Source organism: Homo sapiens, chromosome 5, assembly GCF_000001405.40.
Source record: "Homo sapiens chromosome 5, GRCh38.p14 Primary Assembly".
Classification (NCBI taxonomy): domain Eukaryota; kingdom Metazoa; phylum Chordata; class Mammalia; order Primates; family Hominidae; genus Homo; species Homo sapiens.
Genome location: NC_000005.10, coordinates 46,322,757 through 46,394,845, shown reverse-complemented (window position 1 = coordinate 46,394,845; position 72,089 = coordinate 46,322,757). Strand labels below are relative to the sequence as shown.

The following is a 72,089-nucleotide window of genomic DNA, read 5'->3' as shown; positions in this document are numbered from 1 at the left end:
TCTGTCTAGTTCTTTTGTGAAGATCTTTTCTTTTCCACCGTAGGCCTCAAAGGTCTCCAAATGTCCACTTGCAAATTCTACAAAAAGAGTGTTTCAAGGCTCCACTATCAAAAGAAATGTTCAACACTTTGATTTGAATGAACACAACGCAAAGTATTTTCTGAGAATACTTCTGTCTAGTTTTTATATGAAGATATTTCCTTTCTTACCATAAGCCTCATAGTGCTCCAAATGTCCACTTTCAGATTCTACACAAAGAGTGTTGAAAAACTACTCTATCAAAAGGAAGATTCACGTCTGTAATTTGAATGCACACATCAAAAGAAGTTTCTGAGAATGCTTCTGTCTAGCTTTTATGTGAAGATATTCTCGTTTCCAACGAAGTCCTCAAACAGGTCCAAATATCCACTTGCAGATTCTAAAAAAAGAGTGTTTCAAAACTGCTCTATCATAAGGAAGTTTCACCTCTGTGAGTTGAATGCACACATCTCAAAGAAGTTTCTGAGAATTCTCCTGTCAAGTTTTTATTAGAAGATATACAAGTTTCCAACAAAGGCCACAAAGCAGTCCAAATATCCCCTTGCAGATTCTACAAAAAGAGTGTTTCAAAACTGTTTTATGAAAAGGTATGTTCTCCTCTGTGAGTTGAATGCAAACATCCAAGGAAGTTTCTGAGAATGCTTCTGTCTTGTTTTTATGTGAAGATATTTTCTTTTCCAACATAGACCTCAAAGTGCTGCAAATGCACACTTACAAATTCTACGAAAAGAGTATTTCAAAACTGTTCTATCAATAGGAATGTTCAACTCTGTGAGTTGAATCCAAACATCACAAAGAAGTTGCTGAGAATGCTTCTGTCGAGTTATGAGAAGATATAAACCTTTCCAAAGAAGGCCACAAAGAACTCCAAATATCCACTTGCAGAGTCTACAAAAAGAGTGTTTCAAACCTGCTCTATCAAAAGGAAGGTTCAACCCTGTAAGTTGAATGGACATATCACAAAGAAGTTTCTGAGAATCCTTCTGTCTTGTTTTTATGTGAAGATATTTCCTTTTCCACCGCTGGCCTCAATGTTCTCCAAATATTCACTTGAAGATTCTACAAAATAGTCTTTCAAAACTGTTTTATCAAAGGAAAGTTTCAACTCTGTCAGATGAATGCACACATCACAAAGTATTTTCTAAGAATGCTTCTGTCTAGTTTTTATGGGTAGATATTTCATTTTCCGACATAAGCATCAATGCACTCCAAATATCCACTTGCGGATTGTAGAAAAAGTGTGTTCCAAAAGTGTTCTATCAAAAGAATGGTTCAACACTGTGAATTGAATGCACACATCACAAAGTAGTTTCTGAGAACGTTTCTGTCTAGTTTTTATATGAAGATATCTTGTTTTCCAACATAGGCCTCAAAGGAAGCAAAATATCCCCTTGCAGGTACTACAAAAAAAGTGTTTCAAAACTGCTCTATCAAAAGAAATGTTCAACTCTGTGAGTTAAATGCACACATCACAAAGAAGTTTCTCAGAATGCTTGTGTCTAATTTTTAAGTGAAGATATTTTGTTTTCCAACATCTGCCACAAAGGGAAACAAATATCCCCTTTCAAATTCTACAAAAAGAGTGTTTCAAAACTGCTGTATGAAAAAAAGGTGACTGTTTCAAAACTGCTCTATGAAAAGGAGGGTTCAACTCTGTGAGTTAAATGCACACATCACAAAAAAGTTTCTCAGAATGCTTGTGTCTAATTTTTACGTGAAGATATTTTGTTTTCCAACATTTGCCACAAAGGGAAACAAATAACCCCTTTCGAATGCTACAAGAAGAGTGTATCAATACTGCTGTATCAAAAGAAAGGTGACTGTTTCAAAACTGTTCTATGAAAAAGAAGGTTCAAATCTATGAGATGAAAGCAAACATGACAAAGAAGTTTCTGAGAATGCTTCTGTCTCGTTTTTATGTGAAGATATTTCCTTTTCCACCATAGGCCTCAACGTGTTCCAAATGAACACTTGCAGATTCTACAAAAAGACTGTTTCAAAAGTGCTCTATCAAAAGAAAGGTTCAAATCTGTGAGTTGAATACACACATCACAAAGCAGTTTCTGAGAATACTTCAGTCTAGTTTTTATGTGAAGATAAACCCGTTTCCAACGAAGGCCTCAAAGAGCTCCAAAGATCCACAAGCAGATTCTACAAAAGGAGTGTTTCAAAACTGCTCTATCAAAAGAAACGTTCAACTCTGTTAGTTGAATGCGCTCATCACAAAGAAGTTTCTCAGAATACTTGTGTCTAATTTTTATGTGAAGATATTTTGTTTTCCAACATTTGCCACAAAGGGAAACAAATATCCCCTTGCAAATTCTACAAAAAGAGAGTTTCAAAACTGCTCTATCAACAGAAAGTTTCAACTCTGTGAGTTGAATGCACACATCCACAGAAGTTTCCGAGAATGCTTCTGTCTAGTTTTTATGTGAAGATATTTCGTTTTCCACCATAGGTTTCCAAGCGCTCCAAATATCAACTTGCAGATTCTTAAAAAAGAGTATTTCAAAACTTCTGCTTCAAAACAAAGTTTCAACTCTGTGAGTTGAATGCACACATCGCAAAGAAGTTTCTGAGAATGCTTCTGTCCACTTTTTATGTGAAGATATTTCCTTTTACACCATAGGCGTCAAAGCGCTCCTAGTATCCACATGCAGATTCTACAAAAAGAGTGTTTCAAAACTTCTCTATCAAAGGAAATGTTCAACTCTGTGAGTTGAATGCACACATCACAAAGAAGTTTCTGAGAATGCTTGTGTCTAGTTTTTATGTGAAGATAGTTCGTTTTCCAACATAGGCAACAAAGGAAACAAAATATCCCCTTGTAAAATCTGCAAAAACAGTGTTTCAAAACTGCCCTATCAAAGAAAGGTTCTACTCTGTTAGTTGAAGGCACACATCCAAAGAAGTTTCCGAGAATGCTTCTGTGTAGTTTTTATGTTAAGATATTTCCCTTTTCACCATAGTCCTCAAAGGGAACGAAATATCCACTTGTAGATTCTGCAAAAAGAATGTTTCAAAACTTCTCTATGAAAAGAGAGCTTAAACTCTTTGAGTTGAATGCACACATCACAAAGAAGTTTCTGAGAATGCTTCTGTCATTTTTTTTTTGTGACGATATTTCCTTTTCAACCATAGCCCTCCAAGTGCTCCAAATATCCATTTGCAGATTCTACAAAAAGAGTGTTTCAAAACTGCTCTATCAATAGAAAGGTTCAACTCTGTGAGTTGAATGCACACATCACAAAGAAGTTTCTGAGAATGCTTCTGTCTAGTTTTTATGTGAAAATATTTCCTTTTTCACCGTAGGCCTCAAAGGGAACCAAATATCCACTTGCAGATTCTACAAAAAGTGTGTTTCAAAACTTCTCTATCATCAGAAGAAAGGTTCAACTCTGTGAGTTGAATGCATACATCACAAAGAAGTGTGGGAGAATGATTCTGTCTAGTTTTTATGTGAAGATATTTCCTTTTCCACCATAGCCCTCCAAGCGCTCCAAGTGTCCACTTCCAGATTCTACAAAAGGAATGTTTCAAAACTATTCGATCAAAAGAAAGATTCCATTTATTTACATTTAAAGTTAATATTGTTATGTATGAATTTGATCCTGTCATTATGATGTTAATGGGTTATTTGGCTTGTTAGTTGATGCAGTTTCTTCCTAGTCTCGATGGTCTTTAAATTTTGGCATGATTTTACAGTGGCTGGTATCAGTTGTTCTTTTCCATCTTTAGCGCTTCCTTCAGGAGCTCTTTTAGGGCAGGCCTGGTGGTGACAAAATCTCTCAGCATTTGCTTCTCTGTAAAGTATTTTATTTCTCCTTCACTTATGAAGCTTAGTTTGGCCAGATATGAAATTGTGGGTTGAAAATTCTTTTCTTTAAGATTGTTGAATATTGGCCCCCACTCTCTTCTGGCTTGTAGGGTTTCTGCGGAGAGATCTGCTGTTAGTCTGATGGGCTTCCTTTTGAGGGTAACCCGACCTTTCTCTCTGGCTGCCCTGAACATTTTTTCCTTCATTTCAAATTTGGCGAACCTGACAATTATGTGTCTTGGAGCTGCTCTTCTTGAGGAGTATCTTTGTGTCATTCTCTGTATTTCCTGAATCTGAATGTTGGCCTGCCTTGCTAGATTGGGGAAGTTCTCCTGGATAATATCCTGCAGAGTGTTTTCCAACTTGGTTCCATTCTCCCCATCACTTTCAGGTACACCAATCAGACGTAGATTTGGTCTTTTCACATAGTCCCATATTTCTTGGAAGCTTTGCTCATTTCTTTTTTTTTTCTCTAAACTTCCCTTCTCACTTCATTTCATTCACTTCATCTTCCATCGCTGATACCCTTTCTTCCAGTTGATTTCATCAGCTCCTGAGGCTTCTGCATTCTTCACGTAGTTCTCAAGCATTGGTTTTCAGCTCCATCAGCTCCTTTAAGCACTTCTCTGTATTGGTTATTCTACTTATACATTCTTCTAAACTTTTTTCAAAGTTTTCAACTCTTTGCCTTTGGTTTGAATCTCCTCCCATAGCTCGGAGTAATTTGATTGTCTGAAGCTTTCTTCTTCTCTCAGCTCGTCAAAGTCATTCTCAGTCCAGGTTTGTTCCTTTTCTGGTGAGGAACTGTGTTCCTTTCGAGGAGGAGAGGCACTCGGCTTTTTAGAGTTTCCAGTTTTTCTGCTCATTTTTTTCGCCATCTTTGTGGTTTTATCTACTTTTGCTCTTTGATGATGGTGATGTGCAGATGGGTTTTTGGTGTGGATGTCCTTTCTGTTTGTTAGTTTTCCTTCTAACAGACAGGACTCTCTGTCTGCACGTCTGTTGGAGTACCCGGCTGTGTGAGGTGTCAGTCTGCCCCTGCTGGCGGGTGCCTCCCAGTTAGGCTGCTTGGGGGTCAGGGGTCAGGTACCCACTTGAGGAGGCAGTCTGCCCGTTCTCAGATCTCCAGCTGCATACTGGGTGAACAAATGCTCTCTTCAAAGCTGTCAGACAGGGACATTTAATTCTGCAGAGGTTACTGCTGTCTTTTTGTTTGTCTGTGCCCTGCACCCAGAGGTGGAGCCTACAGAAGCAGGCAGGCCTCCTTGAGCTGTGGTGGGCTATATCCAGTTCGAGCTTCCTGGCTGCTTTGTTTACCTAGGCACGCCTGGGCAATGGTGGGTGCCCCTCCCCCAGCCTCACTGCCACCTTGCAGTTTGATCTCAGACTGCTGTGCTAGCAATCAGTGAGACTCCGTGGGCATAGGACCCTCTGAGCCAGGTGCAGGCTATAATCTCCTGGTGCACCGTTTTTTAAGCCCATCAGAAAAGCTCAGTATTAAGGTGGGAGTGACCCGATTTCCCAGGTGCTGTCCGTCACCCCTTTCTTTGAGTAGGAAAGGGAAATCCCTGACCTTTGCACTTCCTGGGTGATGCAATGTCTTGTCCTGCTTCAGCTCACACACAGTGTGTGCACCCACTTACATGCACCCACTGTCTGGCACTCCGTAGTGAGATGAACCCCATACTTAGCTGGAAATGTAGAAATCACCCATCTTCTGCGTCGCTCACACTGGTAGCTGTAGATGGGAGCTGTTCCTATTAACTTTAAATGTAAATGGACTAAATGCTCCAAATAAAAGTCACAGACTGGCAAATTGGACGAACAGGCAAGACCCATCAGAGTCCTCTATTCAGGAAACCCGTCTCACGTGCACAGACACACACAGGCTCAAAATAAAAGGATGGAGGAAGATCTACCAAGCAAATGGAAAACAAAAAAGGCAGGGGTTGCAATCCTAGTCTCTGATAAGACAGACTTTAAACCAACAAAGATCAAAAGAGGCAAAGAAGGCCATTACATAATGGTAAAGGGATCAATTCAACAAGAAGAGCTAACTATCCTAAATATACATGCACCCAATACAGAAGCACCCAGATTCATAAAGCAAGTCCTGGCTCACCTACAAAGAGACTTAGACCCCCACACATTAATAATGGGAGACTTTAACACCTCACTGTCAACATTAGACAGATCAACGAGACAAAAAGTCAACATGGATACCCAGGAATTGAACTAAGCTCTGCACCAAGCAGACCTAATAGACATCTACAGAACTCTCCACACCAAATCAACAGAGTATACATTCTTTTCAGCACCACACCACACCTATTCCAAAATTGACCACATACTTGGAAGTAAAGCTCTCCTCAGCAAATGTAAAAGAACAGAAATTGTAACAAACTATCTCTCAGACTACAGTGCAATCAAACTAGAACTCAGGATTAAAAATCTAACTCAAAACCGCTCAACTACATGGAAAACCTGCTCCTGAATTACTAGTTGGTACATAACGAAATGAAGGCAGAAATAAGGATGTTCTTTGAAACCAACGAGAACAAACACAACATACCAGAATCTCTGGGATGTATTCAAAGCAGTGTGTAGAGGGAAATTTATAACACTAAATACCCACAAGAGAAAGCAGGAAAGATCCAAAATTGACACCCTACTATCACAATTAAAAGAACTAGAAAAGCAAGAGCAAACACATTCAAAAGCTAGCAGAAGGCAAGAAATAGCTGAAATCAGAGCAGAACTGAAGGAAATAGAGATACAAAAAACCCTTCAAAAAATTAATGAATCCAGGAGCTGGTTTTTGGAAAGGATCAACAAAGTAGATAGACCACTAGCAAGACTAATAAAGAAAAAAAGAGAGAAAAATCAAATAGACGCAATAAAAAATGATAAAGGGGATATCACCACTGATCCCACAGAAATACAAACTACCATCAGAGAATACTACAAACACCTCAATGCAAATAAACTAGAAAATCTAGAAGAAATGGATAAATTCCTCGACACGTACACCCTCCCAAGACTAAACCAGGAAGAAGTTGAATCTCTGAATAGACCAATAACAGGATCTGAAATTGTGGCAATAATCAATAGTTTACCAACAAAAAAGAGTCCAGGACCAGATGGATTCACAGCACAATTCTACCAGAGGTACAAGGAGGAACTGGTACCATTCCTTCTGAAACTATTCCAATCATTAGAAAAAGAGGGAATCCTCCCTAAGTCATTTTATGAGGCCAGCATCATTCTGATACCAAAGCCAAGCAGAGACACAACCAAAAAAGAGAATTTTAGACCAATATCCTTGATGAACATTGATGCAAAAATCCTCAATAAAATACTGGCAAACCAAATCCAGCAGCACATTAAAAACTTATCCACCATGATCAAGTGGGCTTCATCCCTGGGATGCAAGGCTGGTTCAATATATGCAAATCAATAAAGGTAATCCAGCATATAAACAGAATCAAAGACAAAAACCACATGATTATCTCAATAGATGCAGAAAAGGCCTTTGACAAAATTCAACAACCCTTCATGCTAAAAACTCTCAAAAAATTAGGTATTGATGGGACGTATTTCCAAATAATAAGAGCTATCTAAGACAAACCCACAGCCAATATCATACTGAATGGGCAAAAACTGGAAGCATTCCCTTTGCAAACTGGCACAAGACAGGGATGCCCTCTCTCACTACACCTATTCAACATAGTGTTGGAAGTTCTGGCCAGGGCAATTAGGCAGGAGAAGGAAATAAAGGGCATTCAATTAGGAAAAGAGGAAGACACATTTTCCCTGTTTGCAGACGACATGTTTGTATATCTAGAAAACCCCGTTGTCTCAGCCCAAAATCTCCTTAAGCTGATAAGCAACTTCAGCAAAGTCTCAGGATACAAAATCAATGTACAAAAATCACAAGCATTCCTATACACAAACAACAGACAAACAGAAAGCCAAATCATGAGTGAACTCCCATTCGCAATTGCTTCAAAGAGAATAAAATACCTAGGAATCCAATTTACAAGGGACGTGAAGGACCTCTTCAAGGAGAACAACAAACCACTGCTCAAGGAAATAGAAGAGGATACAAACAAATGGAAGAACATTCCATGCTCACGGGTAGGAAGAATCAATATCCTGAAAATGACCATACTGCCCAAGGTAATTTACAGATTCAATGTCATCCCCATCAAGCTACAAACGACTTTCTTCACAGAATTGGAGAAACCTACTTTAAAGTTCATATGGAACGAAAAAAGAGCCCGCATCGCAAAGTCAATCCTAAGCCAAAAGAACAAACCTGGAGGCATCACACTACCAGACTTCAAACTATACTGCAAGGCTACAGTAACCACACCAGCATGGTACTGGTACCAAAACAGAGATATAGATCAATGGAGCAGAACAGAGCCCTCAGAAATAACGCCGCATATCTACAACTATCTGATCTTTGACAAACCTGAGAAAAACAAGCAATGGGGAACGGTTTCCCTATTTAATAAATGGTGCTGGGAAAACTGGCTAGCCATATGTACAAAGCTGAAACTGGATCCCTTCCTTACACCTTATACAAAAATCAATTCAAGATGGATTAAAGACTTAAATGTTAGACCTAAAACCATAAAAACCCTAGAAGAAAACCTAGGCATTACCATTCAGGACATAGGCATGTGCACGGACTTCATTTCTAAAACACCAAAAGCAATGGCAACAAAAGCCAAAATTGACAAATGGGATCTCATTAAACTAAAGAGCTTCTGCACAGCAAAGGAAACTACCATCAGAGTGAACAGGCAACCTACAGAGTGGAAGAAAATTTTTGCAATCTACCCATCCGACAAAGGGCTAATATCCAGAATCTACAATGAACTCAAATTTACATGAAAAAAACAACCCCATCAAAAAGTGGGCGAAGGACATGAACAGACACTTCTCAAAAGAAGACATTTATGCAGCCAAAAACACATGAAAAAATGCTCATCATTACTGGCTATCAGAGAAATGCAAATCAAAACAACAATGAGATACCATCTCACACCAGTTAGAATGGCAATCATTAAAAAGTCAGGAAATGGCAGGTGCTGGAGAGGATGTGGAGAAATAGGAAGACTTTTACACTGTTGGTGGGACTGTAAAGTAGTTCAACCATTGTGGAAGTCAGTGTGGCAATTCTTCAGGGATCTAGAACTAGAAATACCGTTTGACCCAGCCATCCCATTACTGGGTATATACACAAAGACTATAAATCATGCTGCTATAAAGACACATGCACACGTATATTTATTGTGGCATTATTCACAGTAGCAAAGATTTGGAACCAACCTAAATGTCCAACAAGGATAGACTGGATTAAGAAAATGTGGCACATATACACCATGGAATACTATGCAGCCATAAAAAATGATGAGTTCATGACCTTTGTAGGGACATGGATGAAATTGGAAATCATCATTCTCAGTAAACTATCGCAAGGACAAAAAACCAAACAACGCATATTCTCACTCATAGGTGGGAATTGAACAATGAGATCACATGGACACGGGAAAGGGAACATCACACTCTGGGGACTGTTGTGGGGTGGGGGTAGAGGGGAGGGATAGCACTGGGAGATATACTTAATGCTAGATGACGAGTTAGTGGGTGCAGTGCACAAGAATGGCACATGTATACATATGTAACTAACCTGCACAATGTGCACATGTATCCTAAAACTTAAAGTATAATAAAAAAAATTGTTTTCAAACTGCTCAATCAAAGGAAAGGTTCACCTCTGAACTGGATGTACACATCATAAAGAAGTCTCTGAGAATGCTTCTGTCTGGTTTTTATGTTAAGATATTTCGTTTTTGAACATAAGCCTCAATGGAAACAAAATATCCACTAGCAGATTCTACAAAAAGTGTGTTTCAAAACTGCTCTTTCAAAGAAAGGTTAAACTCTGTGAGTTGAATGCACACATCAAAAAGAAGTTTCAGTGAATGCTCCTTTCTAGTTTTTATGTGTAGATATTACGTTTTCCAACATAGGCCTCAAAGGAAACAAAATAGCCACTTGCAGATTCTACAGAAAGAGTGTTTCAAAACTTCTCTATCAAAACAAAGTTTCACCTCTGGGGTTGAATGCTCACATCAGAAAGAAGTTTCTGAGAATGCTTGTGTGTAGTTTTTATGTGAGGATATTTCGTTTTCCAACATAGGCCACAAAGGGAACAAACTGTCCCTTTGCAAATTCTATAAAAAGACTATTTCAAACTGCTTTATCAAAAGAAAGGTTCAACTCTGTGAGTTGAATGCACACATCCAAATAAGTTTCTGAGAATGCTTCTGTCTATTTTTTATGTGAATATATTACCTTTTCCACCATAGGCCTCCAAGCACTCCAAAAACCCACTTCCAGATTCTACAAAGAGAGTGTTTCAAAATTGCTCTATCAAAAGAATCTTTCAGCTCTTTGAGTTGAATGCACACATCACAAAGAAGTTTCTGAGAATGCTTTTGTCTAGTTTTTGTGAGAAGATATTTTGCTTTCCACCACAGCCCTCCAAATGCTCAAAATACCCACTTGCAAATTCTTCAAAAAGAGTGTTTCAACACTGCTCTATCAAAAAAAAAGGTTCAACTCTGTGAGTTGAATTCACACATCACAAAGAAGTTTCGCAGAATGCTTGTGTCGAGTTTTTATGTGAAGATATTTCCTTTTCCACAATAGGACATAAAGTGCCCCAAATATCCATTTGCAGATACTACAAAAGGAGTGTTTCAAAACTGCTCAGTCAAAAGAAAGGTTCAACTCTGTGAGTTGAATGCACACATCACAATGAAATTTCTGAGAATGCTTCTGTCTAGATTTTATGAGAAGGTATTTCGTTTTCCCCAAAGGCATCAAAGAAAACAAAATATCCACTTGCAGACGCTACAAAAACAGTGTCTCAAAACTGCTCTATCAAAAGAAATGTTCAGCTCTGTGAGTTGAATGCACACATCACAAAGAAGTTTCAGAGAATCCTTCTGTCTAGTTTTTATGAGAAGATATTTTGTTTTCCCCATAGGCCTCAATAAAACAAAATACCCACTTGCAGATTCTACAAAAAGAGTGTTTCAAAACTGCTCTATAAAAAGAAAGGTTCAACTCTGTGAATTTTTTGCACACATCACAAAGAAGTTTCCTGGAATGCTTCTGTCTAGTTTTTATGTGAAGATATTTCCTTTTCCAACATAGCACTCCAACGCGCCAAATATCCACTTGCAGATTCTACAAAAAGTGTGTTTCAAAACTGCTCTATCAAAAGAAAGGTTCAACTCTGTGAGTTGAATGCACCCATCACAAAGCAGCTTCTGAAAATGCCTCTTTCTAGTTTTACTGTGAAGATATTACCCTTTCCACCATAGCCCTCAAAGTGCTCCAAATGTTCACATGCAAATTCTACAAAAAGAGTGTTTCAAATCTGCTCTATTAAAAGAAAGGTTCAACTCTGTGAGTTGAATACACACATCGCAAAGTGTTTCCTGAGAATGCTTCTGTCTAGTTTTTATATGAAGGTATTTCCTTTTAAACCATAGACCTCAAATCGCTCCAATTATTCACCTGCAGATTCTAGAAAAAGAGTGTTTGAAAACTGTTCTATCAAAAGGAAGGTTCATGACTGTGAGTTGAATGCACATGACACAAAGAAGTTTCTGAGAATGCTTCTGTCTATTTTTTTAAGTGAAGATATTCCCGTCTCCACCGAAGGCATCAAAGAGCTCAAAATATCCACCTGCTGATACAACAAAATGAATGTTTCAAAACTGCTCTATGAAAAGAAAAGTTCAACTCTGTTAGTTGAATGCACATATCACAAAGCAGTTTCTGAGAATGCTTCTGTCTAGTTTCTGTATGAAGATATTCCCTTTTCCACCACAGGCCTCTAAGTGCTCCAAATGTACACATGCAGATTCTACAAAAAGAGTATTTCAAAACTGCTCTATCAAAAGCAATGTACAACTCTCTAATTTGAATGCAAATATCACAAAGAAGTTTCTGAGAATGCTTCTGTCTAGTTTTTATGTGAAGATATTTCCTTTTTCACCACAGGCTTCAAAGCCCTCCAATGTCCACTAGCAGATTCTACAAAAAGAGTGCTTCAAAACTGCTCTATCAAAGGAACGGTGCAACTCTGTGAGTTGAATTCTCACATGACAAAGAAGTTTCTGAGAATTCTTCTGTCTAGTTTTTATGTGAAGATATCCCCGCTTCCACTGAATGCCTCAAAGCACTCCGAATATCCACTTGCAGATTCTAGAAATAGAATGTTTCAAAACTGCTCTATGAAAAGGAATGTTCAACTCTGTGAGTTGAATGCAAACATCACAAAGAAGTTTCTGAGAATGCTTCTGTGTAGTTTTTATATGAAGATATTTCCTTTTCTACCATAGGTTTCAACGCATTCCACACATCAAAAATCAGTTTCTGAGAATTTTGATGCACACATCAGAAATCAGTTTCTGATAATGCTTCTGCCTATTTTTATATGAAGATATTTCCTTTTTCACCGTACATCTCAAAGCGCTCCTAATGTCCACTCGCAGATCTTACAAAAAGACTGTTTCAAAACTGCTCTATCAAAAGAAAGGTTAAACTCTGTGAATTGAATGCAAACATCACAAAGCAATTTCTGAAAATGCTTCTGTCTAGTTTTTATATGAAGATATTTCCTTTTCTACCATTGGCCTCAAAGTGCTCCAAATTTCCACTTGCAGATTCTACAAAAAAGAGTGTTTCAAAACTCCTCTATCAAAAGGAAAGTTCATCTCTCTGCGTTGAATGCACACATCACAAAGAAGCTACTGAGAATACTTCTGTCTATTTTTTATGTGAAGATATTCCCATTTCCACCATAGGCCTCAAAGAGCTCAAAATATCCACATGCAGATTTTACAAAAAGAGTGTTTCAAAACTGTTGTATCAAAAGAAATGTTCAATTTGCTTAGTTGTGGGTACATCACAAAGCAGTTTCTGACAATGCTTCTGTCAAGTTTCTGTATGAAGATATTTCCTTTTCCACCAAAGGCCTCTAAGCACTCCAAATGTCCACATGCAGATTCTACAAAAAGAGTATTTCAAAACTGCTCTATCAAAAGAAATGTACAACTCTGTGATTTGAATGCAGACATCACAAAGAAGTTTATGAGAATGCTTCTGTCTAGTTTTTATGGGAAGATATTCCCTTTTCCACCAGAGACCTCAAAGCGCTCAAAATATCCACTTGCAGATTCTACAAAAAGAAGAGTGTTTCAAAACTCCTCTATGAAAAGGATGGCACATGTATACATAAGTAACTAACTGGCACAATGTGCACATGTACCCTAAACCTTAAAGTATAATACTAAAAGAAAAAAAGAAAAAAAAAAAGAAAAGGAATATTCAACCCTGTGAGTTGAATGCAAACATATCAAAGAAGTTTCAGAGAATGATTCTGTCTACTTTTTAACTGAAGATATTTCGTTTCCCAACACAGGCCACAAAGGAAACAAAATATACACTTGTAGATACTATAAAAAGATTGTTTCAAAACTGCTCTATCGGCCGGGCGTGGTGGCTCACGCCTGTAATCCTAGCACTTTGGGAGGCCGAGACGGGCGGATCACGAGGTCGGGAGATCGAGACCATCTTGGCTAACACGGTGAAACCCCGTTTCTACTAAAAATACAAAAAATTAGCTGGGCGTGTTGGCGGGCGCCTGTAGTCCCAGCTACTTGGGAGGCTGAGGCAGGAGAATGGCATGAACCTGGGAGGCGGAGCTTGCAGTGAGCCGAGATCGCGCCACTGCACTCCAACCTGGGAGACACAGCGAGACTCCGTCTCAAAAAAAAAAAAAAAAAAAAAAAAAACAAAAAAAAAAACTGCTCTATCAAAAGGAAGTTTCAACTGTCTGAGTTGAATGCACACATCACAAAGAACTTTCTGAGAATGCTTCTGTCTAGTTTTTATGTGAAGATATTCCCGTTTCCAATGAAGGCCTCAAAGCCGTCAAATTATCCTCTTGCAGAATCTACAAAAAATGTGTTTCAAACTGCTCTGTGAAAAGGAGTGTTCAAGTCTATGAGTTGAATGCAAACATCACAAAGAAGTTTGTGGGAGTGCTTCTGTCTATTTTTTATGTGAAGATATTTCCTTTTTCACCATAGGCCCCAAAGCCCTCCAAATGTCCACTTGCAGATTCTGCAAAAAGAGTGTTACAGAACAGCTCTATCAAAAGAAAGGTTCAACTCTGTGAGTTGAATGCACACATCACAAAGCAGTTTCTGAGAATGCTTCTGTCTTGTTTTTAAATGAAGATACTTCCTTTTCTACCATATGCCTCAAAGTGCTGAAAATATCCACTTGCAGATTCTACGAAGGGTTTTTCAAAACTGCTCTATCAAAAGGAAGGTTCAACTCAGTGAGATGAATGCACACATCACAAAGAAGTTTCTGAGAATGCTTCTGTCTAGTTTTTATGTGAAGATATTTAATTTTCCACCACTGGCCTCTAAGTGTGCCAGATGTCCACTTGCAGATTGTACAAAAAGAGTGGTTGAAAACTGATCTATCAAAGGAAAGGTACAACTCTGTGAGTTGAATGCACACATCTAAAAGAAGTTTCTGAGAATGCTTCTGTCTAGTTTTTATGTGAAGATTTTCCCGTTTCCAATGAAGGCTTCAAAGCACTCCAAATATCCACTTGCAGTTTCTACAAAAGGGTGTTTCAAATTGCTCAATGAAATGGCAAGTTCAACTCTGTGAGTTGAATGCAAGCATCACAAAGAAGTTTCTGAGAATGCTTCTGTTTACTTTTTATGTGAAGAAATTTCCATTTCGACCGTAGCCCGCAAAGTGCTCCAAATGTCCATTTGCAGATTCCAAAAAAATAATGTTTCAAATTTTTCTATGAAAAGAAAGGTTAAAATCTGTGAGTTGAAGGCACACATCACAAAGTACTTTCTGAGAATGATTCTGTCTACTTTTTGTATGAGGATATATACTTTTCTACCACAGGCACCAAAGCGCTCAAATATCCGCTTGCACATTCTACAAAAATTCAGAGTGCTCCAAATATCCACTTGCAGATTCAAAACTGCTCTATCAACAGGAAGGTTCAACTCTGTGAATTGAATGTAAACATCACAAGGAAGTTTCTGAGAATGTTTCTGTCTAGTTTTTATGTGAAAATATTCCCGTTCTCAAAAAAGGCTTCAAAGCGCTCCAATTATCCACTTGCAGATTCTACAAAAAGAGGGTTTCAAAACTGCTCTATCAAAAGGAAGTTTCAAGTCGGTGAGTTGAATGCACACATGAAAAAGTAGTTTCTGAGAATGCTTGTCTCTAGTTTTATGTGAAGATATTCCCGTTTCCAATGAAGGCCTCAAAGCAGTCCAAATATACACTTGCAGATTCTACAAAAAGAGTGTTTCAAAACTGCTCTATCAAAAGAAAGGTTCAACTCCGTGAGTTGAATGCAAACATCACAAAGAAGTTTCTGAGAATGCTTCTGTCTGGTTTTTATGTGAAGATATTTTCTTTTCCACCAAAGCCTTCAAAGCACTCCAAGTGTCCTTTTGCAGACACTACAAAAAGAGGGTTTCAAAACTGCTCTATCAAAAGAAAGGTTCAACTCTGTAAGTTGAATGCACACATCCCAAATTAGTTTCTGGGAATGCTTCTGTCTAGTTTTTATATGAAGTTATTTCCTTTTGTACCATAGGCCTCAAAGCGCTCCAAGTATCCTTTTGCAGATTCTACAATAAGAGTGTTTCAGAACTGCTCTATCAAAAGGAAGGTTCAACTCTGTGTGTTGAATTCACACATCACAAAGAAGTTTCTGAGAATGCTTCTGTCTAGTTTTTATGTGAAGATATTTCCGTTTCCCCCAAAGTCTTCAAAGCACTCCAAATATCCACCTTCAAATTCTACAAAAAGAGTGTTTCAAAGCTACTCTTTCAAACGGAAGGTTCCACTCTGTGATTTGAATGGACACATCACAAATAAGTTTCTGTGAATGCTTCTGTCTAGTTTTTCTGTGAAAATATTCACATTTCCAAAGATGGCTTCAAAGCACTCCTAATATCCACTTGCAGATTCTACATAAAGAGTGTTCCAAATTACTCTATGAAAAGGTATGCTCAACTCTGTGATTTGAATGCGCACATCACAACGAAGTTTCTGAGAATGCTTCTCTATAGTTTTTATGTGGAGATATTCCCGTTTCCAAAGAAGGCTTCAAAGTGCTCCAAATATCCACTTGCAGATTCTACAAAAAGAGTGTTTCAAAACTGCTCTATCAAAAGGATGGTTCAAGACTGTGAGTTGAATGCACACATAAAAAAGAAGTTTCTGAGAATGCTTCTATCTTGTTTTATGTGACGATAATCCTGTTTCCAAAGAAGGCTTCAAGGCCCTCCAAATATCCACTTGCATATTCTACAGAAAGAGTGTTTCAAAACTGCTCTATCAAAAAAAGGTTCAAGTTTGTGAGTTGAATGCACACATCAAAAAGAAGTTTCTGAGAATGCTTCTGTCTAGTTTTATGTGAAGATATTCCCATTTCCAACAAAGGCCTCAAAGCGGTCCAAACATCCACTTGCGAATTTTGCAAAAAAAGTGTTTCAAAACTGCTCTATCAAAAGAAAGGTTCAACTCCGTGAGTTAAATGCAAACATCACAAAGAAGTTTCTGAGAATGCTTCTGTGTAGTTTTTAAGTGAAGATATTTCCTTTTCCACCACAGCCCACAAAGTGCTCCAAATGTCCACTTGCAGATTCTACAAAAAGAGTGTTTCAAAAATGCTCTATCAAAAGAAATGTTAAACTCTGTGAGTTGAATGCACACATCACAAAGTAGTTTCTGAGAATGCTTCTGTCTAGTTTTTATATGAAGATACTTCCTTTTCTACCATAGGCCTCAAAGCGCTCCAAATATCCACTTGCAGATTCTACATAAAGAGTGTTGCAAAAATGCTCTACCTACAGAAAATTGCAACTCTGTGATTTGTATGCACACATCACAAAGAAGTTTCTGAGAATGCTTCCGTCTAGTTTTTATGTGAAGATATTCCCGTTTCCAATGAAGACTTCAAAGCACTGCAAATATTCACCTGCAGATTCTACAAAAAGCTTGTTTCAAAACTACACTTTAAAAGGAAGATTCAACTCTGTGAGTTGAATGCACAGATCACAAAGAATTTTCTGAGAATGCTTCTGTCTAGTTTTTACTTGAAGATACTTGCTTTTCAACCGAAGGCCTCAAAGAGCTCGAAATGTCCACTTGCAGAGTCTACAAAAAGAGTGTTTTGAAACTGCTCTATCCAAAGAAATGTTCTACTCTGTGAGTTGAACGCACACATCACAAAGGAGTTTCTCAGAATGCTTCTGCCTAGTTTTTATGTGAAGATATTCCCATTTCCAATGAAAGCCTCAAGGCGTTCCAAATGTCCAGTTGCAGATTCTACAAATGAGTGTTTCAAGACTGCTCTATGTAAAGTTATATTCAACTCTGTGAGTTGAAAGCAAACATCATAGAGAAGTTTCTGAGAATGCTTCCGTATAGTTTTTTTAAAAAATTATTATTATTCTTTAAGTTTTAGGGTACATGTGCGCAATGTTCCAGTTAGTTACATATGTATACATGTGCCATGGTGGTGCGCTGCACCCACTAACTCGTCATCTAGCATTAGGTATATCTCCCAGTGCTATCCCTCTCCCCTCCCCCAACCCCACAACATTCCTCAGAGTGTGATGTTTCCCTTCCTGTGTCCATGTGTTCTCATTGTTCAATTCCCACCTATGAGTGAGAATATGGGGTGTTTGGTTTTTTGTTCTTGTGATAATTTACTGAGAATGATGATTTCCAATTTCATCCATATCCCTACAAAGGACTTGAACTCATCATTTTTTATGGCTGCATAGTATTCCATGGTTTATGTATGTCACATTTTCTTAATCCAGTCTATCATTGTTGGACATTTGGGTTGGTTCCAAGTCTTTGCTATTGTGAATAATGCTGCAATAAACATACGGGTGCATGTGTCTTTATAGCAGCATGACTTATAGTCCTTTGGGTATATACCCAGTAATGGGACGGCTGGGTCAAACGGTATTTCTAGTACTAGATCCCTGAGGAATTTCCACACTGACTTCCACAATGGTTGAACTAGTTTACAGTCCCACCAACAGTGTAAAAGTCTTCCTATTTCTCCACATCCTCTCCAGCACCTGTTGTTTCCTGACTTTTTAATGATCGCCATTCTAACTTGTGTGAGATGGTATCTCATTGTTGTTTTGATTTGCATTTCTCTGATGGCCAGTGATGATGAGCATTTTTTCATGTGTTTTTTGGCTGCATAAATGTCTTCTTTTGAGAAGTGTCTGTTCATGTCCTTTGCCCACTTTTTGATGGGGTTGTTTGTTTTTTTCTTGTAAATTTGTTTGAGTTCATTGTAGATTCTGGATATTAGCCCTTTGTCAGATTAGTAAGTTGTGAAAATTTTCTCCCATTTTGTAGGTTGCCTGTTCAATCTGATGGTAGTTTCTGTTACTGTGCAGAAGCTCTTTAGTTTAATTAGATCGCATTTGTCAATTTTGGCTTTTGTTGCCATTGCTTTTGGTGTTTTAGACATGAAGTCCTTGCCCATGCCTATGTCCTGAATGGTAATGCCTAGGTTTTCTTCTAGGGTTTTTATGGTTTTAGGTCTAACGTTTATGTCTTTAATCCATCTTGAATTGATTTTTGTATAAGGTGTAAGGAAGGGATCCAGTTTCAGCTTTCTACATATGGCTAGCCAGTTTTCCCAGCACCTTTTTTAAAATAGGGAATCCTTTCCCCATTGCTTGTTTTTCTCAGGTTTGTCAAAGATTAGATAGTTGTAGATATGCGGCGTTATTTCTGAGGGTTCTGTTCTGCTCCATTGATCTATATCTCTGTTTTGGTACCAGTACCATGCTGGTTTAGTTACTGTAGCCTTGTAGTATAGTTTGAAGTCTGGTAGTGTGATGCCTACAGCTTTGTTCTTTTGGCTTAGAATTGACTTGGTGATGTGGGCTCTTTTTGGTTCCATATGAACTTTAAAGTAGGTTTCTCCAATTCTGTGAAGAAAGTTGTTTGTAGCTTGATGGGGATGGCATTGAATCTGTAAATTACCTTGGGCAGTATGGTCATTTTCAGGATATTGATTCTTCCTACCCATGAGCATGAAATGTTCTTCCATTTGTTTGTATCCTCTTTTATTTCCTTGAGTAGTGGTTTGTAGTTCTCCTTGAAGAGGTCCTTCACGTCCCTTGTAAGTTGGATTCCCAGGTATTTTATTCTCTTTGAAGCAATTGCGAATGGGAGTTCATTCATGATTTGGCTCTCTGTTTGTCTGTTGTTTGTGTATAGGAATGCTTGTGATTTTTGTACATTGATTTTGTATCCTGAGACTTTGGTGAAGTTGCTTATCCGCTGAAGGAGATTTTGGGCTGAGACGATGGGATTTTCTAGACATACAATCATGTCGTCTGCAAACAGGGACAATGTGACTTCCTGTTTTCCTAATTGAATACCCTTTAATTCCTTCTCCTGCCTAATTGCCCTGGTCAGAACTTCCAACACTATGTTGAATAGGAGTGGTGAGAGAGGGCATCCCTATCATGTGCCAGTTTGCAAAGGGAATGCTTCCAGTTTTTGCCCATTCAGTATGATATTGGCTGTGGGTTTGTCATAGATAGCTCTTATTATTTGGAATTACGTCCCATCAATACCTAATTTATTGAGAGTTTTTAGCATGAAGCGTTGTTGAATTTTGTCAAAGACCTTTTCTGCATCTATTGAGATAATCATGTGTTTTTTGTCTTTATTTCTGTTTATGTGCTGGATTACATTTCTTGATGTGTGTATATGGAACCATCCTTGCATCCCAGGGATGAAGCCCACTTGATTATGGTGGATAAGCTTTTTGATGTGCTGCTGGATTCGGTTTGCCAGTATTTTATTGAGGATTTTTGCATCAATGTTCTTCAAGGATATTGACCTAAAATTCTCTTTTTTTGTTGTGTCTCTGCCAGGCTTTGGTATCAGGATGATGCTGGCCTCATAAAATGAGTTAGGGAGGATTCTCTCTTTTTCTATTGATTGGAATAGTTTCAGAAGGAATGGTACCAGTTCCTCTTTTTACCTCCGGTAGAATTGTGCTGTGAATCCATCTGGTCCTGGACTCTTTTTCGTTGGTAAGCTATTGATTTTTGCCACAGTTTCAGATCCTGTTATTGGTCTATTCAGAGTTTCCACTTCCTCCCGGTTTAGTCTTAGGAGAGTGTAGGTGTTGAGGAATTTATCCATTTCTTCTAGATTTTCTAGTTTATTTGCGTAGAGGCATTTGTAGTATTCTCTGATGGTAGTTTGTATTTCTGTGGGATCGGTGGTGATATCGCCTTTATCATTTTTTATTGTGTCTATTTGATTCTTCTCTCTTTTTTTCTTTATTAGTCTTGCTAGCGGTATATCAGTTTTCTTGATCCTTTCAAAAAACCAGCTCCTGGATTCATTAATTTTTTAAAAGGTTTCTGTGTCTTTATTTCCTTCAGTTCTGCTCTGATTTCAGCTATTTCTTGCCTTCTGCTAGCTTTTGAATGTGTTTGCTCTTGCTTTTCTTGTTCGTTTAATTTTGATGTTAGGGTGTCAATTTTGGATCTTTCCTGCTTTCTCTTGTGGGCATTTAGTGCTATAAATTTCCCTCTACACACTGCTTTGAATGCATCCCAGAGATTCTGGTATGTTGTGTCTTTGTTCTCGTTGGTTTCAAAGAACATCTTTATTTCTGCCTTCATTTCGTTATGTACCAACTAGTCATTCAGGAGCAGGTTGTTCAGTTTCCATGTAGTTGAGCGGTTTTGAGTGAGATTCTTAATCCTGAGTTCTAGTTTGATTGCACTGTGGTCTGTGAGATAGTTTGTAATAATTTCTGTTCTTTTACATTTGCTGAGGAGAGCTTTACTTCCAAGTATGTGGTCAATTTTGGAAGAGGTGTGGTGTGGTGCAGTGCTGAAAAACATGTATATTCTGTTGATTTGGGGTGGAGAGTTCTGTAGATGTCTATAAGGTCCACTTGGTGCAGAGCTGAGTTCAATTGCTAGGTATCCTTGTTGACTTTCTGTCTCGTTGATCTGTCTAATGTTGACAGTGGGGTGTTAAAGTCTCCCATTATTAATGTGTGGGAGTCGAAGTCTCTCTGTACGTCACTCAGGACTTGCTTTATGAATCTGGGTGCTCCTGTATTGGGTGCATATATATTTAGGATAGTTAGCTCTTCTTGTTGAATTGATCCCTTTACCATTATGTAATGGCCTTTTTTGTCTCTTTTGAGCTTTCTTGGTTTAAAGTCCATTTTATCAGAGACTAGGGTTGCAACCCCTGCCTTTTTTGGTGTTCCATTTGCTTGGTAGATCTTCCTCCATCCTTTTATTTTGAGCCTATGTGTGTCTCTGCACGTGAGATGGGTTTCCTGAATACAGCACAGTGATGGGTCTTGATTCTTTATCCAATTTGCCAGTCTGTGTCTTTTAATTGGAGCATTTAGTCCATATACATTTAAAGTTAATATTATTATGTTTGAATTTGATCTTGTCATTATGATGTGAACTGGTCATTTTGCTCGTTATTTGATGCAGTTTCTTCCTAGTCTTGATGGTCTTTACATTTTGTAATGATTTTGCAGCGGCTGGTACCTGTTGTTCCTTTCCATGTTTAGCACTTCCTTCAGGAGCTCTTTTAGGGCAGGCCTGGTGGTGACAAAATCTCTCAGCATTTGCTTATCTGTAAAGTATTTTATTTCTCCTTCACTTATGAAGCTTAGTTTGGCTGGATATGAAATTCTGGGATGAAAATACTTTTCTTTATGAATGTTGAATATTGGCCCCCACTCTCTTATGGCTTGTAGAGATTCTGCTGAGAGATCTACTGTTATTCTGATGGGCTTCGCTTTGAGGGTAACCCAACCTTTCTCTCTGGCTGCCCTGAGCATTTTTTCCTTCATTTCAACTTTGGTGAACCTGACAATTATGTGTCTTGGAGTTGCTCTTCTCAAGGAGTATCTTTGTGGGGTTCTCTGTATTTCCTGAATCTGAATGTTGGCCTGCCTTGCTAGATTGGGGAAGTTCTCCTGGATAATATCCTGCAGAGTGTTTTCCAACTTGGTTGCATTCTCCCCATCACTTTCAGGTACACCAATCAGACGTAGATTTGTTCTTTCCATATAGTCCCATATTTCTTGGAGGCTTTGCTCATTTCTTTTTTTTCTTTTTTCTCTAAACTTCCCTTCTCACTTCATTTCCTTCATTTCATCTTCCATCACTGATACCCTTTCTTCCAGTTAATTGCATCAGCTCCTGAGGCTTCTGCATTTTTCACGTAGTTCTCGAGCCTTGGTTTTCAGCTCCATCAGCTCCTTTAAGCACTTCTTCATATTGGTTATTCTAGTTATACATTCTTCTAATTTTTAAAAAATGTTTAGAACTTCTTTGCCTTTGGTTTGAATGTCCTTCTATAGCTCGGATTAATTTGATCATGTGAAGCCTTCTTCTCTCAGCTCGTCAAAGTCATCCTCCATCCAGCTTTGCTCCGTTGCTGATGGGGAACTGTGTTCCTTTAGAGGAGGAGAGGTACTCAGCTTTTTAGAATTTCCAGTTTTTCTGCTCGTTTTTTTCCCCATCTTTGTGGTTTTATCTACTTTTGGTCTTTGTTGATGGTGATGTACACATGGGTTTTTGGTGTGGATGTCCTTTGTGTTTGTTAGTTTTCCTTCTAACAGACAGGACCCTCAGATGCAGGTCGGTTGGAGTACCCGGCCGTGTGAAGTGTCCGTCTGTCCCTGCTAGGGGGTGCCTCCCAGTTAGGCTTCTTGGGGGTCAGTGGTGAGGGACCCACTTGAGGAGGCAGTCTGCCCATTCTCAGATCTCCAGGTGTGTGCTGGAGGAACGGCTGCTCTCTTCAAAGCTGTCAGACAGGGACATTTAAGTCTGCAGAAGTTACTGCTGCCTTTTTGTTTGTCTGTGCCCTGCCTGCAGAGGTGGAGCCTACAGTGGCAGGCAGGCCTCCTTGAGCTGTGGTGGACTCCACCCAGTTCGAGCTTCTGGGCTGCTTTGTTTACCTAGGCAAGCCTGGGCAATGGTGAGCACCCCTCCAGCAGCCTCGCTGCCGCCTTGCAGTTTGATCTCATACTGCTGTGGTAGCAATCAGCAAGACTGCATGGGCGTAGGACCCTCTGAGCCATGTGCAGGATATAATCTCCTGGTGCCCATTCCCCAAGCCCATAGGAAAAGTACAGCACTTGGGTGGGAGTGACCCGACTTTCCCGGTGACGTCCATCACCCCTTTCTTTGACTAGGAAGTGGAACTCCCTGACCCTTTGCACTTCCTGAGTGAGGCAATGCCTCACTATGTTTCAGCTCACACACGGTGCACGCACCCACTGAACTGCATCCACTGTCGGGCACTCCGCAGTGAGATGAACACGGTACCTCAGATGGAAATGCAGAAATCACCCATCTTCTGCCTCACTCACAGTGGGAGTTGTAGACCGGAGCTGTTCTTATTCAGGCACCTTGGCTCCTCCCTCTGTCTAGTTTTTATGTGAAGATATTTCCCTTTCCACCATAGCCCTCAAAGTGCTCCAAATGTTCACATGCAAATTCTACAAAAAGAGCGTTTCAAAACTGCTCTATTAAAAGAAAGGTTCAACTCTGTGAGTTGAATACACACATCACAAAGTGTTTCCTGAGAATGCTTCTGTCTAGTTTTTATATGAAGGTATTTCCTTTTCTACCATAGGCCTCAAATCGCTCCAATTATTCACCTGCAGATTCTAGAAAAAGAGTGTTTGAAAACTGTTCTATCAAAAGAAAGGTTCATGACTGTGAGTTGAATGCACATGACACAAAGAAGTTTCTGAGAATGCTTCTGTCTAGTTTTTATGTGAAGATATTTCTTTTTCCACCACAGCCCTCAAAGTGCTCCAAATGTCCACTTGCAGATTCTACAAAAAGAGTGTTTCCAAACTGCTCTATCAAAAGAGGTTAAACTCTGTGAGTTGAATGCACACATCACAAAGTAGTTCCTGAAAATGCTTCTGTCTATTTTTTATATGAAGATATTTCCTTTTCTACAAAAGGCCTCAAAGCGCTCTAAATATCCACTTGCAGATTCTACAAAAACACCATTGCAAAACTGCTCTATCAAAAGAAAGGTTCAACTCCGTGAGTTGAATGCAAATATCACAAAGAAGTTTCTGAGAATGCTTCTGTCTAGGTTTTATGTGAAGATAATTCTTTTTCCACAGTTGGCCTCAAAGAGCTCAAAATGTCCCCGTGTAGAATCAACAATAAGAGTGTTACAAAACTTCCCTATTGAAAGAGTGGTTCAAATCTGTTAGTTGAATGCACACATCACAAAGAAGTTTCTGAGAATGCTTCTGTCTAATTTTTATGTGAAGATATACCCATTTCCAATGAAGGTCTCAAAGAAGTCCAAATATCCACTTACAGATTGTATAAAAAGAGAGTTTCAAAACTGCTCTATGAAAAGGTGGGTTCAAATCTGTGAGTTGAGTGCAAACATCACAAAGATGTTTCTGAGAATGCTTCTGTCTAGTTTTTATGTGAAGATATACCCGTTTCCAATGAAGGCCTCAAAGTGGTCCAAATATCCACTTGCAGATTCTACAAAAAGAGAGTTTCAAAACTGCTCTACAAAAAGGTGTGTTCAAATCTGTGAGTTGAATGCACACATCAAAAAGAAGTCTGAGAATGCTTCTGTCTAGTTTTTATGTGAAGATACTTCCTTTTCCACAGAAGGCCTCAAAGTGGTCTAAATATACACTTACAGATTCTACAAAGGAGAGTTTCAAAACTGCTCTATGAAAAGGTGTGTTCAAATCTGTGAGTTGAGTGTAAACATCACAAAGAAGTTTCTGAGAATGTTTCTGTCTGATTTTTATATGAAGATATTTCCTTTTCCATCATAGCCCTCAAAGAGCTCTAAATGTCCACTTGCAGATCCTACAAAAAGAGTGTTTCAAAATTGCTCTATCAAAAGAAAGGTTCAACTATGTAAGTTGAATGCACACAACACAAAGAAATTTCTGAGAATCCTTCTGTCTAGTTTTATGCGAAGATATTCCTGTTTCCAACAAAGGCCTTAAAGTGGTCCAAATATGCACTTGCAGATTCTACAAAAAGAGTGTTTCAAAACTGCTCTTTCAAAAGGAAAGTTCAACTCTGTGACTTGAATGAAAACATGACAAAGAATTTTCTGAGAACACTTCTGTCTAGTTTTTATATGAAGATATTCCTGTTTCCAATGAAGGCTTCAAAGCGGTGAAATTATCCACCTGCAGATCCTAAAAAAAGCGTGTTTCGAAAGTGCTCTATAAAAAGGAAGGTTCAAATCTGTGAGTTGAATGCACACATCACAAAGAAGTTTCTGAGAATGCTTCTGTCTAGTTTTTATATGAAGATATTTCTTTTTCTACCATAGGCCTCAAAGCGCTCCAAATATCCACTTGCAGATTCTACAAAAAGAGTGTTTCAAAACTTCTCTATCAAAAGGAAGGTTCAACTCTCTGAGCTGAATGCACAAATCAGAAAGAAGTTTCTGAGAATGCTTCTGTTTAGTTTATATGCGATGATATTCCCGTTTCCAACGAAGGCCTCAAAGCAGTCTAAATATCCACTTGCAGATTCTGTAAATAGTCGTTTCAAAACTGCTCTATCAAAATAAAGGTTAAACTCTGTGATTTGAATGCTCACGTCTCAAATGATTCTGTCTAGTTTTTATATGAAGATACTTCCTTTTCTACCATACGCCTCAAAGCGCTCCAAATATCCACTTGCAGATTCTACAAAAAGAGTGTTTCAAAACTTCTCTATCAAAAGGAAGGTTCAACTCTGTGAGTTGAATGCACAAATCAGAAAGAAGTTTCTGAGAATGCTTCTGTCTAGTTTATATGTGAAGATATTCCCGTTTCCAATGAAGGCCTTAAAGCAGTCCAAATATCCACTTGCACATTCTACAAAAAGAGTGATTCAAAACTGCTCTTTCAAAAGGAAGTTTCTACTCTCTGAGTTGAATGCAAACATGACAAAGAATTTTCTGAGAATGCTTCTGTGTAGTTTTTATATAAAGATATTCCCTTTTCCAAGGAAGTCCTCAAAGCGGTGCAATTATCCACTTGCAGATCCTAAAAAAAGTGTGTTTTGAAAGTGCTCTACAAAAAGGAAGGTTCAAATCTGTGAGTTGAATGCACACATCAGAAAGAAGTTTCTGAGAATGCTTCTAATTTTTATATGAAGATATTTCCTTTTCTACCATAGGCCTCAAAGCGCTCCAAATGTCTACTTGCAGATTCTACAGATTCTACAAAAAGAGTGTTTCAAAACTTCTCTATCAAAAGGAAGGTTCAACTCTCTGAGTTGAATGCACAAATCAGGAAGAAGTTTCTGAGAATGCTTCTCTCTAGTTTATATGTGAAGATATTCCCGTTTCCAATGAAGGCCTCAAAGCAGTCTAAATATCCACTTGCAGATTCTACAAAAGAACTTTTCAAAACTGCTCTATCAAAATAAAGGTAAAAGTCTGTGAGTTGAATGCTCACATCTTAAAGGAGTTTCTGAGAATGATCTGTCTGGTTTTTATATGAAGATACTTCCTTTTCTACCATAGGCCTCAAAGTGCTCCAAATATCAACTTGCAGATTCTACAGAAGGAGTATTTCTAAACTGCTCTATCAAAAGAAAGATTCAACTCTGTGAGTTGAATGCAAACATGACAACTAAGTTTCTGAGAATGCTTCTGTCTAGTTTTTATATAAAGATATTCCCATTTCCAACGATGTCCTCAAAACGGTCCAAATATCTACTTGCAGATACTACAAAACGAGTGATTCAAAACTGCTGTATCCAAAGGGATGTTCAACACTGTCAGTTGAAAGCACAAATCACAAAGAAGTTTCTGAGAATGCTTCATTCTGGTTTTTATGTGAAGGTATTTCCTATTCCACCAGAGCCCTCAAAGAGCTCCAAATGTCCACTTTCAGATTGTAAAAAAAGTGTGTTTCAAAACTGCTCTACAAAAACGAAGATTCAATTCTGTGAGTTGAATGCACATATCACAAAGAAGTTTCTGAGAAAGATTCTGTCTAGTTTTTTTGTGAACATATTTTCTTTTCCATGACAGAGCTCAAAGCACTCCAAATATCCACTTGCAGATCCTACAAAAAGAGTGTTTCAAAACTGCTCTATAAAAAGGAAGGTTCAAATCGCTGAGTTGAATGCACACATCACAAAGAAGTTTCTGAGAATGCTTCTTTCTAGTTTTTATGTGAAGATACTTCCTTTCCCACAGAAGACCTCGAAGAGCTCAAAACGTCCCTGTGTAGATTCAACAATAAGAGTGTTACAAAACTTCCCTATCGAAACAATGGTTCAATTCTGTGACTTGAATGCACACATCACAAAGAAGTTTCTGAGAATGCTTCTGTCTAGTTTTTATGTGAAGATATACCCGTTTCTAACGAAGGCCTCAAAGCAGTCCAAATATCCACTTACAGATTCTACAAAAACACAGTTTCAAAACTGCTCTACAAAATGTGTGTTCAAATCTGTGAGTTGAGTGCAAACATCACAAAGAAATTTCTGAGAATGTTTCTGTCTGGTTTCTATATGAAGATATTTCCTTTTCCACCATAGTCCTCAAAGAGCTCTAAATGTCCACTTCCAGATCCTACAAAAAGAGTGTTTCAAAACTTCTGTATCAAAAGAAAGGTTCAACCCTGTAAGCTAAATGCACACATCACAATGATATTTCTGAGAATGCTTCTGTCTAGTTTCATGTGAAGATATTCCCGTTTCCAACAAAGGCCTTATAGCGGTCCAAATATCCACTTGCACATTCTACAAAAAGAGTATTTCAAAACTGCTCTTTCAAAAGGAAGGTTCAGCACTGTGAGTTGAATGCAAACATGGCAAACAATTTTCTGAGAATGCTTCTGTCTACTTTTTATATGAAGATATTCCCGTTTGCAACGAAGTCCTACAAGCGGTGCAATTATCCACTTGCAGATTCTAAAAAAAGTGTGTTTCAAAAGTGCTCTATCAAAAGGAAGGTTGAAATCTGTCAGTTGAATGAACACATCACAAAGAAGTTTCATAGAATGCTTCCGTCTGGTTTTTATGTAAAGACATTTCTTTTTCCACCATAGCCCTCAAAGAGATCCAAATGTCCACTTGCAGATTCTACAAAAAGAGTGTTTTGAAACTGCTCTATCAGAAGGAAGGTTCAAATCTTTGAGTTGAATGCACAGATGAGAAAGAAGTTTCTGAGAATGCTTCCTTCTAGTTTACATGTGAAGACATTCCCGTTTCCAACGAAGACCTCAAAGCAGTCTAAATATCCACTTGCAGATTCTACAAAAAGAGAGTTTCAAAACTGCTCTATCAAAATAAAGGTTAAACTCTGAGAGTTGAATGCACATATCACAAAGAGGTTTCTGAGAATGCTTCTGTCTAGTTTCTATATGAAGTTATTTCGTCTTCTACCATAGGCCTCAAAGCGCTCCAAATATCCATTTGCAGATTCTAAAAAAGAGTGTTTCAAAATGGCTCTATCAAAAGGAAGGTGCAACTTTGTGAGTTGAATGAACACATCAGAAAGAAGTTTCTGAGAATGCTTCTGTCTAGTACTTATGTGAAGATAGTCACGTTTCCAACGAAGGCCTCAAAGTGGTCCAAGTATCCACTTGAAGATTCTATAAAAAGAGTGTTTCAAAACTGCTCTATGAAATAGTTTGTTAAACTCTCTGAGTTGAATGCAAACATCACAAAAAGCTTTCTTAGAATGCTTCTGTCTGATTTTTATGTGAAGATAATCACGTTTCCAACGAAGGCCTCAAAACGGTCCAAATATCCACTTGCAAATTTCACGAAAAGAGTGTTACAAAACTGCTCTCTGAAAAGGTATGTTGATCCCTGTGGGATGAATGCTAACATCACAATGAAGTTTCTAAGAATGCTTCTCTCTAGTTTTTATGTGAAGATATTCCCTTTCCAAAGAAGATGTCAAATCGCTCCAAATATCCACTTGCTGTTCCTACAGAAAGAGTGTTTCAAAACTGCCCTATGAAAAGTGTACTCTTCTTGTACAATCTGAGAGTGGACATTTTGAGCACTTTGAGGGCAATGGTGTAAAAGGAAATCTCTTCACGTAAAAATTAGACAGAAGGATAATCAGAAACTTCTTTGGGATATGTGGATTCAACTCACAGCATTGAAACTTTCTTTTGATAGAGCAGTTTTGAAACACTCATTTTCTAGAATCTGCAAGTGGATATTTGGACCAATTTAAGGCCTTCATTGGAAACGGGAATATCTTCACATAAAAAATAGACAGAAACATTCTCAGAAACTTCTTTGTGTTGCGTGCATTCAACTCACAGAGTTGAACCTTTCTTTTGATAGAGAAGTTTGAAACCCTCTTTCTGTATAACATGTAAGTGGACATTTGGAGTGCTAAGAGGCTATGATAGAAAAGGAAATATCTGCATATAAAAACTAGACAGAAGCATTCTCAGAAACTAACTTGTGTTTTCCGCATTCAACTCAAGGAGTTGAAACTTTCTTTTGATAGACCAGTTTGAAGCAGTCTTTTTGTAGAATCTGCAAGTGGACATTTGGAGAGCTTTGAGGCCTATGGTGGAAAAGGATATATCTTCACATAAAAACTAGAAAGAAGCATTCTCAGAAACTTCTTTGTGATGATTGAATTCAATTGACAGATTTAAACATACCTTTTGATACAGAAGTTTGAAACAGTGGTTTTATAGAATCTGCAAGTGGATATTTAGACTGCTTTGAGGCCTTCGTTGGAAACGGAAATATCTTCAGATAAAAACTAGACAGAAGCATTCTCAGAAACTGCTTTGTGATGTGTGCATTCAACTCAAAGAGTTGAATCTTCCTTTTTATACAGCAGGTTGGAAACAATCTTTTTGTAGAATCTGTAAGAGGACATTTGGAACACTGTGAGGGCTATGGTGGAAAAGGAAATATCTTAAAATAAAAAAATAGAAGCATTCTCAGAAACTTCTTTGTGATGCATGCATTCAGCTCACAGAGTTGATCCTTCCTTTTGATAGAACAGTTTTGAAACACTCTTTTTTAAGAATCTGCAAGTGGATATTGGGACCGGTTTGAGGACTTCTTTGGAAAAGGGAATATCTTCACATAAACAATAGATAGAAGCATTCTCAGAAACTTCTTTGTGATATTTGCATTCAACTCACAGAGTTGAGCATACCTTTTCATAGAGCAGTTTTGAAACACTCTTTTTGTAGAATCTGCAAGAGGATATTTGGACCGCTTTGAGACCTTCGTTGGAAATGGGAATATCTTCGTATAAAAAGTAGAGAGAAGCATTCTCACAAACTTCTTTGTGATGCGTGCATTCAACTAACAGAGATGAACTTTACTTTTGATACAGCAGTTTTGAAACTCTTTTTGTAGAATCTGCAAGTGGACATTTGGAGCACTTTGAGGGCTATGGTGGAAAAGGAAATATCTTCACATAAAAACTAGACAAATGCATTCTCAGAAATTCTTTGTGATATTTGCATTCAACTCACAGAGTTGAGCCTTCCTTTTGTTAGAGCAGTTTTGACACACTTTTTTTGTAGAATCTGCATGTGGATATTTGGAATGCGTTGTGGCCTTCTTTGGAAATGGGAATATCTTCTCTTAAAAATTTGACCAAAGCATTATCAGAAACTACTTTGTGATGTGTGCATTCAACTCACTGAGTTGAACCTTGCTTTTGACAGTGCTGTTTTGAAACACTCTTTTTGTGGAATCTGCAAGTGGCTATTTGGACCGGTTTGAGGCCTTCATTGGAAATGGAAAAATCTTCCAATAAAAACTAGACAGAAGCATTCTCAGAAACTACTTTGTGATGTTTGCATTTAACTCACAGAGTTGAAACTTCCTTTTGATAGCTTTATCAAAAGTTTTGAAACAGTCTTTTTGTAGTATCTGCAAATGGACATTTGGAAAGCTTTGAGGCCAAGGTGGAAAAGGAAATATCCTCACATAAAAACTAGAAAGAAGCATTCTTAGAAACTTATTTGTGATATGTGCATTCAACTCACAGAGTTGAAACTTTCCTTTGATAGAGCAGCTTTGAAACATTCCTTTTTGTAGAATCTGCAAGTGGATATTTGGAGAGCTTTGATGCCAAAGTGGAAAAGGAAATATATTCAAATAAAAACTAGACAGAAGCTTTCTCAGAAACTTCTTTGTGATGTGTGCATTCAACTTGTAGAGTTGAACCTTCCTTTTGGTACAGCAGTTTCAAAACCCTCTTTTTGTAGAAACTGCAAGTGGATATTTTGACAGCTTTGTGGCCTTCATTGGAAAATGGGAACATTGTCTCATAAAAATTTGACAGAAGCATTCTCAGAAACTTCGCTGTGATGTGTGCATTCAACTCACAGATTTGAACATACCTTTTAACACAGCAGTTTTGAGACGCTCTTTTCGTAGAATCTGCAAGTGGATATTTGGAGGGCCTGGTGGCCTTCAATGGAAACGAGGATACCGTCACATAAAAACTAGATAGAAGCATTCTCAGAAACTTCTTTGTGATATGTGCACTCAACTCACAGATTTGAACCTTTCCTTTGATAGAGCAGTTTTGAAACACTCTATTTGCAGAATCTGCAAGTGTACATTTGGAGCGCTTTGAGGTCTACAGTGGAAAAGGAAATATCTTCACATAAAAATTAGACAGAAGCATTCTCAGAAACTTCTTTGTGATGTGTGCATTCAACTGACAGAGTTGAAACTTCCTTTTTATAGGGAAGTTATGAAACACTTTTTTTGAAGAATCAGCAAGTGGACATTTGGAGCGTTTTGAGGGCTATGGTGGAAAAGGAAATATCTTCACATAAAAACCATACAGAAGCATTCTCAGAAACTTCTGTGTGATGTGTGCATTCAAGCCACAGAGTTGAACATTTCTTTTGACAGAACAGTTTGGAAACACTCTTTTTGTAGAATCTGCAAGTGGATATTTGGAGCTATTTGAGGCCAAGATGGAAAAGGAAAAATCTTCACATAAAAACTAGACAGAAGCATTCTCAGAAACTTCTTTGAGTTGTTTGCATTCAACTCACAGAGTTGAACATACCTTTTCTTACAACAGTTTTGAAACACTCTTTTTGTAGAATCTGCAAGTGGATATTTCGACTGCATTGTGACTTTCATTGGAAACGGGAATATTGCCTCATAAAAATTTGACAGAAGCATTCTCAGAAACTTTGTTGTGATGTGTGCATTCAACTCTCAGATTTGAACATACCTTTTCATACAGCAGTTTTTAAACACTGGTTTTTTAGAATCTGCAAGTGGATATTTGGACTGCTTTGTGGCCTTCATTGGAAACGGTAATAGCTTCTCATAAAAACTTGACAGAAGCTTTCTCAGAAACTTCTTTGTGATGTGTGCATTCAACTCACAGAGTTGAAACTTCCTTTTGATAGAGCAGTTTTGAAACACTCTATTTGCAGAATCTGCAAGTGGACATTCGGAGTGCTCTGAGGGTGATGGTGGAAAAGGAATTATCTTCACATAGAAACTAGACAGAAGCATTCTCAGAAACTTCTTTCTGATGTGTGCATTCACCTCATAGAGTTGAACCTTTCTTACGATAGAGCAGTTTTGAAACACTCTTTTTTTAGAATCTGCAAGTGGATATTTGGACTGGTTTTAGGCCTTCGTTGGAATCGGGAATATCTTATGAAAAAATCTAGACAGAAGCATCCTCAGAAACTTCTTTTTGAGGTGTGCATTCAACTCACAGAGATGAACCTTTCTTTTTATAGAGCAGTTTTGAAGTACACTTTGTGTAGAATCTGCAAGTGGACATTTAAAATGCGTCGACGCCTATGGTAGAAAAGGAAATATCTTCCGATGAAAACTAGACAGAAGCATTCTCAGAAACTACTTTGTGTTGTGTGCATTCTACTCACAGAGTTGAACCTTTCTTTTGATAGAGTAACTTTGAAAAACACTTTTGTAGAATCTGCAAGTGGACACTTGGAGAGCTTTGAGGTCTATGGTGGAAAAGGAAATATCTTCATATAAAAACTAGACTGATGCATTCTCAGGAACTTCTTTGTGATGTTTGCATTCAAAGCAGAGTTGAACATTCCTTTTCATAGAGAAGTTTTGAAACACTCTTTTTGTCGAATCTGCAAGTAGATATTTAAACTGGTTTGAGGCCTTTGTTGGAAACGGGAATATCTTCACATTAAAACTAGAAAGCAGTATTCTCAGAAACTTCATTGTGATGTTTGCATTCAACTGACAGAGTTGAACCTTCCTTTTGATAGAGCAGGTTTGTAACACTCTTTTTGTAGAATCTGCAAGTGGATATTTGGACTGCTTTTTGGCCTTCATTGGAAACGGGTATATGTTGTCATAACTAGACAGAAGCATTCTCAGTAACTTCTTTTTGATGTTTGCATTAAACTCACAGAGTTGAATCTTCTTTTTGATAGAGAAGTTCTGAACCACTCCTTTTGCAGAATCTGCAAGCGGATATTTGGACTGCTTTGTGGCGTTCGCTGGAAACGGGATTAACTTCTCATAAAAACTAGATAGAAGTATTCTCAGAAACCACTTGGTGATGTACGCATTCAATTCACAGGGTTGAACCTTCCTTTTGACAGAGCAGTTATGGAACACTCTTTGTGTAGAATATGTTAGTTCACATTGGAGTGCTTTGAGGGTTATGGTGGAAAAGGAAATATCTTCATATAAAAACTAGATAAAAGCATACTCAGAAACTTCTTTGTGATGTGTGCATTCAGTTCACAGACTTGAACCTTTCTTTTGATAGAGCAGTTTTGAAACATTCTTTTTGTGGAATTTGCAAGTGGATATATGGACTGCTTTGAGGCCTTCTTTGGAAACGGGAATATCTTCACATAAAAACTAGACAGAAGTATTCTCAGAAACTTCTTTGTGATGTTTTCATTCCTTTCTGGAGAGCAGTTTTGAAACACTCTTTTTGGGATATTTGGACTGCTTTGTGGCCTTCATTGGAAATGGGATTATATTCTCACAAAAACTAGACAGAGCATTCTCAGAAACTTCTTTCTGATGTTTGCATTCAACTCACAGATTTGAACCTTCCTTTTGATAGAGCAGTTTTGAAACTCTCTTTGTGTGGAATATGCAATTTGACATTTGTAGTGCTTTGAGGGTTATGGTGTGAAAGGAAATATCTTCACATAAAAACTAGACAGAAGCATTCTCAGAAAGTTCTTTGTGATGTGTGCATTCAACTCACAGACTTGAAGCTTGCTTTTGATAGAGTAGTTTTGAAACACTCTTTTTATGGAATCTGCAAGTGAATATCAGTACCGGTTTGAGGTCTTCATTGGAAACGGGAATATCTTCACATAAAAACTAGACAGAAGCATTCTCAGAAACTTCTTTGAGATGTGTGCATACAACTCACAGAGCTGAACCTTCCTTTTGAAAGAGCAGTTTTGAAACTCTCTTTGTGTAGAATCTGCAAGCGGACATTTGGAGTGCTTTGGGGCCTATGGTAGAAAAGGAAATATCTTCATATAAAAACTAGACAGAAGCTTTTCCCGAAACAACTTTGTGTTGTGTGCATTCCACTCACAGAGTTGAACCTTTCTTTTGATAGAGCAGATTTGAAACACTCTTTTTGTAGAATCTGCAAGTGGACATTTGGAGAGCTTTGAAACCTACGGTGGAAAAGGAAATATCTTCACATAAAAACTAGACAGAAGCATTCTCAGAAACTTCTTTGTGGTATGTGCACTCAACTCACAGAGTTGAACCTTCCTTTTGATAGGGCACTTTTGAAACACTCTTTTTGTATAAACTGCAAGTAGACAGTTGGGGCGCGTTGAGTGCTATGCTGGAGAAGGAAATATCTTCAGTTGAAAACTAGACAGAAGCATTCTCAGAATCTTCTTTGGGATGTGTGCATTCAACTCACAGAGGTGAACCTTTCTTTTCATAGAACAGTTTTGAAACACTCTTTTTGAACAATCTGCAAATGGATATATGGCCTGCTCTGTGACCTTCGTTGGAAATGAGAATATCATCTCATAAAAACATGATGGAAACATTCTTAGAAACTTCTTTGCAATGTGTGCATTCAACTCGCAGAGTTGAAACTTCATTTTGATAGAGCAGTTTTGAAACACTCTTTTGCAGAATCTGCATGTGGACATTTGGAGCACTTTGTGGGCAATGTTGGAAAAGGAAATATCTTCAGATAAAAACTAGATAGAAGCATTATCAGAAACTTCCTTGTGATGTGTGCATTCAACTCAAAGAGTTGAACCTTCCTTTTTATAGAGCAGTTTTGAAACACTCTATCTGCAGAATCTGCAAGAGGACATTTGGAGCATTTTGAGGGCGATGGTGGGAAAGGGAATATCTTCATAGAAAAACTAGACAGAAGCATTCTCAGAAAGTTATTTGTGATGTGTGCATTCAACTCAGAGATTTGAACCTTTCTTTTGATAGAATAATTTTGAAACACTCTTTTTTTAATATCTGCAAGTGCATATTTTGACCGGATTGAGGCCTTCATTGGAAATGGGAACATATACACATAAACACTAGACAGAAGCATTTTCAGAAACTTCTTTGTGATGTGTGCATTCAAGTCACAGAGTTGAAACTTCCATTTGGTAGAGCAGTTTTGAAACACGCTATGTAGAATCTGCAGGTGGATATTTGGAATGCTCTGTGGCCTTCATTGGAAACGGGATAATATTCTCATAAAAACTAGACAGAAGCATTCTCAGATACTTCTTTGTGATGCTTGCATTCAATTCACAGAGTTGAAGCTTCCTTTTGATACAGCAGTTTTGTAACACTCTTTGTGTAGAAACTGCAAGTGGACATTTGGAGTACTTTGAGGGTTATGATGGCAAAGGAAATATGTTCACATTAAAACTAGACAGAAGCATTCTCAGAAACGTCTTTGTGATGTGTGCATTCAACTCACAGAGCTGAACCTTCCTTTTGATAGAGCACTTTTGAAACACTCTTTTTGTGGAATCTGCAAGTGGACATTTGGAGTGCTTTGAGGGGTATTGTAGAAAAGGAAATACCTTCGCATTAAAACTAGACAGAAGCATTCTCAGAAACTTCTTTGTGGTGTGTGCATTCAACTCACAGTGTTGAACCTTCCTTTTGATAAAGCTGTTTGGAAACACTCTTTTTGTAGAATCTGCAAGCGGACATTTGGAGCCCTTTAGGGCTATCATGGAAAAGGAAATAGCTTCACATTGAAACTATACAGAAGCATTCTCAGAAACTTCTTTGTGATATTTGCATTCAACTCACAGAGTTGAACACTCCTTTTGATAGAGCAGTTTTGAAACACTCTTGTTTTAAGAATCTGCAAATGGATATTTGGACCGGTTCGAGGCCTTCATTGGAAAGAGGAATATCTTCACATAAAAACTAGACAGAAGCATTCTCAGAAAGTTCTTTGTGATGTGTGCATTCAACTCACAGATTTGAAGCTTGCTTTCGATAGAGCAGTTTTGAAACACTCTTTTTTATGGAATCTGCAAGTAGATAGGTGTACCGGTTTGAGGTCTTCTTTGGAAACGGGAATATCTTCACATAAAAACTAGACAGAAGCACTCTCAGAAACTTCTTTGAGATGTGTGCGTTCAACTTACAGAGCTGAACACTCCTTTTGATAGAACAGTTTTGAAACTCTCTTTGTGTAGAATCTGCAAGTGGACATTTGGAGTGCTTTGAGGCCTATCATAGAAAAAGAAATGTCTTCATATAAAAACTAGACAGAAACATTCTTAGAAACTACTTTGTGATGTGTGCATTCAACTCACAGACTTGAACTTTTCTTTTGATAGAGCAGTTTTGAAACACTGTTTTTTTAGTATATACAAGTGGATATTCGATCGGATTGAGACCTTTGTTGGAAAAGGGAATATCTTCACATAAAAATTAGACAGAAGCATTCTCAGAAGCTTCTTTGTGGTGTGTCCATTCAACTTACAGAGCTGAAACTTCCTTTTTATAGAGCAGCTTTGAAACACTCTTTTTGTGGAATCTGCAAGCGGACATTTGGAGAGCTTTCAGGCCTATGTTAGAAAAGGAAATACCTTCACATAAAAACTAGACAGAAGAATTCTCAGAAACTTCTTTGTGATGGTTGCATTCAACCCGCTGATTTGAAGCTTCCTTTTGATAGAGCAGTTTTGAAACACTCTTTCTGTAGATTCTGTAAGCAGACATTTGGAGCGCTTTGAGGAGTATCATGGAAAAGGAAATATCTTCACATTAAAACTAGACAGAAGCATTCTAAGAAACTTCTTTGTGATGTGTCCATTCAACTCACAGAGCTGAACCTTCTTTTTGATAGATCAGCTTTGAAACACTCTTCTTGTGGAATCTGCAAGCAGACAATTGGAGTGCTTTCAGGCCTAGGGTAGAAAAGGAAATACCTTCACATAAAAACTAGATAGAAGAATTCTCAGAAACTTCTTTGTGATGGGAGCATTCAACTCACAGAGTTGAACCTTCCTTCTGATTGATAGAGCAGTTTTGAAACACTCTTTCTGTAGTTTCTGTAAGCGGACATTTGGAGCACTTTGAGGACTACCATGGAAAAGGAAATATCTTCACATTAAAACTAGACAGAAACATTCTAAGAAACTTCTTTGTGATGAGTGCATTCAACTCAGCGAGGTGAACCTTTCCTTTGATGGAGCAGTTTTGAAACACTCTTTTTATAAGAATCTGCAAGTGGACCTTTGTACCAGCTTGAGGCCTTCGTTAGAAACGGTAATATCTTCACATAAAAACTAGACAGAAGAATTCTCAGAAACTTCTTTGTGATGTGTGCATTCAACTCACAGATTTCAACCTTGCTTTTGATAGAGCAGTTTTGAAACACACTTTTTTTAGTATATGCAAGTGGATATTGGGATGGGATTGAGGCCTTCATTGGAAAAGGAATATCTTCATGTAAAAACTAGAAAGAAGCATTCTCAGAAACTTCTTTGTGATGTGTTCATTCAATTCACTGAGCTGAACCTTCCTTTTGATAGAGCAGCTTTGAAACACTCTTTTTGTGGAATCTGCAAGCGGACGTTTGGAGTGTTTTCAGGCCTATGGAAGAAAAGGAAATATCTTCACATAAAAGCTAGACAGAAGAATTCTCAGAAACTTCTTTGTGATGGGTGCATTCAACTCGCCGAGTTGAACCTTCCTTTTGATAGAGCAGTTTTGAAACACTCTTTCTGTAGATTCTGTAAGCGGACATTTGGAGCGCTTTGAGGAGTATCATGGAAGAGGAAATATCTTCACATAAAAACTAGACAGAAGAATTCTCAGAAACTACTTTGTGTTGTGTGTACTCAAGTCACAGAGTAGAACCCTCCCTTTGATAGAGCAGTTTTCAAACACTCTTTTTGTAGAATCTGCAATTGGACATTTGGATATCTTTGAGGGCTATGGTGTATAAAGAAATATCTTCACCTGAAAATTAGACAGAAGCATTCTCAGAAACTTCTTTGTGATGTGTGCATTCAACTCACATAGTTGAACATTCCTTTCGATAGTGCAGTTTTGAAACACTTTTTTGTGGATTCTGCAAGTGGACATTTGTAGCGCTTTCAGGGCTATGTTCGAAATGGAAATATCATCACATAAAATCTAGACAGAAGCATTCTCAGAAACATATCTGTGATGTGTGCATTCAGCTCACGGAGTTTGAAACACTCTTTCGATAGAATCTGCAAGTGAATATTTGGAACGATTTCAGGACTTTGTTGGAAACTAGAATATCTTCACATAAAAACTTGACAGAAGCATTCTCAGAAACTTCTTTGTGATGTGTGCATTCAACTCACATTGTTGAACTTTCCTTTCGATAGAGCAGTTTTGAAGCTCTCTTTTTGTGGAACCTGCTAGTGGACATTTGGAGCACTTTGAGTTCTATTGTGGAAAAAGAAATACCGTCACATAAAAACTAGACAGAAGCATTATCAGAAACATCTTTGTGATGTGTGCATTCAACTCATTGAGTTGAACCTTCCTTTTGACAGAGCAGTTTGGAAACACTCTTTCTGCAGGATCTGCAGCTGGACATTTGGAGCGCTTTGCGTTCTATTGGGGAAAAGGAAATATCTTCACATAAAAACTAGACGGAAGCATTCTCGGAAACTTCTTTGGGATGTGTGCATTCAACTCATACAGTTGAACATTCGTTTTGATGGAGCAGTTTTGAAACACTGTTTTTGTAGAATTTGCAAGTGGATATTTAGAGCGCTTTGTGGGCTCTTGTCGAAAAGGGAATATCTTCACATACAAACTAGCAGAAGCATTCTCAGAAACTCCTTTGGGATGTATGCATTCAACTCACAGATTTGAGCCTTCCTTTTAATAGAGCAGCACTGAAACACTATTTTTGTAGAATCTGCAAGTGGATATTTGTACCGCTTTGAATCCTTCTTTGGAAATGGGAATATCTTCACATAAAAACCAGATAGAAGCATTCTCAGAAACTTCTTTGTGATGTGTGCATTCAACTCACAGAGATGAACCTTCCTCTTGATAGAGCAGTTTTGAAACACTCTTTTTGTAGAATCAGCAAGTGGACATTTGCAGTGATTGGGGGCTGTGGTGGAAAAGGAAATATCCCCACATAAAAACTAGACAGAAGCATTAACAGAAACTTCTTTGTGATGTTTGCATTCAATTCAGAGTGGAACACAACTTTTCATAGAGCAGGTTTGAAACACTCTTTTTGTAGCATCTGCAAGTGGATATGTAGACCGGTTTGAAGCCTTTGTTGGAAACGGGAATATCTTCACATAAAAACTAGACAGAAACATTCTCAGAAACTTCTTTGTGATGTTTGAATTCAACACACAGAGTTAAAACTTTCTGTTGACAGAGCAGTTTTGAAACACTCTATTTTTAGAATCTGCAAGTGGATATTCGGACCGGTTTGAGGCCTTCATGGGAAATGGAAATATCTTCACATAAAAACTAGACAGAAGCATTCTCAGAAACTTCTTTGTGATGTGTGCATTCAACTCGCAGAGTTGAACCTTCGGTTTCATAGAGCAGTTTTGAAACACTCTATTTGTAGAATCTGCAAGTGGACATTTTGAGCGCTTTTAGGGCTATGGTAGGAGAGCAAATATCTTCACACAAAAACTAGAGAGAAGCATTCTCAGAAACTTCTTTGTGATGTGTGCTTTAAACTCAAAGAGTTGAACCTTTCTTTTGATAGGACAGTTTTGAAACACTCTTTTTTTAGAATCTGCAAGTGGATATTTGGACCGATTTGAGGTCTTCATTGGAAACGGGAATATCTTCACTTAAAAACTAGACAGAAGCATTCTCAGACACTCCTTTGTGATGTGTGCATTCAACTCAGAGGTGACCCTTCCTTTTATTAGAGTAGTTTTGAAACACTCTTTGTGTAGGATGTGCAAGTGGACATTTTGTGCGCTTTGAGTCCTACGGTAGAAAAGGAAATATGTTCATATAAAATCTAGACAGAAACATTATCAGAAACTACTTTGTGTTGTGTGCAGTCAACTCACAGAGTTGAACCTTCCTTTTGATAGAGCAGCTTTGAAACACTCTTTTTGTAGAATCTGCAAGTGGACATTTGGAGAGCTTTGAGGCCTATGGTAGAAATGGAAATATCTTCACATAAACACTAGACAGAAGCATTCTTAGAAACTTGTTTGTGATGTGCGCATTCATCTCACAGAGTTGAACATTACTTTTGATAGAGCAGTTTTGAAACACTCTTTATGTAGATTCTGCAAGTGGACATTTGGAGCACTTTGAGGCCTATGGTGGAAAAGGAAGTATCTTCACATAAAAACTAGACAGAAGACTTCTCAGAAACTATTTTGTGATGTGTGCATTCAGCTCACAGAGTTGAACCTTTCTTTTGATAGGGCAGTTTTGAAACACTCTTTTTGTACAATCTGAAAATGGATATTTTGAATGTTTTGTGGTCTTCGTTGGAAAGGGGATTATATTCTCATAAAAACTGACAGAAGCATTCTCAGAAACTACTTTGTTATGTATGCATTCAACTCACATATTTGAACTTTTTGTTGATAGAGCAGTTTCTAAACACTCTTTTTGTAGAATCTGCAAGTATATATTTGAAGCACTCTGAGGGCTATGGTGGAAAAGGAAATATCTTCACATGAAAACTAGACAGAAGCATTGGGAGAACCTTCTTTGTATTGTGTGCATTCAACTCAGGGAGTTGAACTTTCCTTTTGATACAGCAGTTTTGAAACACTCTTTTTGTAGAATCTGCAAGTGGACATTTGGTGCGCTTTGAGGTCTAAGGTGGAAAAGGAAATATCTTCACATAGACAGTAGACAGAAGCATAGTCAGAAACTTCTTTGTGATGCGTGCATTCAACTCATAGAGTTGAAGCTCTCTTATGATAGAGCAGTTATGAAACACTCTGTTTTTAGAATCTGCAAGTGGATATTTGGACTGCGTTGAGGATTTCTTAGGAAAAGATATTATTTTCACATAAAAACTAGACAGAAGCATTCTCACACACTTCTTTGTGACGTGTGCATTCAGTTCAACGATGTGAACCTTACTTTTGGTAGTGCAGTTTTGAAACACTCTTTTTGCAGAATCTGCAACTGGATATTTGGACGGCTTTGCAGCCTTCATTGGAAATGGGATTATATTCTCATAGAAACTAGACAAAAGAATTCTCAGAAACTTATTTGTTATGTATGCATTCAACTCACAGAGTTGAACTCTTCTTGTTAGAGCAGTATTGAAACACTCTTTTTGTAGAATCTGCAAGTGGACATTTGGAACGCTTTGAGGGCTATGGTGAAAAAGGAAATATCTTCACATAAAAACTAGACAGAAGCATCTCAGAAACTTCTTTGTGATGTGTGCATTCAGCTCACAGAGTTGAACCTTCCTTATGATTGAGCAGTTTTGAAACACTGTTTTTTTTAGAATCTACAAGTGGATATTTGGACCATTTGAGGCCTTCATTGTAAACGGGAATATCTTCACTTAAAAACTAGACAGAAGCATACTCAGAAACTTCTTTATGATGTGTGCATTCAACTCACAGATGTGACCATTCCTTTTGATAGAGTAGTTTTGAAACACTGTTTGTGTAGAATCTGCCAGCGGACATTTGGAGCTCTTTGAGGTCTATGGTAGAAAAGGAAATATCTTCATATAAAAACTAGACAGAAGCATTCTCAGAAACTACTTTGTGTTGTGTGCATTCAACTCACAGAGTTGAACCTTTCTTTTGATAGAGCAGCTTTGAAACACTCTTTTTGTAGAATCTGCAAATGGACATTTGGGGAGCTTTGAGGCCTATGGTGGAAAAGGAAATATCTACACATAAACACAAGATAGAAGCATTCTCAGAAAGTTCTTTCTGATGCTTTTATTCAACTCACTGAGTTGAACCTTCCTTCTGGTAGAGCAGTTTTGAGACACTCTTTTTGTAGAAACTGCAAGTGGATATTTTGACTGCTTTGTGCCCATCATTGGAAACTGGTATATCTTCTCATAATTATATGGAAGCATTCTCAGAAACATCTTTGTGATGTTTGCATTCAACTCAAAGAGTTGAAGCTTCCCTTTCATAGAGCAGTTTTGAAATACTCATTGTGTGGAATCTGCAAGCGTACATTTGGAGAGCTTTGAGGGTTATGGTGGATAATGAAATATCTTCACGTAAAAACTAGATAGAAGTATTCTCAGGAACTTTTTTGTGATGGTTGCATTCAACTCACAGAGTTGAACATAGCTTTTCATAGAGTAGCTTTGAAACACACTTTTTTTAGAATATGAAAGTGTATATTTGGACGGGTTTGTGGCCTTCATTGGAAACGGGTATATCTTCTCATAAAAACTTGATAGAAAAATTCTCAGAAACTTCTTCATGATGTGTGCATTCAACTCACAGATTTGAACCTTCCTTTTGATAGAAAAGTTTTGAAACACTCTATTTGCAGAATCTGCAAGTGGACATTTTGAAGGCTTTGAGGGCGATGGTAGACAAGGAAATATCTTCACATAGAAACTTGACAGAAGCATTCTCAGAAACTTCTTTGTGATGTGTGCATTCAACTCATAGAGTTGAACCTTCCTTATGATAGAGCCGTTTTGAAACACTCTTTTTTTAGAATCTGCAAGTGGATATTTGGACTGATTTGAGGCCTTCGTTGGAAAGGGGAATATCTTCACATAAAAACTAGACAGAAGCATTCTCAAAAACTTCTTTGTGATGGTTGCATTCAACTCACGAGTTGAACCTTCCTTTTGATAGAGCAGTTTTGAAACTCTTTCTGTAGATTCTGTAAGAGGACATTTGGAGCACTTTGAGGACTATCATGGAAAGGGAAACATCTTCACATTAAAACTAGTCAGAAGCATTCTAAGAAACTTCTTTGTGATGTGTGCATTCAACTCACCGAGGTGAACTTTTCCTTTTATAGAGCAGTTTTTAAACACTCTTTTTTTAAGAATCTGCAAGTGGACATTTGGAACAGTTTGAGGCCTTCGTTGGTAACGGGAATATCCTCACATTAAAACTAGACAGAAGCATTCTCAGAAACTTCTTATTGATGTGTGAATTCAACCCAGAATTGAACCATTCTTATGATAGAGAAGTTTTGAAAAACTCTTTTTTTGAATCTGCAAGTGGATATTTGGACAGGTTTGAGGCCCTCGTTGGAAACGGGAATACCTTCACATGGAAACTAGACAGAAGCATTCTCAGAAACTTCTTTGTGATATGTGCATTCACCTCACAGAGTTGAACCTTCCTTTTCATAGAGCCGTTTTGAAACACTCTTTGTGTAGAATCTGCAAGTGGATATTTGGAGTGCTTTGAGGGCTATGGTGGGAAAGGAAATATCTTCACATAAAACCTAGACAGAAGCATTCTCAGAAACTTTTTTGTGATGTGTGCATTCAACTCACAGAGTTGAACCTTCCTTTCAGTGGAGCAGGTGTGAAACTCTCTTTTTGTAGAATCTGCAAGTGGATATTTTGACCGATTTGGGGCCTTCTTTGGAAACGGGTTTATATTCTCATAAAAACCAGACAGAAGCACTCTCTTAAACTTCTTTCTGATGATTGCATTCAACTCACAGAGTTGAACATACTTTTTCATAGATCATCTTTGACACAATTTTTGTAGAATTAGCAAGTGTTTATTTGGACAACTTTGATGCCGTCCGTGGAAACGGGTATATCTTCACATAAAAAGTAGACAGAAGCTTTCTTAGAAACTTCTTTGTGATGTGTGCATTCAATTCACAGAGTTGAACCTTCCTTTCAATAGAGCAGTTTTGAAACACTCTTTTTGTAGTATCTGCAAGTGGACATTTGGAGCTCTTTGAGGGCTATGGTGGAAAAGGAAATATCTTCACATAAAAACTAGACAGAAGCATTCTCAGAAAGTTCATTGTGATGTTTGCATTCAACTCACAGAATAGAACACACCTTTTCATAGAGGAGTTTTGAAAACCTCTTTTTGTAGAATCTGCAAGTGTACTTTTGGAGCACTTTGAAGGCTATGGTAGAAAAGGAAATCAGTTCACATAAAAACTAGACAGAAGCATTCTCAGAAACTTCTTTGGATGTGTGCATTCAACTCACATAGTTGAAGCCTCCTTTTGATAGAGCAGTTTTGAATCACTCTTTTTGTAGAATCTGCAAGTGGACAATTGGATAGCTTTGAGGCCTATGGTGGTAAAGGAAATATCTTCACATATAAACTAGACAGAAGCATTCTCAGAAACCTCTTTGTGATGCATGCATTCAACTCACAGAGTTGAAGCTTACTTTTTATACAGCAGTTTGGAAACACTCTTTTTGTAGAATCTGCAAGAGGACATTTTGAGCACTTTGAGGGCTATGGTGCAAAAGGAAATATCTTCAAATAAACAATAGACAGAAGCATTCTCAGAAATTTATTTGTGATGCGTGCATTCAGCTCACAGAGTTGAACCTTTCTTTTGATATAGCAGTTTTGAAACACTCTTTTCGTGTAATCTGCAGGTGGATATTTGGAGCGCTTTGAGGCCTTCGGTGGAAACGGGAATATCTTCACATAAAAACTAGACAGAAGCATTCTCAGAAACTTCTTTGCGATGTGTGCATTCAACACCGGGAGTTGAACATTCCTTTCGATAGAGCATTTTTGAAACACTCTTTTTGGAAAATCTGCAAGTGGATATTTTAAGCTCTTTGAGGCCAGCGGTGGAAACGGGAATATCTTCACATAAAAAGTACACAGAAGTATTCTCAGAAAATTCTTTGTGATGTGTACATTCAACACAGAGAGTTGAACCTTCCTTTTCATTGAGCAGTTTTGAAACACTCTTTTTGTGGAATCTAGAAGTGGATTTTTGGAGCGCTTTGTGGCCTATTGTAGAAAAGGAAGTATCTTCATATAAAAACTAGACAGAAGCATTCTCAGAAACTTCTTTGTGATGTGTACATTCAACTCACAGAGTTGAACCTTCTTTTTAATAGAGCAGTTTTGAAATACTCTTTTTGTGGGATCTGCAAGTAGACATTTGGAGTGCTTTGAGGCATATTATGAAAAAGGAAATATCTTCATAGAAAAAATAGAGAGAAACATTCTTGGAAACTTGTTTGTGATGTTTGCATTCTACTCACAGAGTTGAACATTCCTTTTCATAGAGCAGTTTTGAAACACTCTTTTGTAAAATCTGCAACTCGATAATTGGACCACTTTGAGACCTTTGTTGGAAACGGGTATATCTTCACATAAAAACTAGACAGAAGCATTCTCACAAACTTCATTGTGATGTGTGCTTTCAAATCACAGAATTGAATCTTTCTTCTGATAAGGCAGTTTTGAAACACTCTTTTTGTAGAATCTACAAGTGGATATTTGCAGTGCTTTGTGGTCTACAGTGTAAACGGGAATATCTTCATATAAAACTAGACAGAAGCATTCTCAGAAACTTCTTTGTGATGTGTTCATTCAACTCACAGACTTAAACATTACTTTTCATAGAGGGCTTTTGAAACACCCTGTTTGTAGAAGCAGCAAGTGGACATTTGGTGAACTTTGAGGCATTTGGTGAAAAAGGAAATATCTAAACATAAAAACTATACAGAAGCATTCCCAGAAACTTCTTTGTGATATTTGCAATTACCTCACCGAGATGAACATTTCTTTTCATAGAGCTGTTTTGAAATACTCTTTTTGTAGAATCTGCAAGTGGATATTGGAGCACTTTGAGGCCTTTGGTAGAAACGGGAATATCTTCACATAAAAACTAGGCTGAAGCATTCCCAGAAACTGCTTTGTGATATATGCATTGAACTCACAGAGTTGAACCTTTCTTTTGATATAGCTGTTTTGAAACACTCATTTTTTAGAATCTGCAAGTGCACATTTAGAGACCTTAGAGGCCTGTGTGGAAAAGGAAATATCTTTACATAGAGACTAGAACAAGGATTCTCAGTAACTTCTTTGTGATGTGTGCCTTCAACTCCTAGAATTGATCCTTTTTTTTGACAGAGCAGTTTTGAAAAACTCTTTTTGTAGAATCTGTAAGTGGATATTTTGTTCCCTTTGAGGGCTATGTTCGAAAACAAAATATCTTCAGATAAAAGCTAGACAGAAGCATTATCACAAACAGATTTGTGATGAGTGCATTCAACTCACAGAGTTGAAATTTTGTTTTGATAGAGCAGTTTTGAAACACTCTTTATGTAGAATCTGTAAGTGGATATTTTGAGTGCTTCGAGGCCTATTGTGGAAAAGGAAATAACTTCACATAAAAAATAGACAGAAGCATTCTCCGAAACTTCTTTGTGATGTGCGCATTCCACTCACAGATTTGAAACTTTCTTTTGATAGAGCAGTTTTCAAACACTCTTTTTGTAGAATATGCAAGAGGATATTTGGAGTGCTTGGAGGGCTATGGTGGAAAAGGAAATATCTTTACATAAAAAGCAGACACAAATATTCTCAGAAACTACTTTGTGATGTGTGTATTCAACTCACACAGTTGAACCTTTCTTTTGATTGATAGAGCAGTTTTGAAACAATCTTTTTGTAGTATTTAAAGGTGGATATTTGGAACGCTTTGAGGCCTATGGTGGAAACTGAAGTATCTTCACATAAAAACTAGAAAGAAACATTCTCCAAAACTTCTTTTTGATAAGTGCATTCAACTCCAAGAGTTGAATCATTCTTTTGATAGAGCAGTTTTGAAACACTCTTTTTGTCTAATCTGCAAGTGCAATACTGGAGCACTTTGAGGCCTGCGGTGGAAAAGGAATTATCTTCACCTAAAAACTAGACAGAAGTATTCTCAGAAACTTCTTCCTGATGTGTGCATTAAACTCACAGTGTTGAAATTTTCTTTTTATAGAGAAGTTTTGAAACACTGTTTTTTTAGAATCTGCATGTGGATATTTGCAGCGCTTGGAGGCCTATGGTGGAAAAAGAAATATCTTCACATAAAAACTAGAAAGAAACATTCTCCGAAACTTCTTTGTGATTTGTGCATTCAACTCACAGAGCTGAACCCTTCTTTTGATACAGCAGTTTTGAAACACTCTTTTTGTAGAATCTGCAAGTGGATAGTTGGATAGCTTTGAGGCCTACGTTGGCAAACGAAATATCTTCACATAAAAACTAGTCAGAAGCATTCTCAGAAACTTCTTTTTGATATGTGCCTTCAACACACAGAGTTGAACATACCTTTTCAAAGAGCAGTTTTGAAACACTCTTTTTGTAGAACCTGCAAGTGGATATTTAGACTGGTTTGAGGATTTCATAAGGAAAGGGAGTATCTTCATATAAAAACTAGACAGAAGCATTCTCAGAAACTTCTCTGTGATGATTGCATTCAACTCAGAGAGTTAAATATACCTTTTCATAGAGCAGTTTTTAAACACTCTTTTTGTAGAATCTGCAAGTGGATATTTGGAGGGCTTTGGGGCCTTCGGTGGAAACGGGAATATCTTCACATAAAAACTAGAGAGAAGCATTCTCAGAAACTTCTTTGTGATGTGTACATTCAACACAGAGAGTTGAACCTTCCTTTTCATAGAGCAGTTTTGAAACACTGTTTTTGTAGAATCTACAAGTGGATTTTTGGAGTGCTTTGAAGCCCATGGTAGAAAAGGAAGTATCTTCATATAAAAACTAGACAGAAGCATTCTCAGAAACTTCTTTGTGATGTGTGCATTCAACTCACAGAGTTGAACCTTCTTTATGATAGAGCAGTTTTGAAACACTCTTTTTGTAGAATCTGCAAGTGGACATTTGGAACGCTTTGAGGCATATTATGAAATAGGAAATATCTTCACATAAAAGCTAGACAGAAGCTTTCTCAGAAACTTCTTTGTGATGTGTGCATTCAACACACAGAGTTGAAACTTTCTTTTGATAGGGCAGTTTTGAAACACTCTTTTTGCAGAACCTGCAAGTGGATATTTAGATCGCTTTTAGTGCTGTGGTAGAAAAGGTAATACGTTCACGTAAACACCAGACAGAAGCATTCTCAGAAACTACTTTGTGATGTGTGCATTCAACTCACAGAGTTGAAAATTTCTTTTGATAGAGCAGTTTTGAATCACTCTTTTTATCGAATCTGCAAGTGGATATCTGGAGCCCTTGGAGGGCTGTGGTTGAAAACTAAATGTCTTCTCATAAAACCTAGACACAAGCATTCTCAGAAACTCTTTTGTGATGTGTGCATTCAACTTACAGAGTTTAACCTTTGTTTTTATAAAGCAGCTTTGAAACTCTCTTTATGTAGAATCTGCAAGTGGATACTTGGAGCGCTTTGAGGCCTATGGTGGAAAAGGAAATATCTTCACATAAGAACTGGACAGAAGCGTTCTCCGAAACTACTTTGTGATGTGTGCATTCAACTCACAGAGTTGAACCTTTCTTTTGATAGAGCAGTTTTGAAACACTCTTTTTGTAGAATCTCCAGCTGGATGTTTGCTTTCCTTATAGGCGTATGTTGGAAAAGGAAATATCTTCACATAAAAACTAGACAGAAGCATTCTCAGAAACTTCTTTGTGATGTTTGCATTCAACTCTCGGATAGGAACCTTCCTTTTGATAGAGCAATTTTGAACACTCTTTTTGTAGCATCTATAAGTGGATATTTGGAGCACTTGGAGGCATATGGTGGAAAAGGAAATATCTTCACATAAAAAGTAGACAGAACCATTCTCAGAAACTCCTTTGTCAGGTGTGCATTCAACTCACAGAGTCGAACTTCTCTTTCAATAGGGCAGTTTTGAAACACTCCTTTTGCAGAATCTGCACATGGATATTTGATTCTCCTTGAAGCCTATGGTGAAAAAGGAAATATCTTCACATGAAAACTAGACACGAGAATTCTCAGAAACTTCTTTGTGATGTGTGCCTTCAACCCACTTGGTTGAAGCTTTCTTTTGATAGAGCAGTTTTGAAACATTCTTTTTGAAGAATCTGCAAGTGGATATTTGGAGTGCTTTGAGCCTTATGGTGGAAAAGGAAATATCTTCACATAAAAACTAGACAGAAGCATTCTCAGAAACTTTTTTGTGATGTGTACATTCAACACAGAGAGTTGAACCATTCTTTTGATAGAGCAGTTTTGAAACACGCTTTTTGTGGAATCTGCAAGTGGATATTTGGTTTCCTTTGTGTCCTATGTTGGAAAACAAAATATCTTCATATAAAAACTAGACAGAAGCATTCTCAGAAACTACTTTGTGATGTGTGCATTCAACACACAGAGTTGAACCACTCCTTACATAGAGCTGTTTGAAACATTCTTTTTGTAGAATCTGCAAGCGGATATTTGGAGCGCTGGGAGGCCTATGTTGGAAAAGGCAATATCTTGACATAAAAACTAGACAGAAGCATTTTCTGAAACTTCTTTGTGATGTGTGCATTCAACTGACGGAGTTGAACCTTTCTGTTGATAGAGCAGTTTTGAAACACTCTTTTTACAGAATCTGCACGTGGACATTTAGTTCCCCTTGAGGCCTATGGTGTAAAAGGAAATATCTTCACAGAAAAAACAGACACAAGCATTTTCAGAAACATCTTTGTGACGTGTGCATTCAACTCACACAGTTGAAACTTTCTTTTTGTAGAGCAGTTTTGAAACAATCTTTCTGTAGAATCTGCAAGTGGATATTAGGAGTGGTTTGAGGCCTATGGTGGAAAAGAAATATCCTCACTTGAAACTAGACAGAAGCAGTCTCCGAAATTTCTTTGTGATGTGTGCATAAAACTCACAGTGTTGAACATTTCTTTTGATAGAGCAGTTTTGAAATATCTTTTTCTAGAATCTGCAAGTGGATATTTGGTTTCCTTTGAGGCCTATGTTTGAAAAAGAAGTATCTAAAGAAAAACTAGACAGAAGCATTGTCAGAAACTTCTTTGTGATGTGTGCATTCAACTCACAGAGTTGAATCTTCCTTTTGATACAGGAGTTTGGAAATTCTTTTTGCAGAATCTGCAAGTGGATATTTGGAGCGCTTTGAGGAAGTGGTGGAAAAAGAAATATCTTCAAATAAAAACTAGGCAGAAGCATTCTCAGAAACTTCTTTGTGATGTATGAATTCTACTCCCTCAGCTGAAACTTTCTTTTGATAGAACAGTTTTGAAACACTCGTTTTGTAGGGTCTTCTTTTGACTACTTTGTTTCCTTTGAGGTCTATGTTGGATAACGAAATATCTTCACATAAAAATTAGACAGAAGCATTCTCAGAAACTTCTTTGTGGTGTGTGCATTTAACTCACAGAGTTGAACCATTCTTTTGATAGAGCAGTTTTGAAACACTCTTTTTGTAGAATCTGCAAGTGGATATTTGTAGCGCTTGGATGCCTATGGTCTAAAAGGAAATATCTTCTCATAAAAACCACAGGGAAGCATTCTCCGAAACTTCTTTGTGATGTGTGCATTCAACTCACAGAGTTGAACCTTTCTTTTGATAGAGCAGTTTTGAATCACTCTTTTTGTAGGATCTGCAAGTGGATATTTGGAGCGTTTTGTGGCCTATGGTGGAAAAGGAAATATCGTCACATAAAAACTAGAAACAAGCATTCTCAGAAACGACTTTGTGTTGTGTGCATTCAAATTACAGAGTTGGACCTTTTCTTTGATAGAGTAGTTTTGAAACGCTCTTTTTGTAGAGTCTTCCAGAGGATAGATTGTTTCCTTTGAGGCCTTTGTTGGAAAAGGAAATATCTTCACATAAAAACTAGACAGAAGCATTCTCAGAAACTTCTTTGTGATGTGAGCATTCAACTCACACAGTTGGACCTTTCTTTTGATAGAGCAGTTTCAAAACACTCTTTTGTAGAATATGCTAGTGGATATTTGGAGTGCTTTGTTTCCCATGGTGGAAAAGGAAATATCTTCACATAAAAATTAGACAGAAGCATTCTTAGAAACTGCTTTGTGGTATGTGCATTCAACTCACAGATATGAACTTTTCTTTTGATAGAGAAGTTTTGAAACACTCTTTTTGTAGAATCTGCAAGTGGATATTTGTAGTGCTTGCCTACATATGGTGGAAAAGGAAATATCTTCACATAAAATCTAGACAGAAGCATTCTCAGAAACTTCTTTGTGATGTGAGCGTTCAACTCACAGAGTTGAACCTTTCTTTTGATAGAGCAATTTTGAAACGCTCTTTTTCTAAAATATGCATGTGTATATTTGGAGTGCTGGAGCACTTTTTGGCCTTTGGTGGAAAAGGAAATTTTTTTTAAATTTTTTTTATTTTTTTATTATTATACTTTAAGTTTTAGGGTACATGTGCACAATGTGCAGGTTAGTTACATATGTATACATATGTTGTGCTGGTGCGCTGCACCCACTAACTCATCATCTAGCATTAGGTATATCTCCCAATGCTATCCCTCCCCCCTCACAAACCCCCACAACAGGCCCCAGAGTATGATGTTCCCCTTCCTGTGTCCATGTGTTCTCATTGTTCAATTCCCACCTATTAGTGAGAATATGCAGTGTTTGTTTTTTTTTTTCTTGCGATAGTTTACTGAGAATGATGATTTCCAATTTCATCCATGTCCCTACAAGGAACATGAACTCATCATTTTTTATGGCTGCATAGTATTCCATGTTGTATATGTGCCACATTTTCTTAATCCAGTATATCATTGTTGGACATTGGGTTGGTTCCAAGTCTTTGCTATTGTGAATAATGCCACAATAAATATACGTGTGTATGTGTCTTTATAGCAGCATGATTTATAGTCCTTTGGGTATATACCCAGTAATGGGATGGATGGGTCAAATGGTATTTCTAGTTCTAGATCCCTGAGGAATCGCCACACTGACTTCCACAAGGGTTGAACTAGTTTACAGTCCCACCAACGGTGTAAAAGTGTTCCTATTTCTCCACATCCTCTCCAGCACCTGTCGTTTCCTGACTTTTTAATGATTGCCATTCTAACTGGTGTGAGATGGTATCTCATTGTGGTTTTGATTTGCATTTCTCTGATAGCCAGTGATGGTGAGCTTTTTTCATGTGTTTCTTAGCTGCATAAATGTCTTCTTTTGAGAAGTGTCTGTTCATGTCCTTCACCCACTTTTTGATGGGGTTGTTTGTTTTTTTCAGGATACAAAATCAATGTAGGAAAATCACAAGCATTCTTATACACCAATAACAGACAGAGAGCCAAATCATGAGTGAACTCTCATTCACAATTGCTTCAGAAAGAATAAAATACCTAGGAATACAACTTACAAGGGATGTGAAGGACCTCTTCAAGGAGAACTACAAACCACTGCTCAAGGAAATAAAAGAGGATAGAAACAAATGGAAGAACATTCCATGCTCATGGGTAGGAAGAATCAATATAGTGAAAATGGCCATACTGACCAAGGTAATTTACAGATTCAATGTCATCCCCATCAAGCTACAAATGACTTTCTTCACAGAACTGGAAAAAACTACTTTAAAGTTCATATGGAACCAAAAAAGAGCCCACATTGCCAACTCAATCCTAAGCCAAAAGAACGAAGCTAGAGGCATCACGCTACCAGACTTCAAACTATACTACAAGTCTACAGTAACCAAACCAGCATGGTACTTGTACCAAAACAGAGATATAGATCAATGGAACAGAACGGAGCCCTCAGAAATAATGCCACATATCTACAACTATAGGATCTTTGACAAACCTGAGAAAACAAGCAATGGGGAAAGGATTCTCCAAAGGACATTTGGAGCACTTTGAGGGTTATTGTGGAAGAGGAAATATCTTCACATAAAAACTAGCAGAAGCATTCTCAGAAACTTCTTTGTGATGTGTGCATTCAACTCACAGAGTTGAAGCGACATTCCGATTGAGCAGTTATGAAACACTTTTTTTGTAGAATCTGCAAGTGGACACTTGAAGCGCTTTGAGGGCTATGGGGGAAAAGAAAATATCTTCACATAAAAACTAAACAGAAGCATTCTCACAGACTTCTTTGTGATGTCTGCATTCAACTCACAGAGTTGAACATAGCTTTTCATAGAGCAGTTTTATAACACTATTTTTGTAGAATCCGCAAGTGGATATTTGGATGGCTTTGTGGCCTTTGTTGGAAACGGGAATATCTTCTCATAAAAACTTGACAGAAGCATTCTCAGAAACTTCTTTGTGATGCGTGCATTCAACTCACAGAGTTGAACCTTCCTTTTGATAGAGCGGTTTTGAAACACTCTATTTGCAGAATCTGCAAGTGGATATTTGGAGTGCTTTGAAGCCTTCGTTGGAAACGGGAATATCTTCACATAAATCTAGACAGAAGCATTCTAAGAAACTTCTTTGTGATGTATGCATTCAAGTCACATAGTTGAAGCTTGCTTTTGATTGAGCAGTTTTGAAACACACTTTTTGGGGAATCTGCAAGTGGATATTTGGACCAGTTTGAGGCCTTCCTTGCAAAAGGGAATATCTTCCCATAAAAACAAGACAGAATCATTCTCAGAAACTACTTTGTGATGTATCCATTCACCTCACAGAGTTGAACCTTCCTTTTGATAGAGCTGTTTTGAAACACTCTTTTTGTAGAATGTCCAAGTGGATATTTGGAGCACTTTGAGGCCAAGGTGGAAAAGGAAATATCTTCACATAAAAACTAGACAGAAGCATTCTCAGAAACTTCTTTGGGATGTGTGCATTCAACTCAAAGTGTTGAACCTTCCAGGAGATAGAGCAGTTTCAAAACAATCTATTTGCAGAATCTGCAAGTGGACATTTGGAGAGCTTTGAGGGCTATGGTGGAAAAGGACTTATCTTTTCATATAAACGACAGAAGGATTCACAGAAACTTTTGGTGATGTGAGCATTCAACTCAGAGAGGTGAACTTTGCTTTTGATAGAGCAGTATTGAAACACTCTTTTTGTGGGATCTGCAAGTGGATATTTGAACCGGTTTGAGATCTTCGTCGGAAACGGGAATATTTTCCCATAAAAACTGGACAGAATCATTCTCAGAAACTGCTTTGTGATGTGTGCATTCAACTCACAGATGTGAACCTTGCTTTTGATAGAGCAGTTTTGAAACACTCTTCGTGTAGAATGTGCAAGCAGACATTTGGAGCGCTTTGTGGCCTATTGTAGAAAAGGAAATATCTTCGTATAAAAACGAGACAGAAACTTTCTCAGAAACTATTTTGTTGTGTGCATTCAACTCACAGAGTTGAACCTCTCTTTTGATAGAGCAGCTTTGAAACATTCTTTTTGTAGAATCTGCAAGTGGACATTTATAGAGCTTTGAGGCCTATGGTGGAAAAGGAAATATCTTCACATAAAAACTAGACAGAAGCATTCTCAGAAACTTCTTTGTGATGTGTGCATTTAACTAACAGATTTGAACCTTCCTTTTGTAGGACTTTTTTTAAACACTCTTTTTGTAAAATCTGCAAGTGGTTATTTGGACTGCTTTGTGGCCCTCCTTGGAAACGGGATTATATTCTCATAAAAACTTTAAAGAGGCATTCTCAGAAACTACTTTGTGATGTTCGCATTCAACCGACAGAGTTGAACCTACTTTTTGATAGAGCAGTTTTGAAATACTCTTTTTGTAGAATCTGCAAGTGTACATTTGGAATGCTTTGAGGGTTATGGTGGAAAATGAAACATTTTCACATAAAAACTAGATAGAAGCATTCTCAGAAACTTCTTTGTGATGTTTGCATTCAACTCACAGAGTTGTGCATACCTTTTCATAGAGCAGCTGTGAAAGACTCTTTTTGTAGAATCTGTAAGTGTATATTTGGACTGCTTTGAGGCCTTCATTGCAAACGGGAATATCTTCACATAAAAACCAGAGAGAAGCATTCTCAGAAACTTCTTTGTGTTGTGTGCATTCAACTCACAGACTTGAAACTTCCTTTCGATAGAGCAGTTTTGAAACACTCTTTTTGTAAAATCTGCAAGTGGACATTTGGAGCACTTTGAGGGCTGTGGTGGAAAATCAAATATCTTCACATAAAAACTAGACAGAAGCATTCTCAGAAACTTCTTTGTGAAGTTGCCATTCAACTCACAGAGTTGAACATGCCTTTTCATAGAGCAGTTTTGAAACAGTCTTTTTGTGGAATCTGAAAGTGGATATTTGGACCGGTTTGAGGCCTTCATCGGAAAGGGGAATATCTACATATAAAAACTAGACAGAAACATTCTCAGAAACTTCTTTGTGATGTCTGCATTCACCTGACAGAATTTAAGCTTCCTTTTGGTAGAGCAGTTTTTAAACACTCTTTTTGTAGAATCTGCAAGTGGATATTTGGACTGCTTTGTGGCCTTCGTTGGAAATGGGTATATATTCTGATAACTAGACAGAAGCATTCTCAGAAACTACTTTGTGCTGTTTGTTTAACTCACAGAGTTGAACTTTGCATTTGATAGAGCAATTTTGAAATACTTTTTTTGTAGAATCTGCAAGTGTACATTTGGAGCACTTTGCGGGTTATGGTGGAAAATGAAATATCTTCACATAAAAGATAGAAGCATTCTCAGAAACTTCTTTGTGATGTTTGCATACAACTGACAGAGTTCAACATACCTTTTCATAGAGCAGATTTGAAACATTCTTTTTGTAGAATCTGCAAGTGAATATTTGGAATGCTTTGAGGCCTTCTTTGGAAATGGGAGTATCTTCACATAAAAACTAGACAGAAGTATTCTCAGAAACTTCTGTGTGATGTTTGCATACAACTCACAGAGTTGAACATACGTTTTCATAGAGCAGCTTTGAAAGATGCTTTTTGTAAAATCTGCAAGTGTATATTTGGACCACTTTGAGGCCTTGGTTGGAAACGGGAATCTCTTCACATAAAAACTAGATAGAAGTATTCTCAGAAACTTCTCTGTTCTGTGTGCGTTCAACTCACAGAGGTGAACCCTCTTTTTGATAGAGCAGTTTTGAAACCCTCTTTTTGTAGAATCTGCAAGTGGACATTTCGAGCGCTTTCATGGCTATGGTGGAAAAGGAAATATCTTCACATAAAAACTAGACTGAAGCCTTCTCAGAAACTTCTTTGTGATGTTTGCCTTCAACTCACAGAGTTGAACATACCTTTTCAAAGAGCATTTTGAAACACTCTTTTTGTAGAATCTGTAAGTGGATATTTGGAGTGCTTTGTGTCCTTCACTGGAAACGGGTATATATTCTCATAACTAGACAGAAGCTTTCTCAGAAACTACTGTGTGATCTTTGCATTCAACTCACGGAGTTGAATCTTCCTTATGATAGAGCAGTTCTGAAATACTCCTTTTGTAGAATCTGCAAGTGTACATTGGAGCACTTGGAAGGTTATGGTGGAAATGGAAATATCTTCACATAAAAAATAGGTAGAAGCATTCTCAGAAACTTCTTTGTGACGTTTGCATTCATCTCCCAGAGATGAACATACATTTTCATAGAGCAGCTTTCAAACATACTTTTTGAAGGGTCTGTAAGTGTATGTTTGGCCCGCTTTGAGGCCTTCATTGGCAATAGGAATATCTTCACATATAAACAAGACAGAAGCATTCTCAGAAACTTCTTTGAGATGTGTGCATTCAACTCAGAGATTTGAACCTTCCTTTTGATAGAGCAGTTTTTAAACACTGTTTGTGTAGAATCTGCAAGTAGACATTTGAAGTGCATTGAGGGCTATGGTGGTAAAGGAAATATGTTCACGTAAATACTAGATGGAAGCATTCTCAGAAAGTTTTTTGTGGTGTGTGCATTGAACTCACCGAGTTGAACTTTCTTTTGATAGAACAGTTTTGAGACACTCTTTAGAATCTGCAAGTCGACGTTTGGACCAGTTTGAGGCCTTCGTTGGAAATGGGAATATCTTCACATAAAAACTAGACAGAAGCATTCTCAGAAACTTCTTTGTGATGTGTGCATTCAGCTCACCGATGTGAACTGTCCTTTTGATAGAGTAGTTTTGGAACACTCTTTTTGTAGAATCTACAAGCGGACATTTGGAGTGCTTTGAGGCCTATGGTAGAAAAGGAAATATCTTCATATAAAAACTAGACAGAAGCATTCTCAGAAACCACTTTGTGTTGTGTGCATTCAACTCACAGAGTTGAACCTCTCTTTTGATAGGGCAGCTTTGAAACACTCTTTTTGTAGAATCTACAAGTGGACATTTGGAACGCTTTGAGGCATAGGATGGAAAAGGAAATATCTTCACATAAAAACTAGACAGAAGCATTCTCAGAATTTTCTTTGTGATGTGTGCATTCAAATCACAGAGTTCAACCTTCATTTTGGTAGAGCAGTTTTGAAACACTCTTTATGTAGAATCTGTAAGTATACATTTGGAGTGCTTTGAGGGCTATGGGGAAAAGGCAATATCTTCACATAAAAACTAGACAGAAGCATTCTCAGAAACTTCTTTGGGATGTGTGCATTCACCTCACAGTCTTGAACCTTTCTTTTGATACAGCAGTTTTGAAACACTCTTTTTGTGGAATCTGCAAGTGTATATTTGGACAGGTTTGAGGCCTTCATTGGAAACGGCAATATCTCCACAAAAAACTAGGCAGAAACATTCTCAGAAACTTCTTTGTGATGATTGCATTCATCTCAGAGAGTTAAACATACCTTCTCATGGAGCAGTTTTGAAACTCTCTTTTTGTAGAATCTGCAAATGGATATTTGGTTCCCTTTGAGGCCTATGGTGGAAAAGGAAACAGTCACATAAAAACTAGACAGAAGGATTTTCAGAAACTTCTTTGTGATGTGTGCATTCAACTCACAGATCTGAACCTTTCTTTTGACAGAGCAGTGTGGAAACACTCTTTTTGTACAATCTACAAGTGGATATTTTGTTCCCTTTGAAGCCTACGGTGGAAAAGCAAATATCTTCACATAAAAATCAGACAGAAGCATTCTCAGAAACCTCTTTGTGATGTGTGCATTCAACTCACAGAGTTCAACCTTTCTTCTGATAGAGCAGTTCTCTAAGACACTCTTTTTGTAGCTTCTGCAAGTGGATATTTGGAGCACTTTGATGCCTACTGTGAAAAGGAAATATCTTCACATAAAACTAGACAGAAGCATTCTCCGAAAATTCTTTGTGATGTGGGCATTCAACTCACAGAGTTCAACCTTTCTTTTCATAGAGCAGTTTTGAAACACTCTTTCTGTAGAATTTGCAAGTGGATATTTTGTTCCCTTTGAGGGCTATGGTAGAAAACGAAGTATCTTCACCCCAAAAGTAGACAGAAGCATTCTCAGAAACTTCTTTGTAATGTGTCAATTCAACACACAGAGTTGAACCTTGCTTTTGATAGAACAGTTTTGAAACACACTTTTTGTAGAATCTGCAAGTGGATACTTGGAACTCCTTGATGCCTATGGTGGAAAAGGAAATATCTTCTCAAAACAAAAAGGCAGAAGCATTTTCAGAAACTTCTTTGTGATATGTGCATTCAGCTCACTGAGTTGAACCTTTCTTTTGATAGAGCAGATTTATAACAGTCTTTTTGTGGAATCTTCAAGTGGATATTTGGAGAGCTTTGAGGTCTATTGTGGAAAAGGAAATATCTTCACATAAAAACTAAACAGAAGCATTCTCAGAAATTTCTTCATGATGTGTGCATTTATCTCGCTGAGATGAACCTTTCTTTTGATAGAGCAGATATGCGACACACTTTTTGTAGAATGTGCAGCTGGATACTTTGTTTCCTTTGAGACCTGTGGTGTAAAAGGAAATGTCTTCACATAAAAACTAGACAGAAGCATTCTGAGGAACTTCTTTGTGATGTGTGCATTCAACTCACAGTGTTGAACTTTCTTTCATTAGAGCAGTTTTGAAACACTTTTTTTGGAAAATCTGAACGTGGACATTTGGAACGCTTTGAGGCTTATGGTGGGAAAGGAAATGTCTTCACACAAAAACTACCCAGAAGCATTCAGAGAAACTTCTTTGGGTTGTGTGAATTCACCACACAATGTTGAACCTATCTTTTGATTGAGCATTATTGTATCTCTCTTTTTCTAGGATCTGGAAGTGGGTATTTAGAGCCCTTGGCTTCCTATGGTGGAAAAAGATATATCTTCAAATAAAAACTAAACAGAAGCATTCTGAGAAACTTCTTTGTGATGTGTGCATTCAACTCACGGAGCTGAACCTATATTTTGATAGAGCAGTTTTGAATCTCTCTTTTTGTAGAATTTGCAAGTGTGTATTTGGAGCACATTGAGGCCTATTGAGGAAAAGGGAATATATTCACAGAAAAACTACACAGAAACATTCTGAGAAACTTCTTTGTGATGAGAACACTCATCTCACAGAGCTGGTCCTTTTCTTTGAGCAGTTTTGAAACACTGCTTTTGTAGAATCTGCATAGGGATATTTGGAGGGCTTTGAGGCCTATTTTGGAAAAGAAAATATCTTCACATAAAAACTGCATAGAAGCATTCTGAGAACTTCTTTGTTATGTGTGCATTCAAAACACAGATTTGAACCTATCTTTTGCTTAAGCAGCTTTGAATGTCTCTTTTTGCAGTATCTGCATGTGGATATTTGGAGCAATTTGAGGCCTATTGTGGAAAGGAAATATCCTCACATAAAAACTACCCAGAAGCATTCTGAGAAACATCTTTGGGATGTGTGCATTCAACTCACAGAATTGAACTTATCTTTTGATGGAACAGTTTTGAATCTCTCTTTTTGGAGCCCATTGTGGCCTGTTGTGGAAAAGAAAATATCTTCAAATAAAAACTACACAGAAGCATTCTCAGAAACTTCTTTGTGATGTGTGCATTCAACTCAAAGAGTGGAACCTTTCTTTTGATACAACACTTTTGAAACTTTCTTTTTGTATATTCTGCAAGTGGATATTTGGAGCTCTTTGGGTCCTATGGTGGAAAAGGAAATATCTTCACATAAAAACCATACAGAAGCATTCTCAAAAACTGCTTTTTGTTGTGTGTATTCAACTCACAGAGATTAACCTTTCCTTTCATAGAGCTGTTTTGAAACACTCTTTTTCTTCAATCTGCAAGTGGATATTTTGTTTCCTTTGAGGCCTATGTTGGAAAATGAAATATCCTCAAATAAAAACTAGACAGAGCATTCTCACAAACTTCTTTGTGACGTGAGCATTCAACTCACAGAGTGGAACCTTTCTTTTGATAGAGCAGTTTTGAAACACTCTTTTTTGTGGAATCTGCAAGTGGACATTTGGAGCGCTTTGATGCCTATGGTGGAAAAGGAAATATCTTCACATAAAAACTAGTCAGAAGCATGCTCAGAAACTTCTTTGTGATGTGTCATTTCAATTCACAGATTTGGACACTTCTTTTGGTAGATCAGTTTTGAAACACTCTTTTTGTAGAACCTGCAAGTGGATACTTGGAGCGCTTGGAGGCCTACGTTGGAAAAGGAAATATCTTAACAAAAAAACTAGACAGAAGCATTCTCTGAAACTTCTTTGTGATGTGTGCATTCAACTCACAGAATTGAACCTTTCTTTTGATAGAGCAGTTTTGAAACACTCTTTTTGTAGTATCTGCAAGTGCATATTCGGAGCGCTTGGAGGCCTGTGGTGGAAAACGAAATATCTTCACATAAAAACTAGACAGAAGAATTCTCAGAAACTACTTTGTGATGTGTGCATTCAATTCACAGACTTTAACCTTTCTTTTGATAGAGCAGTTTTGAAACACTCTTTTTGTAGAATCTGCAAGTGGATATTTTGTTCCCTTTGAGGCATATGGTGGAAAGGGAAATATATTCACATGAAAACTACACAGAAGGATTCTCAGAAACTTCCTTGTGATGTGTGCATTCAACTCACAGATTTGAACCTTTCTTTTGATAGAGCAGTGTGGAAACACTCTTTTTGTATAATCTGCAAGTGGATATTTTGTTCCCTTTGAAGCCTATAGTGGAAAAGCAAATATCTTCACATAAAAACTAGACAGCAGCATTCTCAGAAACTTCTTTGTGATGTGTGCATTCAACTCACAGAGTTCAACCTTTCTTCTAATAGAGCAGTTCTGAGACGCTCTTTTTGTAGAATCTGCAAGTGGATATTTGGAGTGCTTTGAGGCCTATTTTGAAAAGGAAATATCTTCACATAAAACTAGACAGAAGCATTCTCCGAAAGTTCTTCGTGATGTGGACATTCAACTCACAGAGTTCAAACTTTCTTTTGATAGAGGAGTTTTGAAACACTCTTTCTGTAGAATCTGCAAGTGGATATTTTGTTCCCTTTGAGGCCTATGGTGGAAAATGAAGTATCTTCACCCAAAAACTAGACAGAAGCATTCTCAGAAACTTCTTTGTGATGTGTGCATTCAACTCACAGAGTTGAACCTTGCTTTTGATAGAGCAGTTTTGAAACACCTTTTTTGTAGAATCTGCAAGAGAATACTTGGAATGCTTTGATGCCTATGGTGGAAAAGGAAATATCTTCACATAAAAAAGAGGCAGAAGCATTTTCAGAAACTTCTTCATGATGTGTGCCTTCAACTCACTGAGTTGAACCTTTCTTTTGATAGAGCAGATTTATAACACTCTTTTTGTGGAATCTGCAAGTGGATATTTGGAGCACTTTGATGTCTATTGTGGAAAAGGAAATATCTTCACATAAAAACTAAGCAGAAGCATTCTCAGAAATTTCTTCATGATGTGTGCATTTATCTCGCTGAGACGAACCTTTCTTTTGATAGAGCAGATTTGAGACACCCTTTTTGTAGAATCTGCGGTTGGGTACTTTGTTTCCTTTGAGGCCTGTGGTGTAAAAGGAAATGTCTTCACATAAAAACTAGACAGAAGAATTCTGAGGAACTTCTTTGTGATGTGTGCATTAAACTCACAGTGCTGAACCTTTCTTTCATTAGGGCAGTTTTGAAACACTCTTTGTAAACTCTGCAAGTGGATATTTGAAGTGCTTTGAAGCCTATGGTGGAAAAGGAAATATCTTCACATAAAAGCTACCCAGAAGCATTCAGAGAAACTTCTTTGAGATGTGTGCATTCAGTTCCCAGAGTTGAACCTCTCTTTTGATTTAGTAGTTTGAATCTCTCTTTTTGCAGTATCTGCATGTAGATATTTGGAGTGATCCGAGGCCTTTTGTGGAAAAGGAAATATCTTCTCAGAAAACTGTGCAGAATCATTTTGAGACACTCCTTTAGGATGTGTGCATTCACCTCACAGTGTTGAACCTATCTTTTGATTGAGCAGTATTGTATCTCTCTTTTTGTAGGATCTGGAAGTGGATATTTGGAGCCCTTGGCTGCCTATGGTGGAAAAGGATATATCTTTAAATAAAAACTAAACAGAAGCATTCTGAGTAACTTCTTTGTAATGTGTGCATTCAACTCACCGAGCTGAACCTATGTTTTGATTGTTCAGTTTTTAATCTCTCTTTTCGTAGAATCTGCAAGTGTATATTTGGAACACATTGAGGCCTATTGAGGAAAAGGGAATATATTCACAGAAAAACTACACAGAAGCATTCTGAGAAACTTCTTTGTGATGAGTGCACTCATCTCACAGAGCTGGTCCCTTCCTTTGGTTGTGCAGTTTTGAAACACTGTTTGTTAGAACCTGCAAAGGGATATTTGGAAGGCTTTGAGACCTATTTTGGAAAAGGAGATATCTTCACATAAAAACTACATAGAAGCATTCTGAGAAACTTCGTTGTTATGTGTGCATTCAACTCACAGAGTTGAACCTATCTTTTGATTGAGCAGTTTTGAATCTCTCTTTTTGCAGTATCTGCATGTGGATATTTGGAGCGATTTGAGGCCTATTGGGGAAAGGAAATGTCCTCAAATAAACACTACCCAGAAGCATTCTGAGAAACGTCTTTGGGATGTGTACATTCAACTCACAGAGTTGAAGCTAACTTTTAATGGAACAGTTTTGAATCTCTCTTTTTGTAGTATCTGCAAGTGGATATTTGGAGCCCATTGTGGCCTGTTGTGGAAAAAAAAAAATCTTCAAATAAAAACTATACAGAAGCATTCTGAGAAACTTCTTCATGATGTGTGCATTCAACTCACAGAGTTGAACCTATCTTTTGATTGAGCAGTTTTGAAACACTGTTTTGGTAATATCTGCAAAGGGATATTTAAAGGGCGTTGAGGCCTATTTTGGAAAAGGTAATATCTTTGCATAACAACCAGACGGAAGCATTCTCAGAAACTTCTTTGTGATGTGTGCATTCAACTTAAAGAGTGGAACCTTTCTTTTGATAGAGCACTTTTGAAACATTCTTTTGTATATTCTGCAAGTGGATATTTGGAGCTCTTTGGGTCCTATGGTGGAAAAGGAAATATCTTCACATGAAAACCAGACAGAAGCTTTCTCAAAAACTGCTTTGTGATGTGTGCATTCAACTCACAGAGATTAAACTTTCCTTTCATAGAGCAGTTTTGAAACACTCTTTTTGTTGAGTCTGCAAGTGGATATTTTGTTTCCTTTGAGGCCTATGTTGGAAAATGAAATATCCTCAAATAAAAAATGGACAGAAGCATTCTCACAAACTTCTTTGTGCTGTGAGCATTCAACTCACAGAATGCAACCTTTCTTTTGATAGAGCAGTTTTGAAACACTCTTTTTGTAGAATCTGTAAGTGGGCATTTTGAGTGCTTTGAGGCCTACGGTGGAAAAGAAAATATATTCACATAAAAACTAGACACAAGCATTCTCAGAAACTTCTTTGTGATGTGTCCATTCAACTCACAGATTTGCACATTTCTTTTGATAGATCAGTTTTGAAACACTCTTTTTGTAGAAACTGGAAGTGGATATTTGGAGCGCTTGGAGGCCTACATTGAAAAAGGTAATATCTTCACATAAAAACTAGACAGAAGCATTCTCCGAGAACTTCTTTGTGATGTGTGCATTCAACTCACAGGGTTGAACCTTTCTTTCGATAGAACAGTTTTGAAACACACTTTTTGTAGAATCTCAAAGGGGATAATTGGTTCCCTTTGAGGCCTATATCGGAAAACAAAATATATTCACATAAAAACTAGACAGAAGAATTCTCTAAAATTTCTTTCTGATGTGTGCATTCAACTCATAGTCTTAAACTTTTCTTTTGATAGAGCACTTTTGAAACATTCTTTTTGTAGAATCTGCAAGTGGATATTTGGAGCGCTTTGAGGCCTATGGTGGAAAAGGAAATATCTTCACATAAAAGCTAGACAGAAGCATTCTCCGAAACTTCTTTGTGATATTTGCATTCAATTCACCGATTTAAACTTTTCTTTTTATATAGCAGTTTTGAAACACTCGTTTAGTAGAATCTGCAAGTGGATATTTTGTTTCCTTTGAGGCCTATTTTGGAAAAGGAAATATCTTCACATAAAATATAACAGAAGCATTCTCAGAAACTTGTTTTTGATGTGTGCATTCAACTCACGGAGATTAACGTTTCTTTTGACAGAGGAGTTTTGAAACACTCTTTTTGAAGAATCTGCAAGTGGATATTTGGTTTCCTTTGAGGCCTATGTTGGAAAATGAAATATCTTCAAATAAAAACTAGACAGAAGCATTCTCACCAGCTTCGTTTTGATGTGAGCATTCAACTCCCAGAGTGGAACCTTTCTTTTGATAGAGCAGTTTTGAAACACTCTTTTTGTGGAATCTGCAAGTGGATATTTGGAGAAGTTTCAGGCCTATGGTGGAAAAGGAAATATCTTCACATAAAAAGTAGAAGCATTCTCAGAAACTTCTTTGTGATGTGTGCATTCAACACACAGAGTTGAACCTTTCTTCTGATAGAGCAGTTTTGAAACACTCTTTTTGTAGTATCTGCAAGTGGATATTTGGAGCGCTTGGAGGCCTGTGGCGGAAAACGAAATATCTTCACATAAACACTAGACAGAAGAGTTCTCAGAAACTTCTTTGTGATGTGTGCATTCAACTCACAGAGTTCAACCTTTCTTCTGATAGAGCAGTTCTGAGACACTCTTTTTGTAGAATTTGCAAGTGGGTATTTGGAGCACTTTGAGGCCTATTGTGAAAAGGAAATATCTTCGCATAAAAACTAGACAGAAGCATTCTCCAAAACTTCTTTGTGATGTGTGCATTCAACTCACAGAGTTGAACCTTGCTTTTGATAGAGCAGTTTTGAAACACTCTTTCTGTAGAATCTGCAAGTGGATATTTTGTTCCCTTTGAGGCCTATGGTGGAAAACGAAGTATCTTCACCCAAAAACTAGACAGAAGCATTCTCAGAAACTTCTTTGTGATGTGTGCATTCAACTCACAGAGTTGAACCTTGCTTTTGATAGAGCAGTTTTGAAACACACTTTTTGTAGAATTTGCAAGTCAATATTTAGAAGGCTTTGATGCCTATGGTGGAAAAGGAAATATCTTCACATAAAAAAAGGCAGAAGCATTTTCAGAAACTTCTTTGTGATGTGTTCATTCAACTCACTGAGTTGAACCTTTCTTTTGATAGAGTAGATTTATAACACTCTTTTTGTGGAATCTTCAAGCGGATATTTTTAGTGCTTTGAGGTCTATTGTGGAAAAGGAAATATCTTCACATAAAAACTAAACAGAAGCATTCTCAGAAATTTCTTCATGATGTGTGCATTTATCTCGCTGAGACGATCTTTTCTTTTGATAGAGCAGATTTGAGACACTCTTTTTGTAGAATCTGCTGTTGGATAGTTTGTTTCCTTTGAGGCCTGTGGTGTAAAAGGAAATGTCTTCACATAAAAACTAGACAGAAGCATTCTGAGGAACTTCTTTGTGAGGTGTGTATTCAACTCACAGTGTTGAACCTTTCTTTCATTAGAGCAGTTTGAAACACTCTTTCTGTAAAATCTGCAAGAGCATATTTGGAACACTTTGAGGCCTATGTTGGAAAAGGAAATATCTTCACATAAAAACTACCCAGAAGCATTCAGAGAAACTTCTTTGAGATGTGTGCATTCAGTTCCCAGAGGTGAACCTATCTTTTTATTTAGTAGTTTGAATGTCTCTTTTTGCAGTATCTGCATGTGGCTATTTGGAGCGATCCGAGGCCTTTTGTGGAAAAGGAAATATCTTCTCAAAAAACTGCGCAGAATCATTTTGAGAAACTCCTTTAGGATATGTGCATTCATCTCACAGTGTTGAACCTATCTTTTGATTGAGCAGTATTGTATCTCTCTTTTTGTAGGATCTGGAAGTGGATATTTGGAGCCCTTGGCTGTCTATGGTGGAAAAGGATATATCTTTAAATAAAAACTAAACAGAAGCATTCTGAGTAACTTCTTTGTAATGTGTGCATTCAACTCACTGAGCTGAACCTATGTTTTGATTGTTCAGTTTTGAATCTCTCTTTTTGTAGAATCTGCAAGTGTATATTTGAAGCCCTTGGCTGCTTGTGGTGGAAAAGGAAATATCTTCCAATAAAAACTACACAGAAGCATTCTGAGAAACTTTTTGTGATGTGTGCATTCAACACACACAGTTGAACCTGTGTTTTGATTAAGCAGTTTTGAATCTCTCTTTTTGTAGAATCTGCAAGTGGATATTTGGAGCACTATGAGGCCTATTGTGGAAAAGGAAATATCTTCACAGAAAAACTACACAGAAGCATTCTGAGAAACTTCTTTGTGATGAGTGCACTCATCTCACAGAGTTGGTCCTTTCTTTTGATTGAGCAGTTTTGAAACACTGCTTTTTAGAATCTGCAAAGGGTTATTTGGAGGGCTTTGAGGCATATTTTGGAAAAGGAAATATCTCCACATTAAAACTACACAGATTCACATAAAAACTATGCAGAAGCATTCTGAGAAACTTCTTTCGGATGTGTGCATTCAACTCACAGATTTGAACCTATCTTTTGATTGAGCAGTTTTGAATCTCTCTTTTTGTAGAATCTGCAAGTGGATATTTGGAGTCCTTTGTGGCCTATGTTGGAAAAGGAAATATCTTCAAATAAAAACTACACCGAAGCATTCTGAGAAAATTCTTTGTTATGTGTGCATTCGACTCACAAACTTGAAGTTATGTTTTGATTGAGCAGTTTTAAAACACTGTTTTTGTAGAATCTGTAAGTGGATATTGGGAGCGTTCTGAGGCCTTTGTGGAAAAGGGAATCTCTTCACCTAAAAACTACACAGAAGTATTCTGAGAAACTTCTTTGTTATGTGTGCATTCATCTAGCAGAGTTGAACCTATCTTTTGATTTAGCAGTTTTGAATCTCTTTTTTTGCGGTGTCCGCATGTGGATATTTGGAGCGATCTGAGGACTATTGTGGAACAGGAAATATCTTCTCATAACAACTACACAGAAGCATTCTGAGAAAGTTCTTCAGGATGTGTGCATTCACCTCACAGAGTTGAACCTATCTTTTGATTGAGCAGTTTTGTATCTCTCTTTTTATAGGATCTGCAAGTGGATAGTTGGAGCCCTTGGCTACCTATGGTGGAAAAGGATATATCTTCAAATAAAAACTACCCAGAAGCATTCTGAGAAAATACTTTGTGATGTGGGCATTCAACTCACAGAGTTGAACCTTTCTTTTGATAGAGAAGTTTTGAAACACTTTTTTTGTGGAAACTGCAAGTGGATATTTGGAGCACATTGAGGCCTATGGTGGAAAAGGAAATATCTTCACATAAAAGCTACACAGAAATATTCTGAGGAACTACTTTTATATGAGTAAATTCAACTCACAGAGTTGAACCTATCTTTTGACTGAGCAGTTTTGAATCTCTCTTTTTATACAATCTGCAAGTGGATATTTGCAGCCCTTTGCGGCCTATGGTGGAAAAGGAAATATCTTCAAATAAAAACTACACTGAAGCATTCTGAGAAACTTCTTTTTTATATGGGCATTCAACTCACAGAGTTGAACCTATTTTTTCATTGAGCAATTTTGAATCTCTCTTTTTGTAGAATCTGCAAGTGTATATTTGGATTGCTTTGAGGCCTATTGTGGAAAAGGAAATATCTTCACATAAAAACTACACAGAAGCTTTCCGAGAAACTTCTTTGTTATGTGTGCATTCAACTCACAGAATTGAACCTATCTTTTGATTGAGCAGTTTTGAATCTCTCTTTTTGCAGTATCTGCATGTGGATATTTGGAGCGATCTGAGGCCTATCGTGGAAAAGGAAATATCTTCACATAAAAAATACACAGAAGCATTCTCAGAAACTTCTCTGTGATGTGTGCATTCGACTCACAGAGTTCAACCTATCTTTTCATTGAGCAGTTTTGAATCTAACTTTTTGTAGAATCTGCAAGTGGATATTTGGAGTCCACAGCTGCCTGTGGTGTAAAGGGAAATATCTTCAGACAAAAACTACACAGAAGCATTCTGAGAAACCTCTTTGTGATGTGTGCAATCAACTCAGAGTTGAACCTGTGTTTTGATTGAGCAGTTTTGAATCTCTTTTTGTAGAATCTGCAGGTTGATATTTGGAGCCCTTGTCTGCTTTTTGTGGAAAAGGAAAAATCTTCAAATAAAAAGTACACAGAAGCATTTTGAGAAACTTCTTTGTGATGTATGCATTCACCTCACAGAGTTGAAACTATCTTTTGATTGAGCAGTTTTGAATCTCTCTTTTTGTAGAATATGCAAGTGGATATTTGTATCCCTTTGCGGTCTATGGTGGAAAAGGAAATATCTTCAAATAAAAACTACACAGAAGCATTCTGAGAAACTTCTTTGTGATGATTGCATTCAGCTCACTGTGTTGAACTTATGTTTTGATTGAGCAGTTTTGAATCTCTGTTTTTGTAGAATCTGCAAGTGGGTATGTTGAGCGTTTTGAGGCCTATTTTGGAAAGCAAATATCTTCACATAAAAACTACACAGAAGCATTCTGAGAAACTCCTTTGGGATGTGTGCATTCAACACACAGAGTTGAACATACCTTTTGATTGAGCAGTTTTGAGTCTCTCTTTTTGCAGTATCTGCATGTGGATAATTGGAGAGATCTGAGGTTTATGGTGGAATATGAAATATCTTCACATAAAAACTACACAGAAGCATTCTGAGAAACTTCTTTGTGATGTGTGCATTCACCTCACAGAGTTGAACTTTTCTTTTGATTGGGCAGTTTGGAAACACACTTTTTGTAGAATCTTCAAGTGGATATTTGGAGCTCTTTGAGATCTGTTGTGGAAAAGGAAATATCTTCACATAAAAACTACACAGAAATATTCTGAGAAAATTTTTGTGATGTATGCATTCAACTCACAGAACTGAACGTTTCTTTTGATTGAGAAGTCTTGAATCTCTCTATTATTTGTAGAGCCTGCAATTGGATATTTGGAGCCCCTAGCGGCCTATGATGGAAAAGGAAATATCTTCACATAAAAACTACACAGAAGCTTTCTGAGAAACTTCTTTGTGATGTGTGAATTCATCTGCCATAGTCGAACCTTTCTTTTCATTGAGCAGTTTGGTAACACTCTTTTTCTAGAATCTGCAGGTGGATATTTGGAGCGCTTTGAGGCTTATGGCAGAAAAGGAAATATCTTCAAATGAAAAATACAAAGAAGCATTCTGAGAAACTTCTTTGTGATGTGTGCATTCAACTCACAGAGTTGAACCTATTTTCTAATTAAGCAGTTTTGAACATCTCTTTTTGTAGAATCTGCTAGTGGATATTTGGAGCCCTTTGCAGCCTATGATGGAAAAGGAAATATCTTCACCTAAAAACTACACAGAAGAATTCTGAGAAACTTCTTTGTGATGTGTGCATTCATCTCACAGAGTTGAACTTTCCTTTTGATTGAGCAGTTTTGAAACACTCTTTTTGTAGGATCTGCAAGTGGATATTTGGAGTGCTTTGAAGTCTAAGGTGGAAAACGAAATATCTGAACAAAAAACTACACAGAAGCATTCTGAGAAACCTCTTTGTTATTTGGGCATTGAACTCACAGCGTTGAAACTAGCTTTTGATTGAGCAGTTTTGAAACTCTCTTTTTGTAGAATCTGGTAATGGCTATTAGGAGCTGTTTGTGGCCTATGGAGGTAAAGGAAATATCTTCACATAAAAAATACACAGAAGAATTCTGAGAAACTTCTTTTCGATGTGTGCATTCATCTCACAGAGTTGAAACTTTCTTTTCATTAAGCATTTTTGAAGCACCCTTTTTGTAGAATCTGCAAGTGGATAATTGGAGCGCTTTGCGGCCTATTGTGGAAAAGGAAATATCTTCACATAAAAACTACACAGTAGCATTCTGAGAAACTTCTTTGTGATGTGTGCATTCAACTCACAGAGTTGAACCTATCTTTTGATTGAGCAGTTGTGAGACTCTTTTTGTAGAATCTGGAAGTGGGTATTAGGAGCCTTTTGTGTCCTTTGGTGGAAAGGAAAATATCTTCACATAAAAACTACACAGAAGAATTCTGAGACTCTTCTTTGTGATGTGTGCCTCCTCTCACATAGTTGAACGTTTCTTTTGATTGAGCAGTTTTAATACCCTCTTTTTGTAGAATCTGCAAATGGATATTTGGAGTGCTTTGTGGTGTACAGTGGAAAAGCAAATATCTTCACATAAAATCTGCACAGAAGCATTCTGAGAAAGTTCTTTGTGATGTGTGCATTCATCTCACAGAGTGGAACCTATCTTTTGATTGAGTACTTTTGAATCTCTCTTTTTGTACCATCTGCAAGTGGATATTTGGAGCCCTTTGTGGCCTATGGTGGAAAAGGAAATATCGTCACATAAAAAGTACACAGAAGTATTCTGAAAAACTTCTTTGTGATGTGTGCATTCAACTCACAGAGTTGAACCTATCTTATGATTGAGCAGTTTTGAACCACTCTTTCTGTAGAATCTGCAAGTGGATATTTGGAGCACTTTGATGCCTATCGTGGAAAAGGAAATATCTTCACATAAAAACTACACAGAAGCATTATGAGAAACTTCTTTGTGATGTGTGCATTCATCTCACAGAGTTGAACCTTTCTTTTGATTGCGTAGTTTTGAAACACTGTTTTCGTATAATCTGCAATTGGCTATTTGGAGCGCTTTGAGGCCTGATGTGGAAAAGGAAATAACTTCACATAAAAACTACATAGAAATATTCTGACAAAATTCTTTGTGATGTGTGCATTCATCTCACAGGGTTGAAACTTTCTTTTGATTGAGCTGTTTTGGACGTCTCTTTTTGTATAATATGCAAGTGAATATTTTGAGTGCTTTTAGGTGTACAGTGGAAAAGCAAATATCTTCCCGTAAAATATACACAGAAGCATTCTGAGAAACTTCTTTGCTATGTGTGCATTCATCTTGCAGGGTTGAACATTTCTTTTGATTCAGCAGTTTTGAATCTCTCATTTTGTAGGTTCTGCAAGTGGATATTTGGAGCCCTTTGCGGCCTATGGTGGAAAAGGAAATATCTTCACATAAAAACTACACAGAAGCATTCTGAGAAACTTCTTTGTGTTGTGTGAATTCAACTCTCAGAGTTGAACTTATCTTATGATTGAGCCGTTTTGAACCACTCTTTTTGTAGAATCTGCAAATGGATATTTGGAGCGCTTTGAGGCCTGTCGTGGAAAAGGAAATATCTTCACATGAAAACTACACAGAAGCATTTTGAGAAACTTCTTTTCGAGTGTGCATTCATCTGACAGATTTGA

At 37.5% G+C, this 72,089-nt stretch overlaps 6 annotated features.

Annotated features, from left to right (window-relative positions):
- Window positions 12,388–12,889: an enhancer, noted in NCBI's record as "NANOG hESC enhancer chr5:46382059-46382560 (GRCh37/hg19 assembly coordinates)". NCBI's record gives its function as "activates a minimal SCP1, AML or CMV promoter by ChIP-STARR-seq in primed H9 embryonic stem cells {active_cell/tissue: H9 hESC(primed)}" and the evidence as "EXISTENCE:reporter gene assay evidence [ECO:0000049][PMID:30033119]".
- Window positions 31,538–32,238: an enhancer, noted in NCBI's record as "NANOG hESC enhancer chr5:46362710-46363410 (GRCh37/hg19 assembly coordinates)". NCBI's record gives its function as "activates a minimal SCP1, AML or CMV promoter by ChIP-STARR-seq in primed H9 embryonic stem cells {active_cell/tissue: H9 hESC(primed)}" and the evidence as "EXISTENCE:reporter gene assay evidence [ECO:0000049][PMID:30033119]".
- Window positions 55,098–55,631: an enhancer, noted in NCBI's record as "OCT4-NANOG hESC enhancer chr5:46339317-46339850 (GRCh37/hg19 assembly coordinates)". NCBI's record gives its function as "activates a minimal SCP1, AML or CMV promoter by ChIP-STARR-seq in primed H9 embryonic stem cells {active_cell/tissue: H9 hESC(primed)}" and the evidence as "EXISTENCE:reporter gene assay evidence [ECO:0000049][PMID:30033119]".
- Window positions 70,404–70,933: an enhancer, noted in NCBI's record as "OCT4-NANOG hESC enhancer chr5:46324015-46324544 (GRCh37/hg19 assembly coordinates)". NCBI's record gives its function as "activates a minimal SCP1, AML or CMV promoter by ChIP-STARR-seq in primed H9 embryonic stem cells {active_cell/tissue: H9 hESC(primed)}" and the evidence as "EXISTENCE:reporter gene assay evidence [ECO:0000049][PMID:30033119]".
- Window positions 70,934–71,463: an enhancer, noted in NCBI's record as "OCT4-NANOG hESC enhancer chr5:46323485-46324014 (GRCh37/hg19 assembly coordinates)". NCBI's record gives its function as "activates a minimal SCP1, AML or CMV promoter by ChIP-STARR-seq in primed H9 embryonic stem cells {active_cell/tissue: H9 hESC(primed)}" and the evidence as "EXISTENCE:reporter gene assay evidence [ECO:0000049][PMID:30033119]".
- Window positions 71,994–72,089: part of an enhancer, noted in NCBI's record as "OCT4-NANOG hESC enhancer chr5:46322424-46322954 (GRCh37/hg19 assembly coordinates)", that runs on past the window's edge. NCBI's record gives its function as "activates a minimal SCP1, AML or CMV promoter by ChIP-STARR-seq in primed H9 embryonic stem cells {active_cell/tissue: H9 hESC(primed)}" and the evidence as "EXISTENCE:reporter gene assay evidence [ECO:0000049][PMID:30033119]".